At 46.6% G+C, this 72,089-nt stretch overlaps 1 protein-coding gene and 1 long non-coding RNA gene across 2 annotated transcripts in view; both read right to left on the minus strand.

The window, feature by feature from the left end:
* LOC149332585 (uncharacterized) overlaps positions 1-847 on the minus strand; it is a 1,267-nt gene extending 420 nt beyond the window's left edge. Inside the window, exon 1 of the long non-coding RNA XR_016284901.1 lies at positions 741-847. This is a non-coding gene — a long non-coding RNA (uncharacterized LOC149332585). The remainder of the gene's footprint in view (positions 1-740) is intronic.
* Positions 848-20,845: 19,998 nt separating this feature from the next.
* Positions 20,846-53,223, minus strand: LOC149332586 (neprilysin-2-like). Its single transcript, XM_089555819.1, has 9 exons — positions 53,116-53,223; positions 47,091-47,264; positions 42,437-42,593; positions 40,715-40,813; positions 35,151-35,462; positions 33,292-33,489; positions 30,742-30,971; positions 27,705-27,845; positions 20,846-21,196 (listed from the first exon to the last, which is right to left on the minus strand). The coding sequence occupies exons 1-9, from the start codon at positions 53,221-53,223 to the stop codon at positions 20,846-20,848; spliced, it is 1,770 nt and encodes a 589-aa protein (XP_089411945.1).
* Positions 53,224-72,089: the final 18,866 nt, after the last annotated feature.

Consider the following 72,089-nt stretch of genomic DNA (forward strand, 5'->3'; position numbering starts at 1 on the left):
AGTTGCACAAAGTGGAATTTAATTTACTAAACTTCCCTTACACCAAATGGTTTAATTTAGTTTAATGCGTCGTGTCGCACTCCCAGTAAATATACTCAATGCGAGATAAGGAAATTAATGTGATATTGAAAACAGATTAATGTATTATTTTGTTTTAATATCATAACATGTGTCTCTAAATTGCGAGGTAATTTTTTATTCCAGTAAATATGCACAGGTTGTAGCGTCTCTTCCACATGGACGTCAAAACAACATTTTTGATTAGTTTTATTTAATGGGGTCAAAAATGCGGCTTGCGACTTTTGACGAAATACGCTGAACGCAAGGAACTCAGGGCACCTTTGTTTTACCTTAGTTGCTTCGCATGCATGCTATAGTTGGATTCGAAACTGCAACTCGAAAACCACACAAAAATACTAGTCTGATAGTCCAGAGTAATGCCCTTTTTCATTGCGAGAGAACTTGGGCAAAAGCTTTAACCAGTAATTGCGGATTTTCTATTGAGTCTGCAAGAGTAGAAGGGAAAAAGAAACACTACGGAAGTATTACACATATCCTTACCAACTAGTCTGCAGTGGAAAATTAATTAAGCGGTTCTGATTTCCGTCGTGCATAAGCGGTAAAGGACATATTCCCGAATGCATCCTATCTCAATTCATATGAGTTCAAACCCGCTGTTAGCCAAAGTAGTGAATCTTTAGTGAGTTCATCTCACCAAAGACGAAAAATTAAATTCTCACCATTCGGCCACAATTCCACTGCGCACGACGTCAAGCAAGCCATTTCGCAATGAGAGTGGGTACACAGAAGTCGTCCTCGTGCTTTTTGGCTCGCTCTCTTCTCCTGCCGAAAAAATAAAGGCGCATGTAGTCAAAGCAACATTTACTACAAAAACCACTTTAACTTCCAGACGTATATCAAGATAAAAGAGTTTTAGTACTTACAAAAGATCTTGCAGGCGGTACGAACAGCGTCGGAGCTCTCCTAATATATGAGTGGGGCTTTTCGCGTGCGCAGACTATGAACGGTGCTAGCTCGAGTGTGCATGCATTTTCGTCGCGTTGGTTTGCACGTGGTTGAGCTCCGCCGTGCAGTCAAGAATGTCTTATTGTGATGAGTCGCGCGGTTCCAAGACGAGGAGTGGAGACGATGGTGTGGGGGGGTGGGGGGTTGGCTGGAGGGGAGAGAGGAATTTTCCTTTACACAGGTTTTGCGGTTCCGAGAAAAGTCCTCGAGCTGAAAGGTGGAGACAGGAAGGTGGAGGAACAGCGAAGCGCGTAGCTGCGCGCGAGGGAAAACAGGTTTGAGAAAGTGACAACCAGAAAGAAAAAATAGCGCTTCGCGGGGTGGGGTGTTAGCCCGCTACCTGGAAAAGGGCACGGCCGGGAGAACAGGTGGGGAGATATTGGACTTGAAGACTTGAAAGAGAAAGGGAAAGAGGCCAAAACACGTGAAAAGGGTTTGGAATTTTTGGAGAATGAGTCACATGGCCACAGGCAGTACAGAAAGGAATATCTACAAGAGAGAAGTGGATGGGAAACACGGAAGCGTCAAAGTATTGCTACAAAGCTGCAGCAAAAGCCTGAAAATTTTGAAGTGAAAAACTTGGAGCTTCAAGATGCATTTCGCCAAAACGACTTGAGACACTCGCGTATTTTGTGGGGCCGTATGATGTGGCTTCTGTTAGTTCAAGATAGCTTAAAATGTTACCACATAATAACAAAAATATAAAGCAAAAAAAAATATCCAAGCAGAATGCGCGCTCTTTCATAGTTTCATGTACCGTACATGCGCCAAACAAGCTAGGTTAACATGCGTCTAACGCCAGTTGTCAGTCCATTTATTCAGTGGTCGTCGAAGAATCCTCAAATTGTTTGTTGGTGTGGAAGTTTCGCGCAAAAAAGCAAAAACAAACAAAGGCATGTTGAATTGTGGTTCGCAACCACTTTCGACGGTTTTCATCAATAAAGGTCATGTTCGAAAGAAAAAAAAAACTTGCGAGTAAATATGCAAGGACGTGAGCAAGAGCTATATTGCCCCCAATGCAAATTACGCAACAGAAGAATAAAATGGTCAAAAACAACAATTTCCAACACAACGATTTGCAGAAAAGGAAGGAAATAGCAAATCAGAAAACACGGGAAAGGCGCAATCACAGGGCACGACGTAGGGAAGCGTAGGAATCGCTTAGCACGTGTCCGCGTGCGTTTATGAAGCACCCGCCTAATATTTCACGAGCGCAACGCATAATTCAAAATTACGAGGCGACTGCTTCGTTTCTGGACGTTGCCAAAACTGAGCACAATTTCGGTTTAGCGAATGCACTTGCGCTAATCTATTACGTTTGTATCGCGATCTCCCTGAAGCAGACACCAGCTGCGCACTGCGGCAGTGAATTCCTAGAGCGAATAAAAAAAGTGATTTTTTATTCCAAAAATTTAATAAAATGAAACTTATTTGATTTTTGTTGAAGGCACCTGTTCACAATTTTTGTTGAAGGCGTCTCGGGTGTAATCAGAACGTTAATTCTGATCAACAGGACTTCGATCGCAATTCTAAACGTATTATTGCTGCTCACTGCGCAACCAGAGTGCAGTTTTTCCAACGGAATCATGGGTAGCTTTGCTCACAAACTGCAAAAGTGTTCGCTTAGAATATAATAATAAATAAAACCAAATCTTTGAACTCGCAAAAGTGTTCGCTTAAAATATAATAATAAATAAAACCAAATCTTTGAACTCGCATGTTTTAGCGCGTTCGAAAATTATGAACTGCCGATATGGTACTCGACAATAAAATTAATTTTGAACCCATTTTAATGGATGACACAATGTTTACCAACGTTTGCCAGTGTACTTTGAACACTGGATAAGCGGTGGTAATCCTAGGCCAATATAGCCAGCTCCCGGAAATGGCATAGCCAATTCTGGCAAAGAGTGGAACAACACTGGCTAACATGGCCCATGATAGCCATGATTCGATGATGGCACAGCCAGCAATGGCAAACAGTGGGGCAATCCTGGCTAACCTGGCCCATGATAGCCAGGATCTAATGAGGGCTCAGCCAATACTGGTAAAGCGACGGACAACCAGGGCCATTGTTGGATGTGCTAAGGAGTGGCACAACCAATATCGGATGCTCACTGGCAACTCTGGGCCTAGTTAGGGCCACGCTTTGCCAGTGGATTTCCAATATTGGCCCGCCGTCGTGTGCTACCTGGGCAGGCTTCCCAATCGCGTTCGCGCTCAAAGCAAAGGGCCCTCAATATTCTTTTAAGCACAGAGTGCATTCGCTCTACTGGGTTGGATTGCGTGTGACTGATCCAGCTGCGTACGACCTTGATACCGCACCTTTCGAAAAAAGTAGAGGTTAGGCAGCTGGTAAAGACACTGCCGTTGTCACACTGAATTTCCGAAGGAAATCCGACACGAGCGAAAATTGAGAGAAGGGCGTTCACAACCTGAGGAGAATTGAGCTCCTTGAGTGGTATCGCTTTAGGGAACTTTGTCGTGACACACAGAGCAGTCAGAATGTACCGAGAACCGTTCTTGGACTCGGGCAGTGGCCCTACAATGTCAATTACCAACCGGCGGAAGGGTTCAGTTATGATTGGCACCAGCTTCATGGGCGCCTTCCACTTGTCGGTAGACTTGCCTACTTTCTCGCATGTGTCGCAGGAGCGCACAAAGCTTTCAATGTCCTTCCAGCAATGAGGCCAGTAATACTCTTGGGCGAGCCTAGCTTTGGTCTTTTTCAAGCCGTGGTGCCTTGCCCACGCATTTTCATGCGCAATGTTCAATAGCTGACGGCGATACTTTTTTGGGATCAAAAGCTTTTCGTACTTACTACCACGGGCGTCAGTGTAACTGCGGTACCACAAGCCGGATTTCTCATGAAATGAAACATTCTTTTTCTTTGTTCCCAGTTTAGCATTATCCAGCAAAGCTTTTATCGAGCTATCTTCCTGCTGTTTCCGAACGAGCGTAGCTCTGTCAACCTGAGTTAGCTCGTGCCAACTGTCAGAAACGGGGGTCAATGTTCAGTTTGCATCGCTCAGCAGTGGCACTGTTACCTTCTCGTTGCCACTAGCGGTGAAGATGTTTTCAGTTACGTCAACAGCGAGCTCTACTTCCCCGAGATTCCTCCACCTGAGGATCTACCGACATCGTACCCAAGCTACAATGCTCATCCGCCTTCCCGAGCGGTGTTTCCCTCTCCGGTGCAAGGTCTAGTTCCTGCGAAAGCTTCCGCGCTTCAGAACGTGTAAGGGCCATGCATGCCATACTGGCAAAGAACGATTTGCCTCTATCCTTCAGAAGCTGCTCTGAGGTGTTCGAAAAGAGGTAAGGAAAATGCTCAGGGAGGGCGGCAGACACGGCCGCCTCGGTGTTAAGCTGACCAAAAGGACCCTCAACGATCACTGTAGCGATCGGTAAGCAAGCACATTGCTCCTCGGCAACTTGCCTTATCCACGCGCATTCTCCTGTAAAGTCATTCGGAGAAACTAAAGACGGCTGGACAACGTCCATAGTTGCCGCCGAGTCTCGAAGAGCTCTGCACCTCTTACCGTTCACACTAATCTCCTGCATATAGGGTTCCAACAACCGCATATTCATGTCTGTCTCCCGAATCGTTGCAAATGCAACCGTTTGCCTACAGTTTGCCGCGATATGCCCTTCCCTTTTGCAGTGGTAGCATGTCAAAGGCCTCCGGGACTGAAATGCACGCGCGGCATCAGCGCGCTGCCTAGGAGCATCGTCAGATTTTCTTAACTCCTTTTGTTCTTCGCCCACCGCCTCCTTTAAAGCAGACACATCTTTTCGATAATCGCGACGCGCGAACTGTTTCTTTCCATCAGGCTTCCTTGGAGAAGCGTCCTTTATTTCTGCTTTCCGATGCGTAATGCCCTGCTGTGCAGGTTTCGGCGAGTGTAGTACTCATCAGCCAGCTCGGCTGCCTTATTGAGCTTAACCTCAGTAAGCCTATCCTGCAGTCACAACCTTACATCATCCTGGATGCAGCGATAGAATTGCTCTAGCGCAATGCATTCTACCACCTTATCTCGATCGTCATAACCTCCTTCGCCCTTGAGCCATTCAACTAGGTCGGCTTTCAGCTTAAATGCAAAGTCAATGTGCGACTCACTACCTTTTTTTGCGTACCGGAACCTTTGCCGGAACGCCTCAGGCGACAGCTTATATTTCCTCAACAGGGCCTCTTTGACCTCTTCGTAGCTCTCGAACGCCTCCTTCGACAAACACGTCATCACGTCAGACGCTTCCCCGGGAAGCAGAGCTAGCAAATTCTGTGCCCAGAGTGCCCGTTCAAGGACATTTCTCTCGCAGACATGCTCAAATTTTACAAGATATTTTTCCATGTCCTCACCGATTACGAACGGATTCCTTGTAGGTGGACAAGTTAACTTACTTGCGCATTCGTCCCAGCATTCCGCTGCTTCGATGAAAGTGTTGCCCTTCTCGGCGCAGCCTTTATGCGTGAAATGTTCGCACCTTTGCAAGTCTTTGTTGAACCAAAAAGCGGGATACGGCTTGTCCTTATAACCACAGTTTAATCCTTCATCCTTCGGCTTTATGCACGGATCTTCACTAAAGGCTGGAAAAAAACCGGCAGGCGCTGTTTGTTTAAGCTTGAAAGCAATTGAAATCTCAAGGAGTATGCAGGGTTGCCTTTACAGCATGTAGCGAAAGCATATATTAAAGGTATAACGCAATGTTTATTATTCATTCAGTCTGAAGCTCTCACTTGGAAATAAATAAAAAGTTGTGTTCTAGTGCCTTAGGTTAGAAGTAATATCATTCGGCTAAGAATCTTAAAGTTGCCATAGTCAATTTGGAGACGCAAAACATACTTTAACATTATGTAGAGGTGAACACTAAAAAGCAGCGCACTCACCACCGCATTTGTTTTTGCAATCTTGCATAGTGGCAAAGACGCCTTTCTTCGCTTCGCACTCAAAGTAGTACTTCTCACATCGCTTCTTACCGGGCGTGTACCTGAAGCCCCATCCACCAGGTTTGCAATTGGGGGTGACGTCATACCCGTAACCGCACTCTTCTGGTATAGCTGCGAATATGCACACGGAGTGTCAACCTTGTTGAAAAGAAATGAAGGCAGGGAAAATTCTCCCACTTTTCGCCCGAAGGTCGTATGCAATTCACAGAGGGCATTTTTCAAAGACGTCTGTCTTTAAGAATGTAATGTGGACTAGGGTGAAATGCCTGACACCTACAAGTGTTGTGTGAAGGTAGACATAAGTTAAAGATCAAGATTTTTTGGCGGTTTGGAGTGGGCCAACTCATCGTCATCGCCAGCGCATTTACGTCCACTGCGGGTCAGAGATAATATACTAGCAAGCTCAAATGTCGCTATCACTTCTGAACTTGGAGTGCTGTCATGTAATAAAATAACAAATTTTCGAGATGAATTCAATATACCGGGAACTCTCGTTTTCTTCTTCGCATTCAAGTCACGTGACCTCTAGAGGCAGCAACATGGCAACATACCAGCCCATGCAAGGTCATGCCAACGTATTTTTGGTTGATATATTTTCACATGACACAATACCTCCACATAAGAACGTGCGTTATGTGCCATATTTGCTCATAGTTAGTTAGAATTTGCTATTATAAAAATAATTTTCGTGTCCCAGTCCGAATTTTTTCTTCACAACGTCAGAGCCCTTTGTGATTACAATGGGATAACCACTTTGTCCTCGGAAGCAAGGGTAACGTCTCATAGATTACAGTTAAGAACGATGAAGAAAGTTAAATGTTTAAGCTTTGGAAGAAAATAAATGTTGTTCGTGAATAAACGGATCGCCATTTCATTAGTGGTTGGTCAATTCGATACTTCGAAGCTAGCAACCCATATCCGAAAAAAAGTGTATTCGGACAACCTTAATTATTACTTCAAATTGTAGCGCGCACATGCTTTAGCAAGATCTTTTGAAAGCAAAGGTATTTTAGTGTTTTTCAGCTTCAGCCACAAAAACTTACCTCCTGCATCCTGCGTAGAAATGATGCCTAAAAGAAAAAAAATGATGTAAAAAAGAAGCATCAATTAGCGTTAGCGTTGTACAGCCAAATAAGAATTTCTCCAAAACAATAAAGCCAGAACAAGTTAGAGTTGGCCCCTCTGAGTCAGTTTTAAGTGTAGCTGAGAGAGTCAGCGTAGGGAATTTTCAGGGAAAAGGCTTTGCTTGGGAGCAGTGACTCAGCTTGGGTTAGACAAAGGTGTGGGGCAGTTTCTCATAACGGTGTACTTCAGCTAACAACGTACCTGTGAACAGTAGCGGCAGAAGGACTGCAGCTAAATTCATCCTTTCTCTATGCTGTCTTCACAACTAACTATTATCTCTTGCCGACGCACCCCCGTCCTTGCTATATATGCGAGTTCATACCAGGAGTGCCATATTTCTATTTAAAGTTAAAGCTTTTCGGCTGATGTGGACGCCCTTAGTGAGCGAGTAGGGTTTTCTCGCTAATTTTGTCTCTTAGAAAAATGACGTCTAATTAAGCGGTATGTTTTGCAAAGAATTTCCCGGAACGTCAGACGCCAACGGCAGTTTCCAATGTCAATTTTTAACCCCGACATCTAATGGTTCTAACTGGCTTCTTAATTTCATAAAGTGTCACTCTAATGTCAAGAGTAATTTTCTTGACTTTAAAACAATTTATCTGAGTGACACCTGAGTGACCTCTGCGACCCAGCAGAGTGTCACTGAAATGTCAGCCATCCTATTAGGGGGCTAACATGAAGCGGAGTCAAATTCTGAAGGTACGAAGTGCAAAAACGCCCACGTACTGAGGTTTCTGCGGACGTTAAAAAAATCTACGTGATCAAAGTATCAGTTGGGGCCCTCCACTACGACGTGCCTGATGGATACTAGAAAACTGTTCTGGCACAAAACAAAAATTGAAGATCAAACAAGCTTCACATTCCAGCCTATTAAGATTTACATTAAGAAAGGCCATAGTCGCTTAATAACAAAGATTATAACCAAGGAAGAACGCGTCAAGGCAAGCAATTTTTTAAAGTTTGTGCCTGCTGGCTACCTCCTCGAAAATTGCACATTCATATTCTGTTACTGATGGCAGTGCATAGAAGTCACAAATTTTGAGGAGCTTTTATTTTTGGAATCATTATCGTTAACTCGTCCGCCATTACACTGCCAGGTAAGGGTTATCACGCATGATACATAGATTAGAGCGCAGCAATCAGCCCTGGGCAGAGCGTGGTCTTCTAGGGAACTGGCCGCTGATGCATAACCTTTACTTTTCAATGCATTGTTTCGTACCGGTGACAAGAAACAGCAGATGCTAATGCACTACAACACTTACAAAAAAAATTAATGCTATGTGTTTAAAAGGAGCTAGGTGTGTGCTAATGTCGGGGAGGCATATATCCTTTTTGATGAACCTTTAGGGACCTCTGAAAGAACATTACGGAGGGACTGTATAAAGAGCTTTCTTTCTCAAGAACTTTCTTTATTGAGGATGCTATACGTGATCAAAAATTTCTCGCCTGTAATGCTGGAGCTTTCCATTTGAACTCATACAACTGGGTTTTCAGGGCTGTCCTCAGCATAAAAGACGGCGGATCATCTTGTCGAGGAGTGTCGCCAAATTCTAATCCAGCGAAGACAAACGCTGAACCTGTTGGTTGGTTAAGCTGCTTCCATGTGCCGTCGCCAGGTCTCAGGTTGCCGAGCGGAGACGATGTTTCAGGCGTTGCTCACCATACCCTTTTAAGAATCTTAGCAAGAGCCCCATGGTTAACTTACGACGCAGTTAAAGACGGTAAGGTTAAAAGTACTCCATTCACTTGGAAACCACACAAAAAAGCAAATTCAAATTGGCGAAGTACGTGCACTCCTAATCTTGTTCCATTTAGTTCCCAGTTAGGGAATGGAAATTGAGCGGAGCTTTTTAAAAGTTTCACCCAAATAGATTGAACCGCGTTCCAGATACAAAAATCAAAAAACTACCTGAAACATTGTTCCAAGTTAATTAAGCAGTTGTGTATGGAACAATGCTCTATAGACGCGTATCTTGAACACCATTCCAGATATATTTTAACGGTTATTACCTGGAAGCGGGTTCCAGGTAAAGCCTGCTTGCGGAAGTTGAGCCTGCAAGCCGGCTCTTCAAAACACAGCCTGGCACCTCTGCTCTGCGGGCGAGCTGAACCTGTCTTGTAGCTTACCATTTTCACATAACGCTTGTGACGTTCCGGTCACTAATGATTCAGAACTGTTGGGCAGAGCTGAACTCAGTTCCAACTCTGTCCGTGAAGTGACAAAGCAACGCAGCGGTGGCTCAGTGGTTATGGTGCTGGCCTGGTGGTGTTGAGGAAAACTTAATTACAAAAAAATTACCGACGATTACGTTACTTCCTAATGAGAAATTTGAGCGCAGCAAATAAGCTGTTTCACCTTTTCGATAGTGAGTCAACCCCAGCTGCGGAGTTGGTTTCAGGGACAACGCCGCCGATGCCGACACAAACAATATGATACCCTCGCTTCCGCAGCGCTAAGAACCAGGTCTAGCCGTGGGAAGGTGGTCACGTATTCGTCGACGTGCCGGGGCCTACGTGAAATAACCGGCGCGTCGGCAACTGAAGAGCACCCTATCCGCCACACAAGAACAGTGGGGGGGGGGGGGGGGGGGGACCCTTTCCTCCTCTTTCTGCATGGCGGCGACGGTGTTCTATGCAGTCACGTTATCTTGACTCTCTAGCGGCGTCAGCGGCATCCAGCGGTATCAGTCGGTCGCTGCTAGCGCTGGGGGGATGAAAGGGGGGCGGAGCTGGTTACGAGGCCGACGACAACGCCGACGACGACGCGAAACCCAGGAACGGACGCCAAAGAGCTGCGCTCTAAAAAGCGTGTGAGCCCCCCAAGGGGCACTACAGACTAAGTGACGTCATAGGACGATACCGCTGCTTTCTGTCGCGAATTGAGGGGCTGCCCGTATAAAAGTTTTAGGCAGTCTATAGACTATAAAAGTCTATAAAGTCTATAGACTCTCTATAGAAAACTCCTAGTGAGCACTCTATAGGCAAAAAATGCTATATACAGTTTATAGGCAATCTGTAGATTCTTGGCCATACACTTTTTAGTAGACTTTTCTATCGACAGCCTATAGATTATGAATAGACAGAAATATCTATAGGAAGGCAACAGTTTATACGCAATCTATTGACTGTCATAGAACATTTTTATAAGGGTGAGGGCCACATAAGAGAGAATACAGGCACACATCCAAAAAATGCACGAAAAAAACAACACGCTGCACGGCGCGAGCAGCCATCATCAGCAACAGCCCAAGATGGCCGCGGAGTGGAGACTTCCGGACTGGCGCTAGGCGACATTAGATGCTCGCCAGCTTGGAAGATAGTGGCGCGTAAAGAATGCTTAATGGAATGGAGTATAGCGGTCGTCAGCTTTTAACGAGCCATTTGTCTGCCTTGTTTTACCTTTCGGCATATAACGTGGGTTAATAACCTCATCTTGGCAGAGGAAAGAAAAACAGTGATCTTTTCTCCCTTTTGCTTTTCTACACGCATGCTTAATAATATACTTACGCGGCGGCCAGCAGAAGAATGAGACGTGGTGAACCATGGCTATGAGATGATTTAATGGCCGCTGGCCTAGCGCGGGGGCTCCGCCCCGCGCCACTGCCATCTTCGTCTTCGTCACACTACCCGGGGCCTCCGAGCGATCGTCCCGATCGGTGACGAACAGACGGCGAAATGGCGATGGTCTTGAGTGAAGGATCGAACAATATGTAGAAGATGGTGCAGTGCTGGCCGCCACGATGAGAAAGATGAGAGAATGAGTCCCGGTCCACGAAGCATCCGGGCCGGAGGGTGCCAGGAGCTGACGGCCGAGGTCCTTGGACGCACCGGACGGCAGGGGCAGGGGGGCGGTGTCTTCACGTGTGGGTCTTCGGTCTCGGGTCGGTGGGGTCTCGGGTCGGTGGGGTCTCGGGTCGGTCGGGTCTTGGGTCGTCTTGTCTTGTGGTCCGGGCGGGGGACGGGGCTGGGGTGAGCGGCGAGGTCGGTTCACGTCGGACGGGCTGGGTCGGACGGGCTGGGGAATGGCCGGGCGGCGCGGACCAGGCACTCTCGGCCGACGTCCACGGCAGGCGCAGGACACCGAAGCTCCGCGACCAGGATGGCGATGAAGGGACCCCAGCACCTCACACCAAATGTTACGCGGCGGCCAGCAGAAGAATGAGACGTGGTGAACCATGGCTATGAGATGATTTAATGGCCGCTGGCCTAGCGCGGGGGCTCCGCCCCGCGCCACTGCCATCTTCGTCTTCGTCACAATATATTTAGAAATGGCTCCTGGAGAACGCGTGGTCAGTCTGTTAGGCATTCAGTTGGCTTTATTTGGCTTCAGAAATATGAACTGGATGGAAGACTTCATAAGTGCCTCATTGGGAGCCTCTCAGGGCAGTAAGGGGCCTGAATAGCGTTATTCTCGAACATGGCATTCCTTCGTTGCTTATGATTCACTTGTGAACATTTTCGTGCGTCGCAGTCAGTACACAGTAAACATCTTCGGGTGTGCATAAGGATTAAATGTATTGGGAAGCAAATAAACATTTAATGTTTTGCGTTTTAGTATAAATCACGCTTACTAACTTTGTAAGCAAAGCATTAAGGTACTGTCTAAACACATACGGTATAGCACGTGGTAATCAGCATTTAAAGTGACACTGCTAGTTTTTATCGACAAGAATTCACTTTCCCGAACTGAAAATTTTTTGACCGCAATAGCGCATACCAGGCTGACTGTACGAGCAACGGCGGAGAACAATGTAAATCGTATTTTTTTTTACGCAGCAGTGTCGCTTTCTATTACCATCAGCATCATCATCATCATAATAATCAGCCTTACTACGCCCACTATAAGGCAAAGGCCTCTGCCATGTCTCTCCAATTAATCCTGTCATTTGCCAGCTGCGAGCTCCGTATCCCCGCAAACTTAACCTCATCCGCCCACTTAACTTTCTGCTGCCCCCTGCTACGCTTGCGTTTTCTTGGAATCCATTCCGTAACCCTTAAGGTCCGGCGGTTATCTTGCCTTCGCATTACAGGCTCTGCTCTAGCCCATTTCTCCCTCTTGATTTCGACTAAGATGTCATTACCCTTGTTTGTTTCCTCACTCACTCTGCGCGCTTCCGATCTGTTAACGTTACATGTATGATTTTTCTTTCCATAGCTCTCTGCGTTGTCTTTAACTAAACCTGAACCCTCTTTGTTACCCTCCATGTTTCTGGCCCTTAGGTGAGTACCGGTACGAAACAGCTGTTGTATACTTTTCTTTTGAGGGATATTGGTAAACTGCCATTCATGATCTTAGAGAACCTGCCATATGCGCTCCACCTCTTTCTTATTCTTCTACTTATTCCCCTCTCATGATACGGACCAGCTGTCACAACTTGCCCTAAATAGACGTATTCTCTTACTACTTCCAGCACTTCGCCGCCCATTGCGAACTGCTGCTCCTTTCCGAGACTAGTGAACATTGCTTTGTTTTTCTGTATGTAAATTTAACGACCTACCATCCTGCTCTGCCTGTCAAACTCATTGATTATGCTTTGCAGCTCATCTCATCAGTGGCTTAGCAAGTCAATGTCGTCAGCGAATTGCAAATTACATAGGTATTCTCCATTAACTCTTATCCGCAACTGTTCCCAATTCATGCATCGGAACACCTCCTGCAAGCATATTGGTCGGCATCTGCAAACCTTGAAGTTTCAGACATGACTACCCACCGCCCATCCGCGGGCAGTAGCTATTCTTTCAGTAGAAAGAAGTGGTGATATTGGCCGCAGGTACAACCAACAAGGTTTGATTTCAGGAAACGAAATGAAGGCAAGAGGAAGAAGGGCCTTAAGGTTATTGTACGCGGATGATATACAAAAATCACTGAAAGAGCAGTTAACATAAAGGCTATACAAAGGTGAAGTAGTCAGCATTGAGTAAAGGTCACATATCTTGAGTTAGTGTTGACGCCAAGCGCACTGTTTTGAAATGGAACGACTTACGACCTCCATGAACCGCGGAAGAAAATGAGATTAGCCTTTTGGCGCCCCTTGGTTGACTGAGTCATTAGCTGACGTGTTCCACCAAGTAATCAAAAATTCGCGGCTGCTAAAGTCGAATAGCTGCACAAAAGAAAAAAGCAGGTGCACTAACAACAAGGGTCTATGCTGCGAAGACAGTGAACAAACAAAAATGAAACTCGCGGCTGTTACAATGGTGGGTTGTCGGTTCCATTAGCACAGCCGGAGCTTTACAAATGACACTAAAAAACTAAAAAACTGACTGGAGGTTTAGCGTTGCTAAGCACAGCATATTGTGCGAAAGCACAGTTCCTTTGCAGGTGGACACCTCCGCCCCCTACCTGGAAGCGCGATTGTGGTGTTCAGTGACAAAAACAGCTAGTTAAGCACGTGTTGAACTTTTTTGTCGTCAATGCCAATTTGCACAATGTGCCCCGGCGGCCTATGTTCCAGTGCCACGTTTCTGCTACCATGTCGTCAGCGCCAGCCCGTATTAGTCTAGCGCCTTGTTTCTGCTACAACGTTTTCCACGTCAGCGCGTACATGATACACCGTACACGACTGTCACTACCACCCCATAGCTAAAAGCGCCGATATTAGTTTGATACTAGTAGTAGTTGAAGATGTCAACTGCAGATCGTTAGTGTGTGTTGAAGTTTAACACAATTAGGCCACGGCGATGGCCTAGTGCCCTCGCGCAATGGCAAGCGAAGCTGATTTGTTCACGCCGGTGTGGGTTCGAGGTTAGCTTCGCGGGTGTGGTCTCCAACACAAGTAAAACGCTAGAAGCGCGAGTAGATGAGAACGCAGCAGCCATACGGCTACTAAATGAGAAAATAGATAAAATTTCCGAGGCAATTCATGAACTTGCGCAGCAGTTTCAGCAGTTGAAAAAGCCGCAACCGCTACTCAGACCAGCCACCCCGATGGCAATCCGCAAAGCAGGTGACCTTAGCGACTCTGCTGAAAACATCTCTGAAGAGATGAGCGTAGACCAAGTTAGGCCTGCCAAACGAAAGCAGGATGAAACGATAACAGTTGAGAGCCAAATTAAAAGGATAGTAGCAAAGGAAAATGAAAAAATGGAGAAGTCATTCGAAGAGCTCAAACAGCACGGGGCCATCCTCGGCGCTAGACTAGAGAACCTCGAGTCGGTAGTGTGCAGACAACTCGAACAGCTGACGAGGCGCATCCAAGTCATAGGCCAGGCCTGTAATGTTAACATCCAAATTGATGGCCAATAGCACGTCGAAAATATGGCAATGGAACTGCCGCCATCTTGCCAGGAAACGATCGCTATTGCAACAGTACATCCTCAGCCAGGACTACCCGCCTTTAGCAATTGCAATGCAGGAGACGGGAGGGAACTGGAATATATCGGGATATAAGGGGTACGCTGCTAAGGATGGCAACGACACCAAGGTAGTAACGTATGTTAAAAGCAACATCGCGGTAATCCAACACGACATTGGAAACCAGGAAACGGAGACAGTATGCGTAGAAATTTTAACTGGAAAAAAGAATAGGGGTAGCATATTCCTTCTAAATATTTACAGCCCACCAAAAAAGATGAAAGTAAAATTTGGCCCCATATTTAGAAGGGCAGCTAAACTCGCGGGGAAAAACCCCCTGATCATAATGGGCGATTTCAACGCCCGGCACCAGGAATGGGGTTACGTAAGCAACAACGCCAAGGGTCAAGCCCTACTGGATGATATAGTAGCAGCCAATTTCTTCATAGCCAATGACATCTCCTGTCCCACGAGGACTGGTAACAGCGTTACAGCGGACACATCTCCCGACCTTACGCTATGTAGGAACGCTGGTATTGTGAAATGGCGGAACCGACAGGAAGATTTGGGTAGCGATCACTTTCTGCTGGAGCTCGAGCTCAACAGAAAAGTCAGCGTGAAACCTACAACCTACAGGCAAGAGAAGCTTACGGATTGGTATAAATTCAGAGCTATCAGAGAAGAACATGAGCATAGTGACATAACCTGTATCCAGAACTGGACGGCAACGCTGCTTGAGCATGTAGAAAGGGCAACTGAGGAGGTTCAGGTAGATGACTCCCAAGATAGAATGGACAGCAGGCTCTTCAGCATGTACAAAAGGAAGGAACAGCTAAATAACCAGCTGAAGCGCCAAAGGTGGAACAGAAACCTAAGGAGGGAAATAGCTAGACACAATGTAGAATTAGAAAGGTATGCTCGACAGTTGGAATCTCAGAGATGGGATAATAGATGCGAGGAAATGGAGAAAAGCATGGGAAAATCTAGTACATGGCAGTTGCTCAAATTTCTTATAGACCCAAATAAATCTAAGACGGCTATGAGAACTGAGCAAATAAAAGCTAGGTATAAGTTTAATGGCACAGATGAGCAACTTATTGACACGCTCAAGTCACTGTATATTGCTCCCCATGGGGCCGCTAAATATGACGACTATAAGGGACAACCAAATGAGGAGTTGGATGCCCCCATATTAAGAGCCGAGGTCAGAATGGAACTGCTGAAGCTAAAACGAAGGTCAGCCCCGGGGCTCGACAGAGTAGAAAACAGAATGTTGAGAAATCTGGATGAAGAACCAATAAATAGCCTCACTAGGTATCTCAACCAAGTGTGGAAAGCAGGCGCTGTCCCCGAGGAGTGGAAGAAGGCCAAGATCACGCTTATACACAAGCAGGGCAAACCTCCGAGCTTGGAGAACCTCAGGCCGATCTCACTAACATCATGTGTAGGGAAACTGCTTGAGAAGGTCATCCTGACCAGACTGACCAAATACATGGAGGATAACGGCCTCTGGCCAGATGAAATGGTCGGATTTAGGCCTGGGCTCACCACCCAAGATACAATGCTAAGACTCTATGGAGATATAGTAGATCAGCTGGACCTCGGCAACCTGAAGGCGATCTTAGGTATAGATCTTAAGAAAGCCTTTGACAATGTCAGCCATGACGCCATCCTTGATGGGCTAAATGAGATAGCTGTAGGAAAAAACACCTATAACTACATCCGATCGTTCCTAAGGGACAGGACTGCTATCATTACCTTTCAGGGCATCACATCCGATGAGTTCCCCATGGGATGCAGAGGAACCCCACAAGGGGCTGTCCTCTCCCCATTTCTCTTTAATCTGGTAATGAGGGACCTTCCTCGCAAGCTTAGAGAGATAGAAGGCTTAAACATCAGCCTCTACGCAGATGATGTAAATGTCTGGCTAAACAAAGGAGGCGAATCAGAAATGAAAGAAAAGCTACAGAAGGCAGCGGATATCATTAACGAGCATGCGAAATGCGTGGGTCTCAGCTGCTCTCCGCAAAAGTCTGAGCTATTTGTAGCAATGAGCAACCGCAGTCAAAGGATACCGGCAATCGAGGTTACACTTGAAAATAGAACGATACCAATTGTCGAGGAAATAAGAATCCTAGGCATGTATATTAACAGAAAAGGGAAAAACAAAAGTACGCTAGACAAGCTCAAAGCGCAAGCTGAACTTGTCGTCAGAGCCTTCAGAAAGGTATCTAGAAGGGGGGAAGGACTCTCAGAGTCCAGCAAACTAAGACTCACGCAGGCCTTCATCGTTAGCAGGATATGCTACGCAACCCCATTCCTGAAAATAAACAAAACCGAAGAAAAGGCATTAGACACAATCATCAGAAAATGTGTCAAACGAGCGCTAGGGCTGCCCATTTCCACGTCCAATGATATACTGGAGAAAATGGGCCTGCATAACAATTGGAGAGAACTGACTGAAGCGGTTAGAACATCGCAAATCGAAAGGCTAACATCCACACCCGCAGGAAGGAAATACCTACAGCTAGCGAAATGGGCAACCGTAGATAGCACAGTGAACACCAGAACAGATCTGGGAAGAGAAATAAGAGAGCATCTTATTATCGCTCCCATACCTAGAAACATGCATCCCATCCACGACAAAGGCAGAAGGAAAAGCAGGGTCGCACAGCTGACTGCTAAGCTAGGCAAGATGCCACAGGGAACCGTGGCCTACACTGATGCCGCGGTAGGCACGCTAGGAGACACCGTCTCCGTAGCCGTCGGGGACTCAGGCAGAACGTTACGCGTTGTAAGACACCTTGACTTAAAACCCCTTGTGGCGGAGGAGGTTGCAATAGCGATCGCTCTAACTCAGCCAGGTACCAAATACGTAGTAAGCGACTGCTAAGCCGCAATTAGAAATTACAGCAAGGGACGCATCCACGAAATGGCGGCTAAATATATAAAAGACTTTATCCCAGCCCACAATATTCTAATTATCTGGACCCCAGCCCACTCGGGTCTGGTTGGAAACGAGGCCGCCCACAGGCTCGCCCGCTCCTCTTTACCTCGGGGAGCCGTGGACACCTCATACGAATTCAGCACTAAAGAGGAAACCAATACCTTTAATAGCATCACAGACATTCAGAAAAAGAACAAAAGGATCTATCCTCCTCCGGATAGATCGCTTAGCTCGGCTGAGGCCTATGACTGGAGAAGACTCCAAGCTAGAAACTTCGCATCCCCGCTCTGGAGGAGCTGGACAGGAGGTGACACGAGGGAGGATGCGGAGGTGTGCGAGTTCTGCGGGCATACCGCTACACTCGAACACATACTATGGAGATGCCCCAGTGCCCCAGGATATGGCAGAATCAATAATGCAGAGGAATGGGAGACCATACTCAGAAGTGCCGACCTTAGCATACAACGATACGCTACCCGCCTGGCAGCAGAAGCTGCGCGACTATACCGTTGCTAGTCTTCCAGCTGCGACGCTGCCCCTCCCCGGACGCCTGCGTGCGGACCCGGAGGGGCACGGGTCTTCTTCTGGCGGAAATAAAGTTTCTTCACTCACTCACTCCGGCTGGGGATATTTTATAGTTTTATTATTTATTATTACATCTTTCAGTTGGTACAAACCCACAAACGCCGCAAGATCTTGCTTCAGGTTTAGCCATCGGAATAGTGCTTCCGCACTAATATATTAATTTTATTTATTTTTATTGAAATTTTTGATAATAACATTTGTAAGAGAAAGAACTCTAGCTTTCCACTGGTGTGCAACCACTTTCGATATGCCGTACAACGACACCCGATTGCTTGAAATCGTCCTTTGAGCGCAGTTGATTCGAGAGACTGCTGTTTTAATGCGAATCACTATTCCGACGGGTAAACCCCGAGCAACATCTTGTGATGTTTCTCAGCTTGCGATGTTTGTGTATTTGTGCGAAGTGAAATAATAAGAAATAATATGAACATCTTCGACAGGGATTCGAACCCGCGCCGGCGCGAATAGATCAGCTTCGTTGGCCACTGCGCTAGACTGTAGCCGCAGCCGAACACGCATCGTGCTCTGCTGCAACACACTCTCGCGCTGCACATTGTACATCGTCTCCTTCATCAACCGATACTACAATGAAACTAATATACGCACTTTGAACTTTGTGGCGGCAGTGACAGAGATATGCGCTGCATGCATTGGCGTGGACAACATTGCTGCACTGGTGCATAGGCAACCTGCTTACAATGCGTAAATTGGCAGTGACAACGAAAATTTGAAGATCGCACAACTGGCTCTCCGGTTGAGTGCCAGGACAGCAGCTTGAGCATGTTGGTTACTCATTTTGTGGTGAAACAGCCCAATGTCTTGTTCCGTTTTTTTTTTTTTTTTTTTGCGCTGTTACATCACAAATCCGAACTGGGTAAGTGGACACCCCAGTCGCTTTCAGGTTGGTGCTGGTGTTGTCCACATGTAAAATACTGTGCTTTCGCACTACATTCCCAGAAAGCTTTTAAATGCGGCACCGTCAGCCTTCAAGCTAGGAGAGGAGAAAGCAACCTCCGTTATAATCTTCGTAGCAGCTAGAACCTCCCATGTTTTGAACAGGAAATTTGTGTTCTCTACCAATTCATCAGTATTCATTTTTATTGATGGAAATATACTCAGGGCTTGGACAGTATACCCTGCCCCTATAAGTGAGCGCGCTATAGAGGACAGCTTACGCTCTTTTATAAAGGCTTATAAGCGTTTAGTGTGTGGGAAAAAAGGTGGCGATGTAGGAACTCGGGGATGGTGAAGGCAGTGTTATGTGAGCATTTTGTGTGTTGTTTTTTCTACAAAAATTTCTTCTAGGCAGCTTGTGTCCCTCATAGCCCGAGTTGCTTCGGGACGTTAAACCCCAATAAAGCCATGTTCAAGACACCGTAATTGTTCGTGCCAAGGCATAAAGCTAAGAGGCGTCGCTCCATTGATATAACAGAGCTGATCAACAATAAAACGTAGATGTCTCCGTAGGGTAACTCTAATTTTAAGGTTAAAAACGACATGTAGTCGACCACTATCCACGGCAACGTACTATCGCGATGCAATTACCGGACACGTGTTCTCCAAAAAATGTTTAATGCAACTTTGCCTTTTTGCCCAGTCGCGCGGTATTGTTAACGGTGGAGGGAGCATGCAGGTCCCCTCATACGTTGATACATTTCAGGCGACTGTCTTGCGTTAATGCGCCGCAGTTTTCTTTTTAACGCACTCGTGTCCCTTAAGCTTTTGATCGCAATAGTACGTCAGCTTCATAGCACAGCGAGTCGGTTACGCTTCACCGAATGCTTATCAAACAGCAAGATTTGAGGGTAAAATTTAGTACATTCTGGGTGGAACAGCGCAGACGAGTGAAAGGCTGACAGGAGTAAACACAAGAGCGCTGCTCTGCGCTGTTCACTTCCTCTGTATGTCTTGTCCGGCGACTTTGTTCCATCCAAAATGCACTTATACCTATTCGCCCAAGTATCGATCCTTCTACGATATAGTTCTTATAAGTTACTTGTCAAGAACAACAGACAGAAAAAATGGTCGCAGTTTATCTTAGCTAAGCGTGGTTTAGCGAAATCGTTCCGACGACGTAGACTGCTCCGGCCGACTCGCTCCGTCCATAGCCAGAACTGCGATGCGAATGCCGCGAGAGCGGCGCCGGCTCCTTTTTCCACCCAACGGCCAGCCACGTGATTAGTCACGTGACCACAGCTGCCAAGGCGGCTGTCGGCACGAAGCGGTGCGGTTGCAGCTGCGGCGAGTGACGTAGCATGTCACGTGGCTGCCACACCCCCACCGCTCCTCTACTTGAAGGTCAAATTGCGGCGCCGGTGACCTTGCCTTACAGGCAAAGTCAAAGTATTTTACTCATGCAAGTACAGATGCCTAGGAGGCAGACATGAAAGCAAGTTGATGCCTGACAATGTCGGCCCCCTTTCCACTTCCCCTCTCCCCACACACATCACTGAACGGCAGTCGCTAATGTATTTTTTTGGATAATTTTTCTAGGATTAATCAATGTCGTAAGGGCAACAAATCATGGCAAAATAGAGGACAGGACTAATTAATATCGCGATGAAATGCACAGCTGCAAAGAAAATTGGCATTTGAGTGTTAAAAATGCAGGAAAAGTAGACAGGAAAACTGCAGAAAAGTTACATATGCGCGTTAGAAATACAGAAAACAAATAGACACAATAAACGGATTCATAACAGAAAATTTTGTTGCTTACAATTAACCCCGAGTAAATCTTTCACTTTGAAAACAAAAAGACCCCATCAGAACGGCGACTAAACTGAAGAAACATGGGCTACCATGCATACCTTCAGTATTCACGATATCGATGGTATAATCTAGATAAGAATATAAACGTAATGACACAACTGCCGAGTAAAAGCAACACTGCGAGGCTGGGTTTATTCGGGCTATGCGAAGCCTAATAAAAGGGGCACTTGGTCTCCGGATTCATCCGGTCGCCCTTCTTGCACCCAAACGCCTCGGAGAACTCTGGCATGTTACGGAGGGGCACCAAACACCGAGACCGGGCGGCCCAGTGTATTGTCCCAGGCCCACGCTTGTTTGATTTGCTCGCGGTGCACCACTTGAGGCAGTACGCGATGAAGAAAATCTGGTCGGGAGTGAAGTCCATGCCTGGTAAACGCGCCCCACGCTCGTGCTCCGGAAGGCGCTTGTAGGCCTCGTAAGAGAGCAGGACGCCCGCGTAGTCGACCACGCCTTCAGAGTCTATCGTGGGGTTCATGGACCTTCCCCGCTCCTCCGATTCCGCCTGCAAGAGGACAGAAGAGTCTGGAAACACTGATAACGAGTTTAGTCTATTGGTGCACGATGTCCTAGAATAGAAAGCTTATGGGGACGTTGTGTTGTTTTTTAAGCAGTGCGTGGAGCGAAGATGGCAGCCCATTGTGAATAAGGAAAGAGAGCAGTGATTGGTTGACAGCATCATCATTCTAAACACTGAAACTGTTATAGGTTCAATATTGACTCATTCAGGAATTCGTTGCTTCCCCAAGCGGTTAGAGAGTATATCACTACGCTTTCTTCTTTTCTTCACCTTAGTGATATTTCTTATATTTGCGTAGTTGATTTGTTCGTAAATGGCTTCAACTCGAATTTGTACGATCGTGTCAGTTTTCGTTCTCTTACTTTCATTCGCTGATTATTTTGATTCATTGGGGTCTGGAGTTTTTTTTTCCTTCCTGCTTTGAGTATTTTGAACTTGTTCCTTTTGGGCTATACTATGTCCCAAATCTGCCACAGCTTGAGATGAGGATAGCACTATGTTCTAACAAATTAAAAAATCTCTGCCTCTCCCGACCGAGAGTAGAGTAAGCATGAAATGTTTACGGGCATAAAACATTGCTTATAGATGGTACTAGTCAAAATCTTGAAATGGGTCAAGTGTCCGTTGCCGGCAGGGCAGGGGCGAGCAGTCTTCTGTGGCGTATCACTCGCGAAGCGATCGCTTTCCGCAAGACGCTTCCTACCTCTCGTTTTATCAGGCTCCATTGCTCGGCTTAAGCAGCTGTGACGGTGGCGGCATTGAAATGCAGGACGACGCAGAAGCGGACACGACGAGACGCAGGCCTGACAAGAATGTATATGCAGCGCGTTCGAATACTCCGCGAGCGTGTATACATCTACCTGCCAGAGGGGGAAAGGGCATGAGCTGAAGGCCCAGCCGCCGGTCTTTTACATGCGTGAGTGTAGGACCGTAGCGCCATCCTTGGGGAGGGCGCGAAAGCAGTTTTCCGCCGAAAGCCCTTCTCGCCCTGCAGCTCCCCTCTGTCTCTAAGCGGCCTTCCCTCAAAGCCCCTAACAGATCACGTGTGAAAACGAAGTGTATCGTGACATGTATGTGCTTTTTGCACGCGTTATTAGAAATTGGAAATTATAATTCCGTGCATTATCAAATGCACATCTCGAGTGATATCTTGATGAACATTGAGAAGACACTGGCAGCAGTTATTTTTTGTGACTCGTTTGGAGAGCAACCGGCGCTTGTATGCCGGTCCCGTAGGAGGGCTTAGAGAGTCTCGTTGAATCTCGTTAAATCTCGTACGGTGCCCGGATGTTGGCTCTCGGTCTCGGCGTGACGTCACCACATTGCCGACAACGGGAGCTAAAAGCAATTCATGCTTAATAAATGCTAGCTTCGATTCAAGAAACACAAGGTTCACGCTACGTAGGCAAGTTAAGCAATTTTTTATGCGATAGCATTAGAAATTGCAGGTGGTGAAAATGCATCGTTCGTCATAAAATTCACCCATTGGCTGGAGCGAAGTTACATCACCAGACTGGAGCATTCCTATTGGCTTGAAGGAAGTGACTTCACCAGAGGGGAGCATTCGCATTGGCTGGCGTTAAGTGACGTCACCAAACGGGAAGTGACGTTGCCAAAGATTGACTTCACCAGACTGGAAGGAACGTCTGCAGACTGGAAGTGATGCCACTTCCGGTGAAGGTGTCAACAGCTGCTAATGTTATTGCATTGCCAACTAATAATGGAATTATGCGTCCCTGTGATTTTTTAATAGCAATTACATAAAAGAACAAATGTTAAGCGGGATAAATTTCGGCGAGTGGCTTGTCTAAGACTCTCCTGGACGGTAGATAGCGCCGCGTGTGTAAAAGTAGTAAAGGTAACAGGGCACCACTATGCTCGCAAGCAACATTCCCGTGGCTGTACAGCGGACGAAATGACCGCGCGGCGACTACTTTTCGAGTCCTTGGTGGAAGAACTTGACATTGCGAACTTGAAACTGGCGCCTATCTTTTACAGTGACCTTTTCATGTGCCTTTTAAGCTGTGGTTTTCATGTCATCATTTCCACGTGCGGTTGTCTTCGAAGTTTCGGAACTTTTCTGTTATGCTTTTCATGTACAACGCGAGTCATTTTTGCTGAACCCTTTCATTTCTTCAATTCCACTTGCGGGTTTTAAGGCTTGCCGAATATCTTGCGTTATTTTGGTTTGTTTTCTATGTTTTCATCCTGTCTTACTATTGGTTATAGGGTCACATGTGGGGTCTTCTATAAAAGCCATTATGTATTTCAATGAATTTTCAGCTGCCAGTATCGCTCCGTGTTGTCGCCGGCGTCCGTCCTGTGTCTGCTGCAGTTTCAGTCGTTATGTCTCACCGCCTGGCCCACAACCTGCCTATCCTTAGTTAACTTTCGATTTTCTTCTGAAGAGATATCCCTGAAGTTGATCTTGCAAAATGCGCAATAATTTTTTCGTAGCACGCGGTGCACGAGCGGATGATTGTCCAGAGACTCTTCAGAATAGTTCCCCAATAAGATGGAATGCTAAGCTAGTTGGTGCATGGATGGATGGAAAACTTTATTAAGCAAGTGAGTTTGGACCGTACAAGGTCTCAGGGCCACCGCACAGCCCTCACATTACGCGCATGTGTCCAGGCCACGTAGGGCCATGGCACTGGCACCCGTAGGGCCATGGCACTGGCCTCCCATTCCTCCCATGTACCGATGGCGGGCTGTCCCTGCGGGGGAGGATCGGCAGGGCAGCCGAAGAGGATGTGGTCCAGGGTGGCGTGCGGTTCTCCGCAGAGAGTGCACTCTGGGGAAACATGGCGGAAGTAGGATAGAAGCTGACGGGTAGGAAGAGTTCGGGTCTGGAGTCGCCTCCAGAGGATTTGTTGGGAGTGGGATAGGCGGGGGTGGGGAGGGGGATCGAGTCGACGGGCAGGGCGTGCTTGTTGAGTTAGTTCTGAGAACATGTGTGCCCGCTCCCTTGAGAAATCCCGGCTGGGGTCGCCATTTGCCCGGCAAATAAGTCCTCGGGCTATGTTATCGGCGGCCTCATTTCCGGGATTGCCAGAGTGAGCCGGCACCCACACGAGCTCAATACGCCTATCGGGATTTAGGGTGCACATTCTCAATATATGCCACGCGGGGGGATGGACGCGTCCGCGTGCGAAGTTAAGAATGGCTGTTTTGGAATCGCTTAGTATATAAGCCGCATTGGTTTGGGCAATGGCTATTGCTGTAGCTGCTTCCTCTGCTTCTTCCGGGGTACAAGGTAGGTCTATGAAATGGGTAAGTGGGAGGGGGGGGGGGCTGCTGGATGGTAAGCCACAGCTGCTGAACGGTCTGGACCACATGCGGCGTCCACCCAGCGCACATCCTCTGAAGTGCCATATTATTTATGGAGAGCTTTGGCTCGCGCGACTCGGCGGCATTGATGGTATTCAGGGTGGACATTCTTAGGAAGGGGTTTCAGGATAAGCGCGGTGTGTATGGCGCGAGGGAGAGAGATGAAGTCTGTGGTGTGTGCCGGTATGCGAATTCCCAGAGAATCCAGCATATATCGCCCAGTTTCCGAGCCAGCCAGACGAAGGTACTGTGTGTAGCGATGTGCATCTATAAGTTCTTGTATAGTGTTGTTCATTCCTAATTTGAAGAGTCGGTCCGTGTTTTGGTAGGTTTAGCGCTGCTTTGGTAGCCATGCGGATAAGAGCACTGATCTTGTCTTTATCCGAACAGGAGAGGTTCAGGTAATGAGTGGCGTAAAGAATGCGGCTTAGCACAAAGGCATGCAACACCTTGAGATTGTCTGCTTTGTCTAGACCGGCTCGGTCTAGAAGATGGATGACGGAGTAAGTGGACTGTTTTAGTGCTTTCAGGGTAAGGTTGTTTTTCCCCGTGTCCTGTAAATTCAGGCCAAGAATGCGGAGGGTAGGTGTTTGTGGTATGGGAGTGTCATGCAGGTAGATCGTGATGGGGGAGGTAGGGACGCGCCGCGGGCGGATTATGAGGAGTGCTCACTTTGTGGGGGAGCATTCAAGCCCAATGTTTGCCGCGTGAGTAGCGATAGTTGTAGCGGCTTCCTGAAGGTTCGATTCTATGTCGCCATCCGAGCCGTATGTGGTCGAAACCGTTATATCATCCGCGTAAAGTGTGTGTCCTAAGTGCGGGATGCGGCTGAGAGCCTTGGCCAGGGGGATGAGGGTGAGGTTGAAAAGGAAGGGAGGTAACACCGCCCCTTGCGGGGTACCAATGTTACCAAGCGTGAAGGGGGGGGTCTGTATATCATCGATATGCAATGAGGCTGTGCGACCGTTCACGATCAATTAAAATGAGCAGCCTCTTCCTCGTCGTGTTCATGCTGTTATGACTCAGCTTGTGACCCCCCGTTTGACCAGCCGACAAGGAAGAATGCCGCACTGAGAAAGCGCCTGCGGGATTTTGTCACACTACGCGGGGTGGGGGTGAGCATTCCGGGCGAAGGACGCCCGGGGGCAGCGACCGGCGACGGACAGAACCAAGGGCGCCCGTTCGGGAGAATAAAAGGATGGAGCCATCAAGTAATCACCCCGTTTCCTCGAAAGCTAACCCCCCCTTCACCCTTCCCGCCCCCCCCCCTTCCCAGTAGAGAGTCCGCCCCAGTTGAGGGCCGCGGCGTCGTAGTACCAGATGTGTTTTTAGTGACACGGAGCCGCTTGCACCACTGTTGCTAAACTAGAGTAATTAGCAACGGACTTGCAATTTCTCCTCTCCCGTTCCCCCGGGTTCACTCTGCAACGAGTGACTGCGCCTGCTACAGTGCTGTGCAGCTTTCATTGGTGCCCTTCTTGGGGAAATGTGTCTCATGTTGAATTGGCCTCCGCCTGATAGAGGGGCGGAACCTTAGGGGATTTAAGGACAGGGCTTAGTGCGAAAGGACGCTCTGGACCCTGTCAGAAAGGCTCATCCAGTCGCTCGACGCTTGATTCTTTGCTCTTCTGTGTTCAGTATGCAAATGAGGTTCGTAAAAGTGCCATTAAACCCGCTTGTTTTCGTTTTCCCAAAATTAGAAGCTTCAGTCTTTCCTGAGCCGTAAGGCTCATACATGTTAGCAACGGAGCCCGGGTTCGACATAGCCTGTGCGCCACGACAGTATTACTTCTTTGTCATCATTCCTTTCTGCTGCAGTTTCTAATTGATGTTCAGTTTTCCAGGACTAGATCCCAAGACGGAACAATAAAGCTTGGTGGCAGTCAATTAAACTCTACTAGAATTAAGTCAGTCGAGTTGCATGAGAGCTAAGTGAGACCTTCGTTGGTTAATGGTGTCTTTACAGGGCACCCTCTGGTTAAAAAGAAGCCCAGTATACTCTTTTCTTTCTTGTTTTCTTTTTTTATTTGTTCTTCACTACTTCACATACATATTGCGAAAAGGGTCAAGAAGAAAAGCCGCTTCACTACGGCCTGAAAAATATCTTTGTCCCCTTTGGCATCGATGGCGACGAAGCAACACATTTAGAAAAGCAAAAGCATGACAAATTCCAAATGACACGATGGGCAAAATTCAATATAGAATTCAACAAGAAGTTCCTCACTAATGCACTTATAATACACAAGAAGCAATTAAAGCGTCTTGATAAAGTTCTGGTTATGAAGGTCGAGCGAGCTGGCTAGTTTGAAAAATACAATAAATTAAAAAAAAAACAACTCCTTGAGCTCCCTAAACTTTAGCTCTGAAACTACAATTTCTGTTTTCGTGTAGCCGAGGCAGGTTCTTCTTGAGCATTTGAAAGCCGTCATTGGTATGGTATTTTGGCCCTTTCCAATGTTCAGTTCTTCTGGCATTATAGGCCACGTCGCCTAGTGATTCTAAGTGGGAAATTTCAAGTAATAGCATGTTGTCTGTCTTAATGCTGAGCAAGTAATCGCGCAGGAGTTTATATTTGTATACATAATCATTACAGGAATGAGGTTTCTAAAGATTTCTAAAGTGGATTGAAAAGTTGGCACATCACTAACGACTCGTAAAAGTTTCTTTTGCGTTCTTAAGAGGCTAGTAAGGTTTTTTTCTGTCTTTGTGCCCCAAACTAAATGTGAATAACTTATGTAAGATGAAAATAAGGCATAGTAAATAGCTAGCTTTGCGGGAATTGGAAAGACGTAAAGATTTTGTTTAAGACCGGTTATGGAACATAATTTTTTCAAAATATAATTTACATTGTCATCCCACTGATTTTTCTCAGAGAAGTGCAAACATAGTACTTCGGTGCTCTCAACCACCTCAATCTTTCTGGATCCGAAAAAAGATCATGTCCGGTACTTAGCTGCTTACCCTTGGGGCGTAAAAATAACGGCATTTTGTTTTTTTTAGTATTAATATTAAGATAGTTATTGTCAGTCCAAGCTCCCAAGTTCTTTAAGGCTGTATTTGCCTTAATGAACGTGAAGTCTACACTACATAATTCGTTCTCCTGAGTAGACTTTATGAAACTGACCTCCACGCTTAGCGTTCAACCGCCGTCATAGATACGCACCTGGTAGTAAGCATTGCGGAGGCAAAGCACTTTTCCCTCGAACTCCTTCATCGTCGGCGTGTCAAATGTCTTAATGCCGCCCCATACGTTGTATCTGATGTCCTCGGCGTCGAACGCATGCGAGAGTTCGTGACCCGCTATCTGCAAACGTCGTCGATGCATCAAGTGTCAAAATAATGTCTCAGAAAATAAAAGTAATTCTGCATTAGTCCATGGGGACATGCAATGCAAAATTTGAAAGGCCAGAAACGTACAGCGCGAACCATTTCAAGCAGCAGCCGCCGCGGTGGCTCAGTGGTTATGGCGTTCGGCTGCTGACCCGAAAGGCGCGGGTTCGATCCCGGCCGTGGCGGTCGAATTTCGATGGAGGCGAAATTCTAGAGGCCCGTGTGCTGTGCGATGTCACGTTAAAGAACCCCAGGTGGTCGAAATTTCTGGAGCCCATCACTATTGCGTCCCTCATAGCCTGAGTTGCTTTGGGACGTTCAACCCCGCAAACCAAACTAAACCATCTGAAGCAGCAGAGCTAATCGACCCAATTTTAGAAATGTATTAGCAAATGCCGGTCCTACACAGGACCAGAATATTCGACCGATTACCTGAGCTGCTTGGGAAGGCCCTTAAATCGAGTTCAATGCGGCAGTGTTTTAAGAGCGATCGCCGTCAGATCTGCCCAGCAGGAGGTCAATAGACCGGGGATATTTTAGGTAATCGTTAATCATCTTGAAAGCCCCGCAACGATCATTTCATTTTGAATTTTCTGCTTTTGATCACCTGATTAGGGCAGCAAAGCGGTTGGCTTGAATTTTGGATTTGAGCAGGATCCCTTATAAAAATCATCTATAGACTGTCTATAGACTTCTTGTCGACTACATCGCCATTCTATAGGTACTTCTTTTTGTCTATTCATAGTCGATAGGGTCTCTACAGAAGAGAGTCTACTAAAAGTTTCGTTTATAGTTTGGTTTATGGGTGTTTACCATCCTAAAGCGAATTAGGCTACGACGGATGCCGTAGTGAAGGGCTCCAGAAATTTCGACCACCTGGGTTCTTAACGTCCACGGACATAACACACTACAAGCGCCTGTGTTATGTCAGTGCACGTTAAAGAACCCCAGGTGGTCGAAATTTTATAGTTTATAGGATTTGTCTACGCTTCCCCTATCCTTTCTACCTGTCCCCTCACCTTTTTCATTTCATTTCTACGCCCCGCCTGCTATCCTCTTATTTCCGCTGCCCCAGCTCAGGTGCTTCCCATAGCGATGGCATATTGCGGGGCTAGTAAAAATCTTTTCCTTTCTTCTAGTATGTTTATTAAAGCCACTACTACTACTACTACTACTACTTGTCTACAGAATGCCTATAGAAGTTACATACAGAAGTCTGTAGACAGTGTATATATTGGGCAAAGAAGTTTTTATAAAGGGAACTGGCACCGCCAAGTCGAATATGCGGGCCACTGTGAGAACGGTCACGTGACGGGAACAGAACACTCGGAAAACATTTGGGTAGCAGCAATTTTTTCGCGCACTTTAACTCTTACAGGGGTAAATGAAAAAGAGCGCCTGCTCCGCTGAGAATATTTGGTCATCCGCCTAGTCCAATGAAAGCCTTAGCACTGCTGGAGGAATTTAAAAGGGCCCACAAGTCTTAGCCGATTAGCTGTTATGTTCCCTTAGTCGCTTTGGGACGTTAAACCCCATAAACAAATCCAAAAAAGGAGTACTCATGTGTGCCGTGGCACAAGGCCTAACATCCAGGCCTAGAGCGCCGCATAGCTCTCATAGCCGAAGGAGGACACTCGGAGACGACCAGTCGAGAATGCCAAAGTCTCCAAAATTCCAAGCCAGTAAGTGTTGCGTCTAAAAAAATTCCGCAGAGGCACTAAAGACTGCTTCCGTGTGGGAATGCAGAAGCATTGGTGTCCCTTGGCGCATTGATACCCACCCGCGCAGACACGTGACCGTATGACACCACCCGCAAATCTGTACGACAAGCGGCTGTAACAAATTTTCGATAGGAAATTTGGTTTTTGAGGAAAGAAAGTGGCACAGTGTCTGAAATCTCAGTGGACACCTCAACATCGCCGTAAGGGAAGATTGTGGCTTATGATTTAGGGGGGTATGACATCCCAAAGCGACTTAGGCTATGAGGGAAAGCGTAGTGAAGGGCTCTGGAAATTTCGACCACCTGGGGCTCTTTAACGCGCACTGAGAGCGCGCAGTACACGGGCCTTGAGAATTTCGCCTTCATTGAAATTCGACCGCCACGGGCGGGATAGGTAGAGAGTCTGGGAAGGCATACAACTGAACGTGCATACGTCATCGGCTCGAATCCCTGTCGCGAGCTAGCCCCCAACTTTACTAGCACATGTAAGCTTTATGCAACGAGAAATAGTATGACACCACCGGGAACGCTGTACGACAAACTCTTGCGTCACATTTTGGTACGAAAGTTGTCAGGAGAACAGGCACCGCATTAAAGTCGGCCAGTGGTGAGTATACCCACGTAGACGAACGACATGCATAAGATGTCTGAAATGGCGGTGCTAGGATTGCTGTCCGCGTATACGACCGCTGTACAACGTGACCCGATTTTTTTCATCGCTGGGATTTTCTGTAGCACATGCTGGTACACACACGAACGCATGCCGACCGCCGGATTTTCTCGTAATTGGAGTAGTAATGCTTTCGAAATAAAACTCTGACGCCTAGCAAACGGCCCGACCATCGCAGCACTTGCCGTGTCCGTACACCCTCCTTTCATTTTCCTGTCACCTGGCGCTAGCGTGACTCTGACACCTCCTTGTGCCTTGTACTCTGCTTCTACTATTACCCAGCACTGTCTTTCTTTGAAGTGCTCCGTTAAAATAAAAGAATAAAACGCTTTGCTAGCGATTCAAAAGTGGTATTCTATCCTAACAGGGCAACTTCAGCCTGTCTAGTGTTCCTTCAATCTCGTGAAGGTGCTGGCTCTGAGTGTTTGGCGCTAATTTCAAGTCACGTATTTCAAGTCACACTGGACTGGCGAACCGTACCATTCCGATACCGGCGTAGTTAAAGGCGGCCGGGGCACCGTGGATGAATAACGGAGGCAGCAGCATGGTGGCGGACAAGTAGACTTCCTGTGTGTCTGGATGGTAGTGAGCTCCGACCGCGGCTGTGTTCAAGTGTATTTTGTAGTTCCTCCTGTAGACGTTGAGCGTCGACTGGCGTTTCGCGTCCAGAAAAGGAGCGGTGAAGTTCTCGCCAACGTCCGGAAACTCCTCTGCACAGGCGTAGGCCCGAAACGTGTACACCACTCCTTAACACACTATCGATGTATTTGTTTATTTATTTATTGATCCTATCCGTCCTAGCTCGGACCCAGATAGGGGCGGTCTTGAAACAAACATTGACATACCGGAATACACAAAGCCGTACATCTGGCATCCGGTATTCTGTTCTGAGCAAAGCGCAATCAGTCCGCCAACACACACACATATATACAGGGTGCATCACCAAAGGCTTTACAAACTTTTCGAAAACAGGCTTTCTAAGTTAAATTAAATTATTTAGATTGTTCTTTTTGGGGAAGAGAAATGGCGCAGTATCTCTATCACATATTTCGGTGGACACCTGAACCACGCCATAAAGGAAGGGACAAAGGAGGGACTGAGAGAAGAAAGAAAGGAAGAGATACCGTAGTGGAGGGCTCCGGAGTAATTTCGACCACCTGAGGATCTTTAACGTGGACTCACATCGCACAGCACATGGGAGTCTTTTTCAGTTAGAAGAACGCTTTTTTCGGCATGTCATTGTATGCGCTGTAGTACATCAGAATACACCTAACACGTGTTAAAGAGCAGACTGGGTAACCAATATTTTATAGTTAACTTCTTAACTATTACTTTTAGGCTCCTGAATTACTGACAGGTGCGTAGCCCACCACAAATAATATCCGTATCAGTTTCTAAAATTTTGAAAACGCTGGTGCCCTCGGCTGTGTGTCGCAACAAATGTTGGCTATTTCGCCGAGTACGTGAACTGGAGAGGTTTCTTTGCCTGCAAGCTTCTCTAAAGCGAATGTATCTTGGCGTGCAGTAACTAAAATTTCTTGCGCCATAGCGCAGACGGTAATCCCGTCATTGAAATTCTCAAACCTCATATGGATATTACTTAAGGTGGGCTACACGATTCTCAATAATTAAAAGGCCTAGCTATAATAGTTCAAAAGTTAACTATTCAATATAAGTTAAACTAGCACACCTTAGCTATATTCTGATGTATTACACCACTGGCAATGCTATGCCGAAAAAAAAGCGCTTTTTTGACTCAGTCTGTTTAATAGAACATTTAAGTTATTCTTAGGTGAAACACCCTGTATATCGGCAGCATGACTTGCTCTATAACGGCAACATCATTTGCTTGTATTTTTGTACATTTAATCAAGACAGTACCGAAATCGTTCACGATTTGGGGATATAACAACACATTCGAGAAGTCTATTCTAGTGTCGTGCTGCGGGCGGAATGAATGAATGTCTCAAGCAGTACTTAGACAATTAGAACTCCATCACACGTCTACTATGCTTACGACGGGTTATTCGCGATGAATCATCCTGTATATAATGCTGTTTGTCGACGTGTACCAAGTCAGTAAATACGTCCTTCATTTCCCTGGAGGGAGTTGCTCTGCGGGGATGATTAGGGCAATAATGAGTAGAAAGCGTGGTTAAAGGGAAATTGAGAACTCCGCCTCACTGGATTCAAAACTTTAACGCCAATGATAAAAAAGGCCTCTGCGACTACCGTTCCAGAGTGAATGGTGGTGTGGGCATAACTCTGAGATTCTAAACCCCTCCCAAAAAAGGTCATTGATGTCATAGCAGAACTACCACTGGCGGCGACAGCTGTGCTTTATTTTTTGGCTATTATCAAGCTTCAAAATATCTGGCTCAAGTTAAAATCACCTCTTTGTCATCTGAAAACCGGCTACCAATATCTGGTCACTTTCGTTCAACACATGATTCTTTAGTAAGGTGAAAAACTTCCGCAAACTCTGATCAAGATTAAGTCCAAATATAAAAAAGTAGATATTTACATATGGTAAAAAAACATATATAGTCCTTGTTTTCCAAAAAAATGGCGTTAAAGAAACACGAAAGTGGTCGATCTGCACGAGTTCGCGTTCGAAAACTCGTAATGTGGACACGTGGACTGAATCACGTTGAAAAACTTGGTGTTACACCACAAGGTCGGCCACTGAGTTGATTGACAATGGGTAAGGAATTTAAAACGCCCATGTGCATGAATATGCTGGTGAGATAAAAATGCATTCTGCGGCCTCAGCATATTACAACGTCTGCACTGCCTGCCAGCCAAATATTTATTTATGTGCAAAAGTTGCTGCTTTCGGATGTTGCGTGAGTAGCTGAACAGGCTAGTCGTACCTGATTCAGTGATAATCGTAAGTTTTGTGAGATAGTCGACGGACCAATACACAAACGAATCTGTCGACCAATCGATAGGCAGAATCTTTAGAATTAATATTAAATATATGCAGGCCAAGTGGACCTGCGGGCCTGGTGGTTATAAGTTAATACTCACGGAAGAGCGTGTCGATCAGGTACTCGCTGTTGAGACCGTCCGGGTAACCAAATATGAAGAACAATGCCTTGAACTTGGTGCGCATCATGCACCAGACAGGGCCCCGGATCCAATCCGTGGTATTGATCTTCTCTTCCAGTACCCGCTGCACATCCGTCACCACACGTCTGGCGGCGGCCATCGCAGGCGGCGGGATGTCTGAGCGTGGTGATAAACACTGACTGTTACGTACAAGTTGGGGTTTGGGCCCTGGCCCTATTGGCCGAGGTCCTCACAAATCTAGGTGGAGTTCCTATTCCTGATCTCCAAGGGTGGCGAGTGCGTTGGAGAAGGCAGGGCTGACGAATCATCGCGCAAAAAAAATAAATAAAAAAAAATGGGAGGCAGGGATCAAGTTTTATTTCGCATCTGTTAACTCGAATCTTCGGCATATTAAGGACTCAGCAGGTTCTAGAAACTTGTCCTGTACAATTCCCGGCCGCGGCGGCTAGAATTTCTTTGGAGGAGAAATTCTAGAGGCCCGTGTACTGTGCGATGTCAGTGCACGTAAAAGAACCCCAGGTGGTCGAAATTTCCGGAGCCCTCCACTACGGCGTCTCTCATAGCCTTAGTCGCTTTGGGACGTTAAACCCCATAAACCAAACCAAACCTTGTCCTGTACAATTACAGCTGTTATAATGTTTTGGTATCCCGGCCGCGGCGGCTGAATTTCGATGAAGGTGAAATTCTAGAGGCCCGTGTACTGTGCGATGCCAGTGCACGTTACAGAACCTTAGGTGGTCGAAATTTCCGGAGCCCTTCACTACGGCGTCCCTCATAGCCTGAGTTTCTTTGGGACGTTACACTCCAATAAAGCAACTAACCTATAGTGTTTTGGTTTAGGGGGGTTTAGAGCCCCAAAGCGACTCAGGCTATGAGGGACGCTGTAGTGAATAGCTCCGAAATTTCGACCACCTGAGGTTCTGTACCGCGCACTGACACCGCACAGTACACGGGCCTGTCTAAAATGTCCTTTCTGTTTCAACATTTTCTTCATAGACAGCACTCACATTGTCTTCTGATCCTAGATACTTTCACGTTGGTATAAACTGAACTAACATCTTACGCATCGAATAGAGAAGGATAATCATAGCAAAGTCGTATCACAAGGACAAATGCGATTTTGAAGTAACAGCGATACGCCATATTATGTTAGCAGAACACAGATACTCTCCAAAATTGTGTAACCCTTATGAAGCCTTCCGCTCGCTTACGCGCGCCTGTTCCTTTCATTACTTAACGTTGCTTGTAGGCTTTCGATCCTAAAGAAACGCCCCGACTCAGTTGTTACCATTACTTATCGTGAAAGTTTTCGCGCCACATTTTTAGTGTTTCCATATCTTCTTTTATTTACCGCTTGAATTGATGTTGTTGCGTCATGCTAAAAGCTACTTTGGCGTGTTCTGGACCTCTCTGTTTTACATCCCGTCAAGGTAAGGCGGTCGTTTGGGCTCTTTACGGTTTACTAAACGATAATGATGATCGTGGAGAAACGAAAGCACTAAAAAAAATTGCAGGATTGCAGTTAAGTCTGCTTAAGAGCGGAAATACGAAAGCCTTTCCCGGTCCTCTCACTACTTGCAATTTTTTGTCATTATTTTTATTTCCATTTTTCGTGCTTTTGGTTTGTATATTTATTTTTTGTTTGTTTGCTTTCATTCTTGTTTTAATTTGAGTTGTTATTTTTTGTTTTTAGTCAACTACTAACTAGTGAGCCAGTGTATGGATTGCTATGTGGCTAGTGTTGGATTCGCTATAAACCTTTCTTGTCGGACGAACGCCACTCATTAGCCAAGAAATGCTTTCGCATTAGTACTCACAGGTCTTGAAGTACTTGTGGGAGACGGCGAGGGGCATCACGCTCATGACCCTGTGGTAGCACATCACAGCGGCTCGATCCTTCCTGTAGCCGTAGCTGCGATGAGCTTGCGAGGACATCATCTTGCCGCTGGCTTGTGGCACAATCCGGTGAAGAACGCTCCAGGCCACCAGGAGCCGAGCGTCGTCAATCGAGAAGCGATTTCTGTCCATGAACAGCTCCACGATCGCCGTCAGGTTTTCCGCCATCAGCACGCGACTGCTCCCGTTGAAATTATTGGACGTGGCTTGAGACACCAGCCGTGACCATTCCTCTAGAGTAGACAAGCAGTTAGAAAGCGCTGAGTGTGATCATCATCATCACCATTATCATCAGCCGGGTTACGCCCGCTGCAGGGCAAGGGCTTCTCCAACGTCTCTCCTACGCGAATCCCATATCGATATATACCGATGATCGAACAGAGAACCATAATAAGAGCCAAGACGTATTAAAATGAGAAATGCGATTTTGATTCAACAGCGATACTCTATCACATGTTGACAGAACACAGATACTCTCCATTGTTTCCTTCAATCGATACATAGCTGCCGACCAGTAAAAGCAAGGACCTAGTATATGTGCATATAAGGCCGCGCTCATTTATAACGGCACGGCCGCATATGTAACGAACGCTCGCTTATTTCCAATGAGTACAGCAATACCTCAGCCAACAACTCTGGCCTGTAGTGTTTGGGATGCCCCCCTCACCCCTCCCCCCTCCCCCCCCCCCCCCCTTGGCTGGGTGGATTAAGGCAGCGGACTTCCCTGGCTGGTGAAGGCCGAAGATGTGGCGGGGGCTGGCAAAGACGGCAGCAGCGGCAGAATCAGCGGCGACGTAGTGGCGACGATGGCGGCGTCAGGTGGCCGAGTCGACCCTCGGGTCGCCGGACAGAGTGGTGATGTGCTAATTGAAAGACGGCTGTGTCCTCGATAGAGGTCTCGTGTTTTGGACATCCGGCGGGGAAGCGTCAACCATGTGCACGAGGAAGTTCGTTCACCTGCTGGTAGACTGGGGGACATTCATTTCCAGCAGTTTTTGATTACTGAGCCTCTACCCCTTCCCATCGACCGAGCTGCGAAAGAGCCCCACAGCCCAGCACCGCCCCTGCCGTGGGTGGTATCAACAGTGTCCACAACCGTCCATCTGATTGGACGTCATTCTTCGATGTTTATTCCCCAGTCAGGGATCTGGGGAATACGAAGACTATTTAACGGGAAGTTGTACCCCAAGTTATCAGAATCGAGCTAGCGTGGTCGGGCCGGAGAAGGGACGAGGAAGGAGAACTTTATACAGGAATATTTACATTAATTACAAAAAGAGCAACTGAGAGTGACTGTCTGTATAAGGGAAACTTTTTCCCCAACGAGAGTGCACTGGCGTCAACAAAACAACTTCCCGTGAAATAGTCTTCGTATTCCCCAGATCCCTGAGTGGGGAATGAACTTCGAAGAATGACGTCCATTCAGTTGGGCAGTTGTGGACACTGTTGATACCACCCACGGCAATGGCGGTGCTGGGCTGTGGGGCTCTCTCGCAGCTCGGTCGATGGGAAGGGGTAGAGGCTCAGTAATCAAACACTGCTGGAAATGAATATCCCCCAGTCTACCAGAAGGTGAACGAACTTCCTCGGGCACATGTTTGACGCTTCCCCGCCGGATGTCCAAAACACGAGACCTTTGTCGAGGACACAGCCGTCTTTCAATTAGCACATCACCACTCTGTCCGGCGACCCGAGGGTCGACTCGGCCAATTGACGCCGCCATCGTCGCCACCACGTCGCCGCTGTTTCTGCCGCTGCTGCCGTCTTTGCCAGCCCCCGCCACATCTTCGGCCTTCACCGGTCAGGGAAGTTCGCTGCCTTAATGCACTTAGGCAGGAGGGGAGCGCGAGCTGTCTTAATCCACCCAGGCAGGGGGGGGGGGGGCATCCCAAACGCTACACGCCGCATCACTTGGTTATAGCGAACGAACACGCGCCAAGAGATTGAAGAACTCGCGAGTGCAGCAAGAGCCGATATCAAACAGCGCCTGTCACAACCCGCTAACCCACCCCGGAAGGAAAACATCGACATAAAAGCAATAAAATGTATTGAAGCAGTAAGTAACCGCCATCCAAGCGCACGGGCGAATAACAAGTACAATCATTGCCTGCGTGTTCGCCGGCTGTGCAAAGCATCCTAAATGGAAGCAGAAATGCGGTGGGGATCGCGGTCGTGGATCAGGTAACAGCAACGATTTGAGAAGCTTGACTGTTGTGCTGCCAATGGTGGTCATGTGGTATGCGTCGTGTGCCCAGTCCAGTATGCCCTACATTTCGTGCTGCTGCCACATGCAGGCTTCTCCAGACTGCAAACAGTGCTGCTGATACATTTTGTGGCTCGAGCGCGGCGTTACTTATCGTCGCTTCATGGGCTCAATGTCGATAGGGAAGGCGTCTCAAACAGGCTTGCTCAGAAGCATGTGGCTTTTTGACAACGCGCTGCTGATGCATAGCTGTCCAGTTCTTTCCTCGGATGTCAACGTTCATGCGAATGTCATCGAAGAACTGCGTGCTCTGACGAAACCGTTGTAAGCCAATTAAGTTCGAGCACTGCCCTGCTGCTAGCCATACCCAACAATTCTGGACAAGATCTTTTTGTAGCGAAAGCCACAATGGCCGAGGTTCAGAAGTTTCACGTGGCTACTAGACAGCCGTGCTGCGCATGCGCGAGGAGCAGTGACGTCACACTGCGCACAGCTGGCGCACCGGAGCCCCCGCCGCCGCGCGCGCCTCGCCGGTCTGCGCATTCCAGATGAATGACGTCATAGGTGAGTGACGTAATAGATTTTCGGTAGCAGTGATCTCGGCGAAAACATGACCACCCTGGACAGCCTGGAAACCGCTGCGGTATGGTCTGCTTTCGAGAAGTAGACGCGCATAACGGAGTTTTTTTTTATATATATAAACATCTCTTTTTGGTGACCTAATATTTTTGCCTCCAATATGCTGTGTCTACTTACTACGAGCATAGATACAACGAACTGGTTGCTTAACCGCCATGTTCGTTATAAGTGGGCTCGACTTTATAAGTATCCGCTAATGAGTATATATTGCTCATTAAAGTTAAAGTACCGATCGCAACCGTTATTTTTGATGGTGCCTCTCCCACAGTACAGATATTGGAGGCGTGCCAACCTAAACGGTTAGGTTACGAAGGCGGATTTTTTAACGGCATGCTGCCTTTGCCGTCAGAAACATGAAGGAAGTACTGAGCAATGATTCAAATATACAGCAGAAATTAATTGGTCCCTGGTGTGTTAAGAACCAAAAAATGCATTCCTCGCTGTTGCCATCATGCGAGCGGGAATTGTTGTTTGTTTGTTTATGGCGTTTAACGTCCCAAAGCGACTAAGGCTATGAGGGACGCCGCAGTGAAGGACTCCGGAAATATCGACCACCTGGGGTTCTTTAACGTGCACTGACATGAAGGTGAAGGTAACTGATACTCTGTGTCAATTGTGGTACCCGCAGGATAGATGCATACGGTAATCGCAGCAACACGACAGACAAGAACTTCCCGTTCCGCCTTAGTTATTTGCCGCATGCGTACGAAGCTTAGTCCAGGGCGACTGTTATATCCTAGGCTATTCCTGAAGCTACGCTCATCCCACGGCTGTTTTTTGTCTTACCACAATGTTTGGCGTACGCGCCGCCTGCAATCAGGGCACTTCACCTCGCCGTCTGCCGCACGCTGCCTGCAGTTTTTTTTTTTCACGAGTTCAAGTGCTGCCGTCGAAGCATTACGATACAGTGGTGTGAAGATGCGAAATTAAAGGCAAATGAGCAGAAGACGCAAGTGTTACGCATGAGGCAGCGTAAATGATGTGACAGCCTAAGCGCTATAAAGCCATAACGAAATTGAGCTTGTTGGATTTCTCGAGACACATTAAATAACGGCCCAAAGCGTTGCGCGGTGCCAGTGATGTGCGATTTCGGTGCCCAAACCTATTGAGAAGAAGTGTTTATCAAATGTTTAGGGGAATCCCCCAAGGAGGAGTAGGTTTGTAATACGGGAGTAATTAGTCACATCCACCCAGGCGCAGCCCTACTGCTGCAGGACAAATGTTTAGCATAATCCCCCAAGGTGGAGTAGGTTTGTAATACGGGAATAATTAGTCACTGACATCCATTCAGGCGCAGCCATATTGCTGCAGGACAAATGTTTAGGGGAATCCCCCAAGGAGGAGCAGATTTGTAATACGGGAGTAATTAGTCATTGACATTCATTCAGGCACAGCCATACTGCTGCAGGACAAATGTTTAGGGTAATCTCCCAAGGTGGAATAAGTTTCTAATATGCGAGTAATTAGTCACTGACATCCACCCAGGCACAGCCATACTGCTGCAGGACAAATGTTTAGGGGAATCCCGCAAGGAGGAGCAGATTTGTAATACGGGAGTAATTAGTCACTGACATCCACCCAGGCACAGCCATACTGCTGCAGGACAAATGTTTAGGGGAATCCCCCAAGGAGGAGCAGATTTGTAATACGTGAGTAATTAGTCACTGACATCCACCCAGGCACAGCCATACTGCTGCAATCCCCCAAGGAGGAGCAGATTTGTAGTAAGGGAGTAATTAGTCACTGACATCCACCCAGGCACAGCCATACTGCTGCAGGACAAATGTTTAGGGTAATCTCCCAAGGTGGAATAGGTTTGTAATATGGGAGTAATTAGTCACTGACATCCACCCAGGCGCAGCCAGTCTGCTGCAGGACAAATGTTTAGGGGAATCCCCCAAGGAGGAGCAGATTTGTAGTAAGGGAGTAATTAGTCACTGACCTCCACCCAGGCACAGCCATACTGCTGCAGGACAAATGTTTAGGGTAATCTCTCAAGGTGGAATAGGTTTGTAATATGGGAGTAATTAGTCACTGACATCCACCCAGGCGCAGCCAGTCTGCTGCAGGACAAATGTTTAGGGGAATCCCCCAAGGAGGAGCAGATTTGTAGTAAGGGAGTAATTAGTCACTGACATCCACCCAGGCACAGCCATACTGCTGCAGGACAAATGTTTAAGGTAATCTCCCAAGGTGGAATAGGTTTGTAATATGGGAGTAATTTGTCACTGACATCCACCCAGGCGCAGCCAGTCTGCTGCAGAACAAATGTTTAAGGGAATCCCCCAAGGTGGAGCAGATTTGTAATACGGGAGTAATTAGTCACTGACATCCACCCAGGCGCAGTCATACTGCTGCAGGACGGCTAGCATATGGAAGGGTGAAAACTAATGTATTTTGCTCTCGCCCTACCGTAAGCTAGCCGTCCCGGTTAACTAAGCTGATAGAGAGACTGCTGCGGTGAAGCGCTGGTCCCGGGCTCGAACTCCGGACCGGGAGGAATTTTTCTTTAACTACGAAGTTTCTGTGGAAACTGTAAAGTCATTCCTTTGTATCAGTATGCTGCGCTTGGGTGGATGTCCGGGAGTAATCACTCTCTTAATTATTAAAGAGAACATAAGGAGAAGAGGAAGTGCAACGTACTTTCGTGAACGTAGCCTTTCGTGTAGCTTCCTATTTTGGCCACTCGTATAACGAAGGCGCTCCAAGCCCTCTTTCGCACCTGTGCTATGTAGTCCTTCGCTGGAGAGGAACAGAAGACCAGAAAACATGTTATTGCTCTCTGAGACTAGAGTGAGTACGCCAAAGAATAGAGGTGAAATTCAATTTCCGCGCACCGCTGCCTTCCGGCCTGGCCAGTGGACAGCACATCGACGACGGTGGAATCGTATTCTACCTCGCAAATCGCACGAACGGCTGTGGCCAGCTTTTAAACATCAGCATTTGGACGTAGCGCGACCCTTGCTTCACTGGGTCCGGATGAGCAGTGGCTCGAAATGTAGTAGAGTACGTGAAACATAATGCAATAAAAATACACACGGACCCCTCATTCAGTTATGTACTGACAGTGCGATGGCATTAGCAGCTGTTGACGCTTTCACCGGAAGTGGCGTCGAGTCCTCTCTGGTGAGCTCACTTCCCTCCAGCCAATGAGATTGCTCCGGTCTGGTGCCGTCCCTTCCTTCCAGCCAGTCAGAGAATTTAGATTTGGAGGACACATTTCCTTCTCGATAAAACTTCTAGGGCTATCGCATTAATACTTTAAGATAGGGGAGGCCCCTTTGCGATTGTGGTGTAGATAGGCGTCGTCAACCAGTACTTTGAAGCATCAGCGCCTGCCACAGGCCACGATCGCATATGTAAGGTCAAAACACTTGGAATCAAACGACAGGGTTTCTGTATATGTACAGAGGGCTCGAGGAACATATATATCCTCGCCTCACCGTGCGTAGCTATTCTCATTCTTAGACGGCAGACAGTAAAGAGAGGCTTACTTTCAGTTATCAGGAATTTGGTGCTGCTCATAGCTGCGCTAAGCTTTGCGGCCTATGGCGCTTCAGGAGAAGAGCAGTGTTTTGAATAACCGCTCACATTCTTTAACAAAATTTTGAAGCATCCACTTCTCCAACTTCTTTTTCCAGCGCCTTCAAATAGAACAGGGATTGGGATTTTCATTGCCGAATGTCGTGTTCAACGACCCAGGAAAATTGTCCAAAATTGGCATCGCCACAGTGAGGTTATCTCACCTCACAATGCAGGAACATAAGCCAATGCGTGCACAAGCACGCATACGTAGTCATGGCTCAGCTACCCGGCGCTACAACACGTAGACAAAGAGCGTCTGTTTTTTTTGTTTTTTTTAGGTAGAATACAATTAGTTTCTTGCTCTGCGCCACGTGGTGAGGAAACTGAAAGGCTGTCTCGAATATTTGGTGACTTGTGCTCTTTTTGGGAAGGAAACGCTTGCGGAAGCCCACAGAGTGTCTCCTTTACCCTTTGCATTTATGACGAATTAATACACTTTTTCACAAGGCCGTTCTGCCCATGCGCGTCCCTTCACCTCCAGCTCCACTAGCTTCAAAAGAAACCGCCACCTCCTACTGCGCATGCGCAAATCATGTTAGTGATAGGCGCATGCGACAGATGGCGGCAGCTGTCAAGGACACACTTGCTTAGCAGGCACCGCTTGCTCCTCCTAGCACCAGATCGCGCCTGCGTCTCCCACGTGCGTTTTGTTTTGAACCCGTAAGAGGCGAATTTTCGCCACTCCGCACAGAGCGCCACATCTTGTGAAAAAGGGGGATTCAGTGAAGCAAGAGAGTGCAATGAATCTTTTCCGCCGCAGACCAGCGCGGGTGTACCCACCGATCACTTCCAAGCCAATGATACGCTCGGCGAGCGCCTTAGAGTCAATGGCTGGGTCGTAGGCCTCCAGGTAACCCTTGTAGAAATCAATCAGCTGTTTGCGAGCACGCCTGTGCTCGTTCTTCATCCAGTTCTCGTCGTCCTTGCTTATCCGAATCTACAGAAGCGTAAGATTTGCAAGTCAGTTTCATATTGTTGAATTCGGGCTTCACTTCGCGCAGGAGCGGAATCGAGTCAAACAGATTTGCTCTCCACCATCTAACTGAGCGAATAGTGTTCTTGTATGAGAAAAAAAACAATGCATCACTAGAAGACGTAGATCATTAGAGTGGCAGTGACATATTCAACTTATTCGAAGAAAAAGGGGGCCTGTGCGATAACTTCAGAGTGATTTTCTTTCCCGAAGAAAACGTTTCTGGCGTAGTGCTTGTTGCTGGCATTCAATCCTCTTTTAAAAAGTCTTCTAATTCTATTATTCTCTTATGAACACTCCAATCATGTCACGTTAGGCTTTGCCTCTATCTTCAGCCACGTGTGACATCACAAATTTGCAGTGTCACTTGATGGATGGCAGTATTTAGGGTAATATCAGCACAGTCAAAGGTGTAGGCTTCGCGCCAATGCTCTACTTGTCTGCAAGACAGTACGGTTCACGAAGTGAACGTTCGAAGAAACTTTTGCCTCCGTTTCAGTCAGAAGAACGACGGCAATCGCAAATTAGTTGAGTCAGTAGTGAACGTTTATCAGCGGCCTTCAAAATGAAAATGGCTGACCACGACAGTGACTCCTAATATTTATAGATTTAATTATTACAGTCGACCTTTGACGACAGTGAATATTACTGGAGGCGGGCATGAAACAGGCACGTAAGCAAAAGACGTTTTTGCACCAATCAAAATTGGACATCGAAAAGGCTTTCAGAAAACTATCCCTCTTGAATATAACTAAATCGTACGGTAGACCTATGCCATCAATGGTCGGTGTTTACTGTGGTGTCCTAACTATTACACCAGCTTCTTACCAGTCAAAAACTTCAAACACATCTTGTAATCAATTCAGTGAACCATAGCGTAGAGGCTAGGCCTCACTGCTGAACAGTTTTCTTCCTTTCTTTCTTTCTTTCTTTCTTTCTTTCTTTCTTTCTTTCTTTCTTTCTTTCTTTCTTTCTTTCTTTCTTTCTTTCTTTCTTTCTTTCTTTCCTTCTCTCTTTGTTTCTCTTTTTCTCTCTGTCTTCCTATCTTTCTTTTTTATTATTTGAGGCAGTTTAATACAAATTGGCGCCGGAGGCAATAGCAAAAGGCCCGGATGGGGCCTGGCTAGGTTATGCCACCCTGACAGCAAAGGCAGCACATGTGTACAGGCGCGGACAAAAGTAAATGGAGCACGCAACTGGCTTCGAATATTTTTCACGCGTCGCCTAATTGAAATTTTCAGCAGTGGTACTCGCATGCTGGTAGAGGAGATTAGTGGGCTTTCTTATAAACAAACAACGCTTCTTCATTACCAATGGAGAAAGCGTGATTGCACTTCGAACGCAATAGCGTGCTCCGTTTATTTATGGCCGCGCCTGTACATATGATTATACATCATACGCTGACCGAAGTATAACACATGAATACAAATACAGGAAGATACACACCGTCTTAGGTTACAATCTAATCACTCTGTAGAAAGAAAAGGAACATAAATTATTTGAACTGTAATAATACAAAAACAATCTCTTGCCTACTGAATTAAGTTTATCAGTAAAAAAAAACAAGAATGTTTCACCAAAACAAAAATTGATAATGTGAAATGCAACCCAGTGTACATAAGGTAACATAATACAGGTTAATAGCATCAAGAGTTGGCTCAGCAGTTTCTCCCATGCACCTCCTGCTCAGTTAAAAATATTGCTTTAACTTATTGCTTTAACTTATTAAGTTTAATACGTCAGAGTACTTGTTGAAAAGTTGTGGTATTTGCGACGATAACCTCTGTAAGAAATAGTTTGTGCGTGATCTGGCCATAACTATTACGCTCTGCCTTAGTTCATACAGGGACTGTTTAGCTTGATAGTTTTCTTGAAATTTCGTTATATCTGCACGGTATTGGCGTAGCGCTTCCACAGACAGTTTTTGTTTAAACAGCTGTTTTATCTGAAGTATGCTATATCTGGTTAAAATATGGGGCAGTGCTTCTCGTGTAGGGCACGCGTTGAATCGCCCGCATAGCTCGTTTTTGTAATGATAATAGCTATTTCACATTTGTCTCGGTAGTCGCTGACCACACCAGAGAACATTAAATGAGACATGAGGTGACCATAACAGGTTTTCATGGAACACGATTCCTAGGAAACGGATCGTTTATGTGCGTTGAATAGATTCTCTCTGAAATTCTAGTGGTAAGGGTGGAAAATTTGTTGGTCTTTTTTACCTAAACAATAAATGTTTTGTTTTTTTCGTATTCAGTTCATCCTATTTGAGTTTAACCATGCATTTCAACTTCTAAACCAACTATTAGGTTCCGCGCAAATTTAATATATATTATTCCCTGAGAAAAATACGGTTGTATCATCTGCGTACGAGCATTTTTTTGTGCCCTTGAATATTAACAATATCCTTAATGTACAGCAGAAATAATAGATGTTCAATACTAGACCCCTGGGGCACTTCATATTGAATGATTTGCATCTCCCATTCGACTTTATTTATTATTGTGAATTGTGATCTGGAAGTTAAATCGCTTTTTATTAGAGAAAGTGCTACACCTCGGATACCGTAATAGGGGAGTTTACGCAGAAGAAGTACATGCTTTACGCAGTAAACCCCTTTCGGAAGTCTAAAAAGATACCTAGTGTGAACAGTTCCTTTTGTATGTTATCGACAATTTCTTCTTTAAGTCTAAGAGCTGATTCCACCGACCTATTTTTGCAGAACCCGTACTGCTGCTTCGTTATTATAATGTGTTCTGCTATTTTTGAGAAGACAGGGAGGATTTATATGAGCCTGTAGTTATTTAAGTCATCAAAAGATCCTCCTTTATGAATGGCTGTGACTCTTGCTACCATCATTTGGTTTGTAAACTCGCCTGTTGTCATGATAAGGTTACAGATGTGGGCTAGTGGGTCTGCTACAATGCCACTCACTGCTTTTAATGGTTTTTGCTTTGTCGTCGGGGCCAGAAGCTGAATTATCTTTCATAAACATAATTACTCTATGCACTTCATATTGTTCTGTTGGGGCCAAGAAAACCCAATATTTACCAATTCTCTAAATGTCTCCCACATAAGTCTGGAATTGCTGGCAGTACTAAGGAATTTGTGTATATAGTATTCAGATTTAGCTTTTTTCATGTCCTTATTCAGTTTATTGCGAGGTTTTTTCGAGGTTCTTTTCGAGGTTTTTTTTAACATATTTGGCTCTAATTGCCTTGACGGATGAGTGATAAGTGACGGATGAGTGAGTGACGGATGAGTGATTGCCTTGACGGATGAGTGATAAGTACCCCCGCCAAGCAACCATAAGTCCGCCTCGTGCGGCATAAGCTGAATTTGTGGCCCTTTTTTTTTACTTCTCCCAAACGTACACCCCTAAAGGAAGCCGAGCGCCAGGCCGGGGGACGCTTGTACCCTTTTGACCGGTGGGTGCCCGGCGGTGGGTTTCGAACCACCCACCTCCCGCAGCCGAGACGGGCGCTCAAACCACTAAGCCACGACTGTCGGCTAGCCCTATTTCACAAGTTATATTATCACTCCAGCCTACACAATAATTTATTTCATAGACCTTACTACTTATCTAGCCGCATTGATCATCCCCACAAAGTTGCCATCCCATTACGTAAAACAGTTTCTTTCTTACACTCATTTCTCCCGCGTACTTCTAAGGAATGGAACGATCTTCCTGGTGAAATTGTATCTATTACTGACGTAAATAACTTTCGCAAAGCTTTGGCTGGTGTTGTGTAAACTCTGACGATTTTGTTCTGCACTAATGCATTTATTGTCTAGCTAACATTGTATACACAGGACTAATATTTGATGTACCCATTTCCTTTTTCTCCATTGTTTTGTTCTATATTTTCTGCCCACTCCCCTCTGCAATGCCTGCAAGGCCCTGAGGGTAAAATAAATAAATAAATAAATAAATAATTGACGAATCATCTTATTGACATAATCTTTTTTGCACAGCATCCTCGCATCATTCTCTTTCGCTCAGAACCACTTGTTTGATGCTACCTATTTTGAGAACTTCACAACTGCTGCGGACACGCATGTTTTGCAACACGTTTTCGTAACACGACCCCGCCCACATTGTCTCAGAACTGCTTTCACATTGATAACGGCTATCTCGGCCTTCGCTCAATTCATCAAGCTATGGTGGTTCATGTGGATCATGCAGTCTTATCTGCGTGAGGACCGGTTATTATCTATGTGATGATGGTGTGTGTTTAGCTGCTCTGCTTTACTGTCCCACTCTTCGTGCCTGGACCAGTGTATGCCCAAGCAGCGCAGGTAATCGACCCAATATCAGAAACTGATGATTTCAGACCGCTCATTTGCCAATACATTCCCAATATTGAGCCCATTGGGCAGTGCTGCTGGGGATGGATTGCAATCTTTGACGACCGACAGCCCCCTTTCTTTTTTCGCACTACGGTAAAGAAGATTACATACGGTGAGATCTCTGCCGTGGGCGTAAGTCCAGTGAATGCCAAAAGTGATGAATGCAGGGTAGCCGTATACCAAGCTGAGGTAAACAAATCGGTGCGCCATGTCGAAGTTCGGGTCATGGTCAAGGTTGGAGATGTCCAGTCTGAGACTGGAGAGCAGCGCCTTGACCGGTTCCATCTGAACGTGAGGCAATACAAAACAACTTTTTTAAGAGAAAAAGAAAGCTAAATAGCGCCATTACGTGCGTAATTCTAAATATTTGACGCAAGAAAACGACTGAAATAGAGCTCTTATCAGACATTGTCAGTAAAATCTTTACATTCGGTTAGCAAAACGATAAGATAATGATAAACGAAGTGGAATTCTTAATTTGATAGCTCAGGCACTGTGTAATGCTCCCTAAAGAATAAAACCTTCAACATGCCAAGCACTGGTAAGGCCTTATTTGGAATACGCTAGTGACTTATGGGGCGACGCCAATACTACCTAACAGACTATTTAGAACGTATACAAAAACCGGGCACCCATGTCGAAGAGTATCCTTGCAATACTCACGTGAAACTATGATCACTGATATGAAGCTTAGTGAGATAAGAATCAATAGTTAAAGGGCAAAATAAAAACAGGCTGAAGCTGCTGTGCTCTATATATTATATTCTGATGAAAATTAAGAGGCATGGACGTGTTCAACTTTCCCACAAACCCCCAACTACCTGTCGGCAAGAAGGAACCGTGACAATTAAATTAAAATAATTGAGTGGGAAGTAATTACTTATATGAAATTTTTCTTTTTCGCAAAACCAATCTCTGAATGGAATGCGTCTCCGGCGCACGCAACAGGTTCCAGCAGAAGCGCCGTGGTTTCTATACTGAGAGAAATTCAATTCTGTTCTTGTGTGAGCAGGAAGTGTTTCTTTTTTCACCAAGGCAGTTTGTATGGCTTAATCCGATGTTGCCTACTGCATTGTGAAGCCTGCTTCCCTGCTGTAATGCCTCGACGCTGCAGGGCAGAGCTGAAATTAAAAAAAAACTAAAACAGCAATGGAGCAATGCGAAAGCAAAACGTCCACACACTATATCGACATTCGTTGCTGTTCTGATATCCATGTACGAGTACTGTATTGTCGTCCATGGCTATTGTGACATCTATGTGTATCTTTAGCGTGTTTTCGCGTTTAATTAATTAACTAACTACACCTCATCAGCCAAATATTTCCAGTTGCCGTACTTTATCACACGCTATCTGTCACAATCACACTTTCGCACATTTACCACAAGAGAGCGGCCTAATCGTGCGGACAAAATTTGCGGATACGTTTCGCGGCTACTTTTAGCTGACGCGATATAGCTATCAAATGCTTTCGCATTAATATATAGATTACGAAGCGAGCGCAAAAAGCGCCGTTCGACCATTCTGACATCCGCAATTAAGAAGGCGTCGCCTGTTCTTATCCAGAACACGTAGTATATTCTGCAGAAAGCAGCCCTTTGCCCAGTGTCGCCTGAGGCTTTGTGTGTCTCCTGCTTCCTAGTTCTTAACTTTCGTAGTTCAAAATTATGACCAAGTGGGCAAATACAATAAAATTTTATTTTAAGAAATTTTCAGTGCCACCGCTGTATGCAGCAACCCAAAAGTACTGCGCTCATCAGTTAAAAAATTGGTCTTTGAGGGAAGGAAAATGGCTCAGTATCTGTACAATAAAATTTTATTTTAAGAAATTTTCAGTGCCACCGCTGTATGCAGCAACTCAAAAGTACTGCGCTCATCAGTTAAAAAATTGGTCTTTGAGGGAAGGAAAATGGCTCAGTATCTGTCGAACATATCTCGGCGGACACCTGAACCACGCCTTAAGGGAAGAGAGGAAGGTAGGAGTGAAAGAACAAAGAGAGAAAGATGTGCCGTAGTGGAGGTCTCCGGAATAATTTCGACCACCTGGGGATCTTTAACGTGCACTGATATCGCACTGAACACGGGCGCCTCTTGCGTTTCGCCTCCATCGAAACGCGGCCGCCGCGGTCGGGTTCGAACCCGGGTACTCCGGCTCGGTAGACGGGCGCCTTACCACTGAGCCACCACGGCGGGTGAACCAATTTCGATTTGACACAGCTGACTTTCACGCTGCGAGACTAGGGCAACGGGCGCTGAAGGGGGCGTTTCAGGTGTGACCGTATGACGAGGGTAGCTATGGGAGCGGCCAGGCGTCTGTCACAGCCTGATTTCGCAACGTATTTTCCTCAAATAAAAAACAAGGAGAAAAATTCAGGGGGGCACTTTGTCGACCTAAAGTGCGTTGAGGCGAAAGCCTTAAGCGCGGTGTTGCTGCTTCTGTCACTGATGCGTTGTTAAGATGTTAAGCTTCGCCTCTAAGACTGAAACGCGACAGCGTCTTGCAACGCTGCCAGGGGGTCCACAGAACGCCACCGCCCGTTCGGTTCTACCCCTTGCTCGTCGCTAAATTGGTTTTTGAGGAAAGGAAATGTATCTGTCTCGCATATCTGGGTGGACACCTAAATCTCGCCGTAACAGGAAGGGAGGAAGACGGGAGTGAACGAAGGCACCGCATTCACTAGACGCGCCTTTGTTCATTACAAACCATCGAGCTGCATGGCGAAGTGGTCGCGTGCTCGTCTCGCACTCCGGAGACCGGGTTTCGATTCTCCAACTCGACCAATTTCCTACTCGGTTTTATTTATTTATCTGGCCTGACTACAAGGGTTAATTAGGCTAATTTGGTAATTAAGCAATGAACTAAACTCATTCCCACTTACTTGGAGGGTCACTATACGATCCCTTTAATTGGATGCATGGTTACTAGCCAAAGTACAATTGGCCCCCTTTGAAATTCGCGCACTGTGACGGCACGACCGTTTCGACCGATTGAAAAGCGTGACATTTCTGTCGACAACTCCTGCTTACAACGATGAGGCATTAAAGGCTTACGCCTTAAAACACAAGGATAAGAAGTGCGAACAGAACATAAACAAGACGGTTCCATCGTCAAAAGACTGCGGTCGAACGATTAGCTACCTGGGACGTCAGATAAAGAAGCAGCAAGAAGAAATAGGTAGTGGTTTATGGGGATTTAATGTCCCAAAGCGACTCAGGCTATGAAGAACGCCGTAGTGAAGGGCTCGGGAAATTTTGACCACCTGGGGTTCTTTGACGCGCACTGACATCGCACAGAACACGAGCCTCTAGAATTTTGCCTCCATCGAAATTCGACCGCTGCTGCCGGGATCGAACACGCGTCTTTCGGCCCAGCAGCCGAGCACCATAACCACTGAGCCTCCGCGGTGGCTAGTAAGAAGTGTAGCAATTGGTAGATAATTAACTACCGGTACAGAAATATAGGAATATAATGCAATTGTAAGAACTCAAAATAAATCCGCCGAAGGACGGGCAACAAAGCTCGGCCCCTTGAGGTCTAGTGCAGCTGTCCATAAGAGGCAAAGTTCTGTGAAGAGTCTCCGTTTGTGGCCCTAATTCTGAACAACTTATTACAATGTAATCCTAGTTATTGCTATCATCGTCATCAGCCTTGTTACGCCCATTGCATGGCGAAAGACTCTCCTATATCTCTCCAGTTAGCACTGTCATGTGCCAGCTGGGGCCAGCTTATCCACGCTGACCTGTCCCCGCAAACTTCTTAATCTCATCCGCCCACTTAACTTTCTGGCGCCCCTGCTACGCTCACCTTCTCTTGGAATTCACTCCGTTACCCTTAAGGACCAGCGGTTACCTTGTCTTCACATTAAATGCCCTTCCGAAGCCCATTTCTTCCTCTTGATTTCGACCAGGATGTCATTAATCCATGTTTGCTCCCACCACCCAATCTGCCCGCTTGCAGTCTCTTGACGTTATCCTCTTTAATACCCGCTAGTTCCTCGAACAGCACTGCTAGGTTAGCATCACTGGATAAGGTTCTATCGTTAGAGATTGCCATGCTCAGATTTCAATGGCGGCCTGTCCGGAGCCAGAGATTCTTAGCGCCCTCTGCTGGTATTTTATTTCCATGTAACAGCTGATTATTGGTATTATACAACAAAGCCATTCGTTGCGAACGCCTTTTAAGAAAATAAATGCGCCTACCACCACCGGACCTGATCAAGCTTAAGTCGTAGAGAACCCTAACCTTCCATAGGGCGTTCTTCGCCAAAATGACGAAAAAATAGGGGTCCTTATACGTACCCTAAGATCTCGACAGGTATGCAGTTAGGGGATGAATCAAAATTTTTTTTCCCGCAGACGAAATAAATGCCTAGACCATAGGAATTGAAACGATATATGACCTTTTCGAACCACCATTTCGTTACATTCGTGTTTAGGGTGTAGGTTCTCGATCATGCTTTATATCTAATGTCCTGATTGCGTTAGCAAGCCAATGTCATAGCGAACCGTAAATTATGAAGATATTCTCAATAAACTCTATGTCCCCAATTCTGGCCAATTAGGTTCTCTTAACACCTTCTGCACACACACGGTGAGTAGTGCCGAAGAAATCATGTCTTCTTTTCTGACACCACCCGTAATCGGTATTGCACAACTTTCCCTTTGAAGGACTACGGTCGCTGTGCACCTTCTATAGATATTTCCTACAATCCTTACATGCATCACTTCAGCACCCTAATTACGGAAAGATTTCTCGCAGTATTTGAATGTTATATACGGAAGATGGGTATAGCCTACGCCTTTCTTTATCACCTGGTAGATTGTGTGATAATGGTCCATTGTCGAATAACCTCTCCGAAAGCCAGCATGGCACCTTGGTTGACGTAAGGCCATTCCAATAAGCAAAACTAAGTTAACAAAACCCTAGTTTCCTGTGCACTATTGCGCAGCACGGTGGATTCGTTCGAGCCTCTGGTTCTACTAGACCTCTACTTGCCAGCCCTCTTGCTTTAGTGTGCCATGTGTTTGCAATACTTTGTACTCCTGCTTTCCGGCGGACTCTGATCGATGCTGCTTGTCCAACCATGACGAGGCATAGCCACGTGTGAAGTCCTGAGGGCTGTGGCGAAGGCGAGGCTCCCATTAACAGGATGCTGACGACGTCATTTGATAAGGCGCTGCCGTTGGACATTGCCGAGATGATTACCACTCGCATCTGCTGCTATAATATCTTTTCTTTGTTGACAAACCCGGTTCCACTATGACAACTGTCGTCGGAGTGACTAAAAGCCACAGTTTACAATAAAGAATTATTAAGAAACCACTACACTATGGACCGGTTTAGTGGCCCTTGTGCGAAATGACCAGAATGGCTTTACAGAAACTCAGCTCCCCCCCCCCCCCGGTCACTCTGAAATAAAATTTACTTATCCCTGGCCCACCTGATCACATGACTAAGGGTTCGCCCTTATAAAGCGTTCCAATCAACAACCCATATGTAGACTGTGGACCGCACTCACTGGCGCACTTCAGTGTATGGTTTTACGGATCCCGCAGGGCCATCTGTAAGCACCGTGCATAGAGGGCACGACCATTCAGTGCGACAAAGCCCAGGTACTCTGACAGTCCGTCACCTCCGCTATCAACCCATATATGCCGCCGCTTTGCAACCAATAGAAGGACGCGCTCGAATGTTCCAGCTAAGTGCAGTCCACCCTGTACCTTACTGCTCCAGTGCACAGGTGTAGCTCTCAATTGGGAGCAGGGAAATATAGAAGTCAGCTTAACGATGACTGCACTAATTCTGGCGGATGTTCCTCATAAAGCCATCACTGCAAAAGCTTCACACCGATTGCTTATCAGTGCAGTTCATGTTATATCTGGGTGAATGGGAAGTCCATGCTCGCGGTATTCTGTGCACGGTGGTGACGCTGTGCTGGAGTGAAGGGTCACTGGAAACGTTGTAGCTGACTCTCTGCAGATTGGGCTCAACGCAAGCCTGTGGTGCACGTAGGCTTCTTGTGCCGGAGGGAAATAGACAACAGCTTTAATTCCGCTTTGGACATGAAATGACTGCAAGAACCAAGCATCATTCAAAGTCTGGAAAACGTTTAGACTTACACGGAGAGCAGCCCTCACCTCAGTTCTGTTGGGACTGGATGCGAGGTTGATGCACGCCCGGAGCAATGCAGCTGCTTTTTCTGTGGCTGTCTGAAGTTTCGGACGGACGGGCATGGTGAGTAGCATGTCTCTGATCTTTATTTCTGCCAGGCCTGATATCTTCGCGGGGAAAGAAAGACGCAAGCGTCAGTGACTGCAAGCGATTTCTAAGCTTGCTCAGGGAATTTTAATAAAAGTTGGATGCAACCATCATCATCATCAACCTGACTACGGCCACTGCATTCAGGTCAAAGTCCTCTCACATGTCTCTCCAATTAACCCTATGCTTTGCCACCTGCGGCCACCGTATCCACGCAAACTTACTAATCTCATCCGCCCACTTAACTTTTTGTCGCCGCCTGCTACGCTTGCCTTCTCTTGGAATACACTCCGTTACCCTTAAAAGGGCTGCGAAACACAGCTTGAGATAAATTCAGCTGTATTTCAGATAGATTCTTGATTTCATAGAGATGCTGACTGGACAATAATTACAAGAATCGATGCATAGGAACGGGAGGTATTTAATAAAGAAATTTCAGAATGCATGCAAACAAAATGCTGCCCTCAACTCGATTTTGGCGAGGCTTCCCATTACTGTTTCGCTCTCCCAATGACGACAGTGGGTACGACCAGTCAAAACAGCCTATCTCGGCAAGTCGCGGAAGTTTTCGCATGATGACTGCCTGTTCGCGTAACTCACTGTTGCCAAGGCTGGCAGCGTCGTTTCCATGGTTACAACAACCATCGGGACCCAGCTGCCCCAGCGATGCTTCGTCACGTCGACGACGCAGAAGGAAACATTCATCAATGGCCTTCCGTGACTTATCCAAACTCGAGCGCGAGATACTTTTCAGCATAGTTCGTGCCGCTACCGGTCCCACGTACCGTGCCCTGTCACTGCGCGATGGATGGATGGACGGATGGATGCATGGATGCATGGATGGATGGATGGACGGATGGATGGATGGATGGACGGATGGATGGGTGGGTGGGTGGGTGGGTGGGTGGGTGGGTGGGTGGATGCATGGATGCATGGATGCATGGATGGATGGATGGATGGATGGATGGATGGATGCATGCATGGATGGATGGATGGATGGATGGATGGATGGATGGATGGATGGATGGATGGATGGATGGATGGATGGATGGATGGATGGATGGATGGATGGATGGATGGATGGATGGATGGATGGGTAGGTGGGTGAGTGGGTGGGTGGGTGGGTGGGTGGATGGATGGATGGATGGATGGATCGATGGATGGATGGATGGATGGATGGATGGATGGATGGATGGATGGATGGATGGATGGATGGATGGATGGATGGATGGGAGCGCCCGCTTTGAAACGGGGTGGGGGCAATTGCCGCCATGCTCAGCTTTTTTTTTCTATTTTTGTTCAACTGTGTTGTAAATTCTCATTAAGATTGGCCATTTTCTTTCGCTAAGGTTTCCTACACTTCTAACCTTGTGTCACCTCTCTGCTTTTCGGCCGCCAATCTTCCAATCGCTTTTCGCTAACTTCCACTGCAGATTTATTTACGTGACCATTATCTTTAAACCCTAGGGCCTCAGGAATAGTGACTGTGCCTGCATCAACATCCGGATGGATACCATCACATTTGAGCATGAGGTGTTCAATTGTTTCTACAGATCTACCGCACACAGCACATTTGTCATCATCTTCGTTAAATTTTTTTTATATATAGCTGCGCGTTCTAAGACACCTGACCTAGGTTCAAAGAGTAGAGCACTGCCTCTTGAGTTATCATAGAAAAAATCTTTTCTGATCTGCCTATTCCAGTATCAATATAGTTCTACCTTATACTTCTCCGTTGAAATAATCCAATTTTTAACTTCCGCGTTTTTAACCTGATCTTAATTGCTCTTTCTTTCTCTGTCCTCGTGTCCGCTGATGACGGGAACGTGGCGCCATCTGGCGGCGCGCGGTAAATGCGACACGAATGTCTTTTTTTCTTTGTGTCTTTCCTTGGTACCGAAACATACGCTTGTAGAATGCAATGACCCGATCAGATCGATTCCGCCAAGCCGTTTTGAGATACATAGAGAATAGTTAAGTGCTATGTGCTAGGTCATAGATGCGTACAAAAAGGTGCAAAGGCCTTCGATGCAGAACAATGGCCAGAGCCTTTAGTGGTGCGCTTTTTTTTGGTTCCTTTGAAGCGCTTTTACGTATGATAATGTGTTGGTTTTAATGATCCATTATAAAAACCCAAAAACGTGACAAAGCTTGTCTTCATTTATGAGCACAATTCGCAGTATATTTGCTGTTGTGCTTCCACCCATGATGTCATATCCACTGCTGAAAAACCGCCACTGTGTCACTGTGTGGTGACACCATCAGCGCCGTGAATTTGTTTTTGTCAGATAATTAAAATATTAAAACCGGAATATAAGAGTTAAGAGCAATGCTAATAGCATCACTAACTCATTCTATGCAACCAACAGGCAAAGCAATGCGCTGAGAATGCGTTTCGCGGTCCTTTTAAGGACCAGCGGTTATCTCGTCTTCGCATTACATGCCCTGCCCAAGCCCATCTCTTCCTTTTGATTCGACTAAGAATCATTAACCCGCGTTTGTTCCCTCCCCCACTCCGCTCGCATCCGATCTCTTAACGTTACATATGTTGTATTTCTTTCCATAGCTCGCTGCGTTAGCCTTAACTTATGCTGAACCCTCTTCATTAGCCTCCTCGTTTCTGCCCCATAGGTGGGTACCTGAAGGATGCAGCTGTTGCATACTTTTCTTGTTGTTTTATACCGAATTTCGTTAAACATATTTTACATATTTTGAGTTAGAATCGTGCGTTTAGCACAAGTAAGCAAGGCTGATCGGTTAGAGCCTGGCGGTGATTACTAAATAAACTATAATTGAATGTTTATGGAATGTAATTTAGGTTTGTTTTTCAGCATCCAGATGGTGATTGGGACGTCATGAGTAGGCTGAGGTCACGACAACGCCGATGTAATAGTCTTATAGTTGTTTTATTTCACTCCAACTGTAAGAAAACCGTTGAGCTAAGAGCTATTATTACAGTTTATTAAAGCGATATAAATGTTGCATTCAGTAATCTTGTTCTTAGACTTATTATTATTAACACTCACATAACTAGAACGAAAATAACCATCTCAAACAGATACCAGTTGGCAACAGTCTGGTAACGTCGCTCAAAACCCGTCACGCAAAGCGTGCTCTCACAAGAGCTGGCTGAATAAGAAATGTTGCTCAGGATATGGTTGCATGACGTTGTACAGATACTGAACGCATTCTCTAACTCCTAGATATTCATCTACGTCTGCGCGTGAGTTCCTGTAGTAAGGTTGAGATGGCGACGCAAAACGATTGGTACTGTGACGACACAAACACAGCGGCAGTTCTGCGAGCCGGAGGCAACTCACCCGCCCTATGGTGGTCCAATATGTTGTGTCGTTGAATGTACTGCACACGTAACTGTAAAAGTTCTGGCAGGGTGAAAAGCTACGGTTGAGGGCCACTTCGAATAATTTCCCAGCCAATCGTGGACCGTCTCCTGGCTGAGGAGAAGTTTTTACTGTGGTAGTTGTAATCTCTGGAACTGCGTACGAAGCACGAGAAGAGGCAGAAGTAAGTTTCACTTGGCAGCTTTTCGAATGGTGCACATCATCAGCCTGACTACGCCCACTGCAGGAAAAAGGCCTCCCCATGTCTCCAATTAACCCTGTCCCTTGCCAGTTGCGGTCCCCGTATCCCCGCAAACTTCTCAATCTCATCCGCGCACCTAACTTTCTGCCACCGCTTGCTACGCTTGCCTTCTCTTGGAATCCACTCCGTTACCTTTAAAGGTGCACTGAAGAGGAATCTGAACTTGTCTTTTTGCCGCGGGAACTCGATCTACACGTTCCGAGCATTCTTAGAAACTGCGACTTATTGCCCTGTATGGCCGATTTCCCAAATTAAATCGAATTAACGGCTGGCTCCCGCCCTTTTTTTTTTAATTCTGCCTCGTACGGTGGGCGGAGTCGACCAACGCGTGGAGTGCCTTTCACCCAGTCCCGTGGCGGCTTGCCGCTCTGTCATCGGCGGAGTAATACGTAGTAGTCCGTAGTCCCAAATAGTCCGCGCGTATTTTTATTTCTGCGGGCTTATTTTGCGGCTATATTATCTGCGAATGAAACTATTTATTCACGGAAACCTAAAAAACAAAATAAAGCGAAAGCAAAGCCTCCACGGAGCTGGCTGAAAGGAACTTCACGCGTTGGTCGACTCCGCCCATCGTACGAGGCAGAATTAAAAAAAAAGGGCGGGAGCCGGACGTTAATTCGATTTAATTAGGGAAATCGGCCATACAGGGCAATAAGTTGCAGTTTCTAAGAATGCTAGGAACGTGTAGATCGCGTTCCCGCGGCAAAAAGACAAGTTCAGAATCATCTTCAGTGCACCTTTAAGGACCGGTGGTTATCTCGCATTCGCATTACATGCCGTGCCCAAGACCATTTCTTCCTCTTTATTCCAACTAGGGTGTCATTAACCCGCGTTTGTTCCCTCATCCACACCGCCCGCTTCCGATCTCTTAACGTTACATACTAGACGAGATATGGTTACCCCTCGAAACAGTTTCAAGGTGCATTATACGCGCATTATAGCGGACGCATCCGTTGTGCAAATTTTTTTTTTGATGCAATAACCTCTATGGTTTTTCATACAGGTGTCATTCAGTTATTATACAAATGTCATACGCATGTGATTTTTTTTTCAAAATCATACATTTTTCATATTGATGTCATACAATATCACACAAATTGTATGGCATTTGTATAACGAAGCCTGTGTGAGGTCATTACATTCATAAAGCTTTTTTTTTCAGCTGTGCATCCGGCGTGTAAGGCACCGTTGCGGAAGTTAACACCGTTTTGTGCGCGTTATTCTTGTGTAATCTTCCTTTTGCACTATGTGTTACATGTCCCAAAATATTCCAACATGTCGATGTATCTACTATGAAAAATTGCGCTCTTTTCTGGCGAAGCCCTAGAAGAGTCTAAAAACAGAGTTCCGCATTCCTAATGCCCGAGAATTCTGGAGAAAAGGAAAGAGTTTATGGACGGAAATTTTTAGCAAATTGTTAGATTTACCTATAAAAATCAATATGTCCGCAGATCTTCCATCGGCGGGCTTGGATTTTTTTGCTGTTACCGTTTTTGATATCGCCAAAAAGCGTTCCGCATTGGTTTCTTAAGGCAGTCTTGACTGCTAGCTGCGAGCGATGGAAATTCTATAAAAGAAAGATTTTGCTACACGTCGGAAGATTGGTCCATTACCTTCGATATTTCAATTGCAGTACCTTACAGTTTTCCAACACTCAAAATTTTTATTTTTCTACAAGGTCGTTGCACATGTTCACGCTGTAAAATGAGCTTCACAAATAATTCCTTCGCGCTAACTGCCTAGCCTTTCTTCATAAAACATTAGAAAGATTGGTTTGGTTTGGTTTATGGGGTTTAACGTCCCAAAGCGACTCAGGCTATGAGAGACGCCGTCGTAGAGGGCTCCGGAAATTTCGACCACCTGGGGTTCTTTAACGTGCACTGACATCGCACAGTACACGGGCCTCTAGAATTTCTCCTCCAAAGAAATTCAACCGCCGCAGCCGGGTTCGAACCCGCGTTTTTCGGGTCAGCAGCCGAGCACCATAACCACTGAGCCACCGCGGCGGCAAAACATTAGAAAGAGAAAAGACGCAGAGTGCCTACTCTTCGCTTGTGGTGTAATACCTGGGTTGGTTATCATTGGCTAGATGTTTTCTTTACGCGCCCCTGTAAGAATTAGAACTGCCGTTTTTTTAGGTCTAACTGTTACAGCGCTGTCTTCGCACGCGTGTTACTTGGAACTGACCAAATATTTTTAGGGGAATCCCCCAAGGTGGAGTAGATTTGTAATAAGGGAGTAATTACTCATTGACGTCCACCCGAGCGCAGCCATACGGCCACAAAGGAAAGCTATACAGCTTTCACAGAAACTTCGTAGTTAAAGAAAAATTCGTCCTGGTCCGGGGTTCGAACCCGGGACCACCGCCACACCGGAGCAGTCGCTCTACCAATTGAGCTAACCGGGACGGCAAGCTTATGGTAGGGCGAGAGCGAATTGATCTATAACTCGAAGTGGGAACAGTGTTGACCAAATATTTTTAGGGGAATCCCCCAAGGTGGAGTAGATTTGTAATAAGGGAGTAATTACTCATTGACGTCCACCCGAGCGCAGCCATACGGCCACAAAGGAAAGCTATACAGCTTTCACAGAAACTTCGTAGTTAAAGAAAGTTAAAGCTCAATTGGTAGAGCGACTGCTCCGGTGTGGCGGTGGTCCCGGGTTCGAACCCCGGACCAGGACGAATTTTTCTTTAACTACGAAGTTTCTGTGAAAGCTGTATAGCTTTCCTTTGTGGCCGTATGGCTGCGCTCGGGTGGACGTCAATGAGTAATTACTCCCTTGTTACTTGGAACTGCGTCATCAGAATTCTGTGGTGGCACATTTAGGAAGCACCCCGGATTTCGAATGCAGACTGCGATGCAGCGATTGCTTGAGCGACTGCTTTGAACGGGCACGAAAATGCCCACATGATAAAGCTCTTCAACTGTAGGATCTTTTTGACTCCTACTCTACAGTGTTTGGTCTCAAGCTGAGTAGAAAAACAACAGAAAAATGTTTCACCTCACAGCAGGTTTTTTGTAATGTTGTTACCCATGAATTTGGAATAACAAGAAATTTTTGTTGTTTTAACAAGATAATAGTGTGTAGTTACTACAGGAAATTACTGGAGAGCTAAGAGTTACTGGAAACTACGAAGTACTGGAGGACTACGACTTATCTCTTGCTGTACCTCTTAAGTAATACCTCGAAAAAAAAGGGGTTCTTTAAGATATTAAACAAAACTGAATAAACTGAAAAGTACAAGAGGAAAGGAAACTTCAACACTTTAGAAAAATGCTAGAAAACAGAAGAAAAATCTCTCCTTAGGAGAAAACGACGAAACATTTTGTTGTATTTTTTGACAAGGTTCAGTACTTTTTTTTTTTAATGGGAAACGCTGAAAACAGAATTCGCCACGCAGACGAACATGCGGTGAAGAATTGGGGATGCATCGAGGATGCAGGAAAACTTGCGGCAAAGGCCCTCCACAACACGCTGAGGTTATAGCACTTTCAAGGTTTCGAAAACAATTGCACGATGCATCAAACCTCCTGCAGCGAATATTGAAGAATTTCCGGAAAAACCGGTCCTCACCACGGCGCTCTGGAGGGTATGGCCAACCAATCATTACGACTTCGGTTAAGCTCGGAGGTGGTTCTCCGCCAAGCCCTTTGCTGCCTTTGATTTTGACATCAACAGATTCACCGCTGCTGTCATCTGCGTCACAAAAGGTTGTAATAGAGAGTTGGTGTTACGTGGGTGCAAACAAAGAAGGCGGCTCCACTCCTAAAAACAGATAGCTTTCTTCGCAGTGTTTACATAAGTGTTACAGAGGCGAGCATAAACAAGGCGACTGCACTGGCAGTAAAAAATAAAGCGTTTTTCATGGTTCATGCAAGCGTTACGTGGGCGTACGTGAGAAAATAGATGTTATTCGTTAAATATGGAATTGTTGGTGCATCGGGATAGGCTTCTTCTAACCTGACCTAAATTGCATTATTCAGTTGGCTCGACCATTTCCTAATTCGTAAGGCTCACGAGATGTCATTTTCTCGAGAGAAATAGTTGCGGTTTTGAACACTCGGTCTCTTTACTGCGACCCTCAACAACTGTCGGGTTTGCATACGTTAAAAGGTGCTGGCACGATATTTGCTAGCGTTGTTCTGTAAATAATTAACTTCTGCGCAATCATTCCTGCGGAACGCCTTCCCGACATTTGCTGGAGCTACTAGACACTTTTAGCATACCGTGTGCCATGTTGCCGTTACCTGTACCGAAGTACCGGGAGCCCGCCCACCGCAAATGCGCATGCGCAAACCGCCTTGACGGCGCCAGATGGCGCCAGGTACCGGGTAGCTGCGCGTGTGCCTGCATCGGGACCAATCAGCGCGTGCTCAGCGGCGGTGGGCGGGCTTCCGGTACTCCGGTAACGGTAAGACGGTACACGGTATGCTAAAGGTGTCTATCTTTACCGGATTTGTCCTAATGGTACAAACGCGCGCGCCGCTGCAGGGTAACTGGCGCCATCTGGTGTCATCAAAGCGATTGGCGCATGCGCATTGACTGCGCGTGGGCCCCAGTACTCCAGTACCGGTATCGCGATGCACGTAATGGTAAAGGTGTCTATTACCTTCCCTTTGCAAACTTCAAATTAGTAGCGTTTGCATGCTTCAAGGAATAGCCCTAGAGCACGCGACTGAATCGACATGTTAGATTACTTGGGCGGAGCTTCGTAGGACTACGAAGCAAGCATTTACTTCATCTCTGACATTCTGGCATTTACTTCATCTCTCGTGTATTCCCTCTCACCTGTGCGCGTGGTTCCAACGTAGAGAAAAATGGCCATTGTGATAAGTGCGGCCAGCAGCACACCCAGGACGACGGTTGTTATCCTCGCCCTGTTGTCGAAGTCGCTGCAAGGTAAGAGCCGAATGGCTACTTCAAGTCCGCGACCGGCTTCTTTAAGTACCATTCAACGGCCTTGCGGTGCAGTGCCCAAGATGTTGACGGCTGCATAGCTGGTAGAGAAAGCTACGCGCCTCCTGGCGAGGATTGGGCACTGCAGGCTCCAAAGTTTAATAGGCAACATCGACTGTAAAGTCGCATCACCAGAAAGTGGCATTTTCAATTAAAGAAGACTGTCATGTAGTGTGAGTCGCTAACCTTAGAGAAATTCAGCGTCTCCAGGATTAGCAGTAGTGGTTTAGAGCTGCAGCGGAGGCTTTGCTAACCACTCTATCTTTCCCAAGGCATCGTGGTGCTCACGCAGCAGTGCATGCTCTGAAGGCTGCGTACGGCAAGCATTAGTCGACACTCCACATCAAATGAACAGCCTCTCAAAAGCCTTGCGTCCACAACAGCGTCATTGACCTTTGCAAGCCCATGCCAAGAACCCACGTCGGCCAAATGTATTTGGATGTGTCAGACTACGACACAACAGGCATCGAATCTAAACAGGACAGCATTCGAGCAAGAGTGCAGGCTGTTACAAAAAGGTACTTTCCTGCAAACCTTTTCATAATGAATTCGGTATTAGCGTCAAATACGCTCTTCTTATAATAGAAAAGGCGAGCGTAATCTAGCGTCTTTAACGTTGCATTGGGGCGTCGTTTCCCCCACTTAGGCCTGCTGCTTAAATTCCGGCTTTGGCATGAGAAGCAGACGCTGTTCGCCCATCGGTAGACATAGTTGACAGCAGTTGCTAGTCAGCGTGTGGAGCTTGACGAGAAATGTCCGCATTGGGCGTTTTATCCTGACGTGGCTGAGGTGGCGCATTAATCACTCCCTCGGGGATGGGAGCTTGCTTGCATGCTGAGGTGACTAGGATTGATCAAGAACTTACTCTGATTTACTACTGGCTGAAAATGAAAGCAAGAAATAAAAGGTTAGGATGTATAGCGAGGCGCGGCTGAAATCACTTAAAGTGTGACTGACATAAACAAGTGTGAGGGCTGCGAGAGTAATAGGAGAGCAGTCATTTACCACTGGTAAAGTTCTACCGAGTTCTGTTGAGCCACACAGCTTCAGAAAAGGGGAGCTTTGTTCGCCTTTACAGCGACGCTAGGGAGAGTCGTAAAACGTGGAGTCGTTTACCCCACCACATAGTCCGCTTTTTCTGTTAATACAAAGTTTGAAAATGCAAGAGAGCAAGCAAGAATGATGGTAGGCGGTGTCCACGGTGGAATTTCAATGCTCACAAAATATTGGTTTAGTCTTAAAATCAGATGACGTTGCCGTTATGGTACTTACACAGGCCCTTCTCTAACTGGCTTTCCCCAGTGCCTGAAAAAGAACAGAAAAGTCACTGTGAACGCAGCGTCGAGGAGTCGAGAGGAGTTTCCTTGCGATAAGAAGCTCTCAAGAGTCTCTTAAGCAACGCCTGGAAGAACCCGCGTTGTGTTTAGGCCTAATTCCTACTGTCACGTATCGGTAAGATCGCAGTGCCCTATAGGCGGTGCGGGCTGGTAGCATTATTTTTCTTTTTTTTTTTCTCTGCCTACACTAATATGTCACATAGCGCTAGGGAAGTCAGGCAAAGAAGAGCTCTGATGCCTCAGAAAACTGCTCATGTGTGCGAATTTGTTCCCTTGAATTATAACGGACCCCCGCGACAGGGATTGCAAGCCGTGCACTGCCTAGACGTCAGAGTCACAATGGCTGTCGCTACCCGGCTGCGCTCAATTCTAGGACGGCAGCAAATTTTCGTGTCAAAGTACTTAAAAACACCAACACTCTCTAACGTAACCGAAACTACCTGTCATAATTACGACCATTGAAGAGCGCGTAGCGCGTAGCTCCAGAAAGCAGTAATGTTTCAGGCTGGCGCCGATCAAAAGTAATGAAAAAAAAACGTAAAAAGTTTTTCGCTGCAATATTGCCGCTGCGCTCATTCTCCGCATTGTGAACTGCTCCCTTCGCTTACCTGATAGTGGTGATTCATAAGGAGAGAGATACTCGCTCGTCGGATACATGGCTTAATCGTCCTACAAGGCGTCTCCTGAAACCAAAGCAAAATCGCACGAAGTGGGTTGACGGCCGTGGCATCGAGCCTTGGACAGATATCTGAAAATGACATTGTGACGGCGGCCACAGTTATTGGACCGGGGCTGCCGAGTTCAGTCTTCTGGATCTAGGGCCTAGCAGGGCTTACGGTGCGGAAGGCGAACTAGGGTGGAAAGGCGGGAGAAACGAAGGGCTGACATTGGGGTACTGGCTGCGTGCTCGGGGGCTGTACGCGACCAGCAATGTTTTGGCGTTGGTGGTCACCGGTGAGGCAAGACCGAGCCATTTCAGGAGCTCCTATCTTGCGCGCTGTTCAGTACGCAAGAGTATGTCGATGTACGCTCGCGCTCGGCAGTGCCTGGAGCGCGGTGCAGGGGAGATGATAGCTTCTACATCTGTCATGCAATAATACGCAAGGGTTGGGCTGAATAAAACAATCGGATAGTGATATGAAATTAAAAAAACAGCGTCCGCACTTTTTACTTCTCGAATGGTGACAAAGTGACAACGACTGCTTTACTGTGCACAAGCATCACCCCCTGAGGGAAACCAGCGCCAAGAAGTGGGAACAAGTATATTGGTTTGGGCTGGTTTGTTCATAGCTAAGGTTGAGTCTGAAGACGGTGCAAAAGGGACCGGGATAAGGAAGCTCCCATTGTTTACTTGTGCCTTCGTATTCGGTGTCGCTTTTGTTCCGTCTTCAGAATGAACCTCAGGTAAAAAAAAAATGAGGACGCTTAAGTCACCTTAAGAGTGGAATGCGATGGCATTAGTTCTCATTTGTCGCAACTTCTGTTGACCCTCTGTGTTTCCTTGGCCTCTGATTGGTTCCTTCGGAGTTACGTGACCTTGTAACGTCATAGCTCATTTAGGGTTACGTGACCTTGTGACACAACACCTCTTTCGGCCAGTCAGCGAATATTTTTATACTTAGGGCCTCGGGTTGCTCCTGACGGAACCTCTAACGCCACCTAGGTTGCTCACAACCCAATGTGGAGCTTACGGGGACCTCACATGGTCACATGACCTCTCTCGACCCATCATCAGACTAACTGCCTTCTGCCACGGTGAGCAGGTCTCGCAGTCTGGTGGCCAGGTTGTGACGACATCTCAAAGTTGCGCGACCTCTCTCGACCAATTAGCGAATTTCGTGACACCAGCCATCGGCGGGGTTTTAGACTGGGGACAACTCTGATGCAATCGAATTAAAAATCTTCCAATAGGACCATGCACTCTGCAACAGAAAAAAGCGGTCCCATGCGTTTACACAAACACAAAACAGAGGTCTTTGATAGCCCGCCGTTCATGGCCCACTTTTATATAACATTCTTATGACGCAGCATCTGAAGCGCGACTTTTCGGTGAAGCAATGATGCGACGGGGAAACCATTACGATAAGGAGTGCCCTGTCAGCGTATCTCTGCAAAGAGGAAATTGCAGGCACATTCTTGGGGACTCATTCACTGTAAAGAAAAATTTGCTCGGTTGACTGCAACAGTATGGCAATCGGGGTTTGTTTACGCACAGGGGGCCATAAGTTTCGAAAAGTAAACAGAAAATACGCAAGGGGAACAGGACTGTGCAGTAAAAGCACAAGGAAAACAAGAAACGTAAATAAATGCGGAAGCGCAGGATAAAAGCCTCAACCGCCATCGTATACCGGTCGTTTCGCTGCTCCAAATGCATACTTCTGCTTTTGGGGCTGCAGCAACGCGCTCACCATGTCAATACTGGGCCTCTTCGATTAACCGCGCTCGGGCAGCCCGCTGGCGGCCCTCAAGTTCGTCTCTGACAGGAAAACGCATCATGGTCACGTGGGCTGGCGGCCACCGGAACCAGCCGGCCAGCAATCACGGCAGCAAGCAAGTCGCGGATCACGGAGGGCAGATGCTCTCTCTAGATTCGCGTTCTGCGTCTCATTGCTACGCACGCGTACGGTAGAAATAGGCTGCTTGGTATCGAAAACGACTTGCAGTTTTTGAGGGCTGCGTGCCCAGACTGCAGAACATGCAGCTGATCAAGCTCGCACTCATATACATCGGCAACGACAACGCGAGCGTGTGCCTTCGGTGCACTGCGTAATCTTCAAGAAATCCTCAAAAGCTTGCGATGAGAAATCGCAATCTAACGTGTTTCAGTCGACACCACATAGGAGGGAAAAACTGCCCGTGCGTTGTTTAGCAAACAACAAGCCGTACTCTCGGATTATTGCGTGTTTGCTTACTACGCAGTAAAAGTATAATTGGTATGACCGCCGACGATCGAGCCTGGTGGACTCTGCTGTGGTCGTTGCGATTTCTACGCTCGTAACCTGCTTCCTATAAGCTGTAAGCAGAAAAGAATCGGGATACGTTCGTTCAACTGTAGTCTGTCGGCCGCCGGCTTTTGCTGCGGGCAAAGAACGCATAATCTCGGCAAAAGCGCATATCAGCTTGTAGAACGTCCACCTAGAACTATAAATTTAGCTGCGTATCGTTTCTGTAATAATAAAGCTTTATAGCAGAGAGCTGGCACTGGAATGAAAGGCGCGACAGTAAAGCCCTGCGTGTCGGCGCCTCACGTTCCGCGTGTTTGCATGACGGTCAGCGCTAGAGGTCATTTTTATCTCTTTTTTTTTAAATGAGCCAAACGTGAGGAGGTGCATGCCTGCGGTACTTCTCAGATATTTTGAGCATATATGGCAGAAGGCCCGAGCATGAAGCTGTACAACAGTTGGCGACGACAGAATCAGCACTTGGTCGGCGCGAGAACTGTGTGGCCACATATATATGCCCGCCGCCTCGGTGGCTCAGTGGTTATGGCGCTCGACTGCTGACCCGAAAGACGCGGGTTCGATCCCGGCCGCGGCGGTTGAATTTCTTTGGGGGAGAAATTCTATAGGCCAGTGTACTGTGCGATGTCAGTGCACGTTAAAGAACCCCAGGTGGTCGAAATTTCCTGAGTCCTCCACTACGGCGTCTCTCATAGCCTGAGTTGCTTTGGGACGTTAAACCCCATAAACCAACCAACCAACATATATATGCCCGCAGAGATGTCTCGAGCAATGTGTTCGTGAGGGCTTTTAATAAAGGACATGTTTCATTCAAGCGTTTTTCAAAGCATATCCACTTTTGCACTGCGCCAAACGCAATGAAGACCATACGCTCCCGTATCGCGCTCAACCAACACTTCGTAAAACACGTTCAGCACATGCATATATGCGCTCGTCTGAACGCGTACTCGGAACTGTAATCCGGCTGCTCTCGTGAAATGCCTCGAGCACCATCGCTATATCCGCCGTGCGCACGAAATTAACAGCCAAAATATGTTGTGAATCAGAAGTATGCGATCGTAATATGAAGCGAGCAATTATGCTTGCGAGGTGGTGAAACGATCGAAATATGATCGCGCATACGCGATCATATTTCTACCGCAAAAGATGCCATTGCAGGCAACACAGTCGATATGCACCGTGGCCTAGTCGAAACAAGCGCCTGCATCGCGCAAAACATCGCATGAAGAACCGCGGTCCTTCTAGTCCATATAAAAATGGCCGCGCGAGCTTCCCGCTAGCATACACCTCTCTGTAGTCTGCTGGCTGCCCGAGCGCTGCCAGCACAAAATCGTCCTCGCGAGTCTGGCCGCCGGCTGGCAGCCCGAAACCGCCCAGCCAGAGAAAAACGAACGCGTTCCGGGCAGCCACCGGAAGTGGGCGGAGCAACCCGACAAAATCGAGCGCGCTCGGGCAGCCCGAAAGCAACCCGCGGGCTGCCTGAGCCGGATAATCGAAGAGGCCCACTCCGAAGCGAACATCGAACTATAGACGGGGTAAGCGTGTCAGAAGTGGCTGAGCGGAATGCAGGCTCTCTGTACCCAGCTCTTCCCCAAAGACTGTGTTGGTTATGGAAGCCTAAAAGCACGGAATGCAGAAAGAGCCCTTCGCCTCACCTGAAGAGGAACGAAGGTGAAGAGTATGCAGAGGGCCTGGAAGTAGGGAGGTTGAGGCTTTCCGCGTACTCCAAGGGATGCGACCGTACTCAAAGGGATGCGCTTGGGCTCAAGGAGAAAGCTGGACTGGCTGGTGCACCTGCAACCACGAGTCGCTTCTTCTTCACTGGTCGCGTGCGAGAACCGATCGCACTCGCAAGAGAGCGAATGCAGTAAATGAGAAAGACAGTTGAGTTCGGTGCGAATCACCTTATAGGCCAATGATTCGTTCTTATTGAAGCCTTCGTATTTACTGCCCCATTCCTACATTGTACTAGTCATTTACGTCCGGTGAAGATATTAGATGTTTACTGTAATAAACCAGTGCACTGCTTTGAAATGTTTAATTGCAAATATTTTAATTCACCGTGAGGCCACGCCCATGTCTTGGTCAATCTCCCAAAGTGGGTATGCCATTTTCCTTCAGAGGGCAACGACAACAACGCACTTGCATGAAGCTTTAGGTTGCATACCAGAACACTTAGCCATCCTACAGGCTAGCACACTGAGTGCATAAGACTGTGCATACTCAAGCTGGTTACAAATGATCATGCAAAGCTCACTTCAGTGCTGCTCATTCGGTGGTGACGCCGTCCCTGCCACTGCTGCTGTAATTATTATCATCACAACTTATTTCTCACAACAGCCGCATTTAAACTCAAGTTTACTGTTTTCTCTGTTCTGGGGTTGGTGCTAAGAATAACCTTCTACCACGTCGAAGAAGGAAGCTTCTTCAAGGTACAAATAATTATTGTAGGTACGCTTGTTCCTTTGGGCATAGACATCTCGTTGGAGCGAATACCCGGCGACCACCGTCGTCAAACCTAGCAGGTCCATCCGTCCAACTTTACCCACGGCACCCTGGAGCGAAAACCAGGTGACCGCCATCGTCACACCTGTCACCTGCCAAACATCCTCCTGAGAAACTCTGCCTTCCTTCTCCACCCTCTCCACTGTAGGGGAGGGGAAGGAGACGCTGGAATAACAATGACTCAGCCCACATGAAAATGTCTGACAGACGCAGCAAACATCAATAAAAAGGAGCGATAAGAATCAGATTAGCATCAGAATTAGAACAGAAGCAGAACTGAAATATAATCAAGGGGAAATAGGAGAGTGGATTGCTATAGCATTTCTTCTGCATGAGTCGAAATGGTCGTCCCTAATTTTTGTTTTGTTGTTTCTTGAGCTATAAAGAATGGGCACCAAGAACCATACGTCCCTACGAGGCCACCTGTCTTACCTGCCGCTCCTGGGGATTATCCCTCGCCGCGTACTTCCTGAAATGCAAAATTTAACGTGAAGAAGGTGTTGAAAGTTATCGCAATGAAAGAAAGTTGTGCAGGGCCGTGATTTTTGGCCTCAAGTGGAAAATAGACGAAGTAAAATCTCCTACCCCTTATTCAAATGGAGCGTCTACAAAAGGTGACGGGAGCTCTTTTTCAGCGCAACTTCGGAAAGCAGATTAAACTGAGTGTGTTCAAAGAATGGTTCTTCGGAAGTATTCCCAGAACTCGTGTTTGATATTGCATTGCTAAAGCCTATTTCAGCATAAGTGATGCGCGAAGGGATAAAGCAAGCTTCGGAAATGAGCAGAAGACTCGTTAGGACGACTGAGGCAGCCCTTATCTCCACGCCTCATCACAATTCTTGCCTTATTCCTTGTACTCATGCCGTACACTTCTTGGGGAACCTGAATTTTCAGGACCCTTAATGGCATTTTCGATCCTCAGGCACTCAAAAGAGCGAGTGAGCCTCGCATTTCAGGCATGCAATCTAGTAGTGTGGCGCCGATGCGTCCCTACCCCGTCACCCTTCTGCAGTCTAACCAACTCGTAATTTTTCGCAGGTACAGCGACGCACAGGACATTTTCGGTGTAAAGAACATTGGCGCCATTGTCTGATGTAAACGACAAAAATTTGCAATGCGCTTCTGTGCCGTTAGAAAATATACTCTTAAATCTGAGTCACCAGGTCAGACCCCTAAAATTGCATGCGATAATTATCGGTGTGGTTATGGTTTATTGGTTTATGGGGGTTTGACGTCCCAAAGCGACTCAGGCTGTGAGGGACGTCGTAGCGAAGGGCTCCGGAAATTTCGACCAGCTGGGATTCTTTAACATGCACTTTAATATGCAAGCGGATATGATGAGATGGTATTACTGGCCGTAGGTCGTTAAATAAGAGGCTGAAAAAGGAAAAGCGGGCAAAATGAGCACACAGATTGCTACGTTTGTCCTGCAAGTCGTTTTATGCGGACATCTTGTGAAGTGACGGAAAAAAAATTCACTTGGTGTTTCAGTGCGAGGAAAATTTTATTGTACATTTGTGCGATGTGCTTTAGTGCTGAGAATTTACACGGTGAAAGTCGTGGACAAAGAGAAAGGCTCGTGCAGCCTCTCAAGAGAAGATCTTGCTTAGAGAAAATTAGTGTTCCATCCACGTTGCTTTCCCCTTGTAGGGAGCTGAAAGTGACAGGGGTGCATTTGCTTGTCATTTGATTGAGTGCTGATAGGCACTTAGAAAATTGAATGATGAAAATCCTCGCAAGCTCAGCACTTTTTTCTAATGTGGGCGTTGATCTTGAACGACCAGTAGTTTATTTTATTTATTCATTTTATTTCATTTTGAACATACTGCAGGCTGAGCGCCCAAGCAGGAGTGGTGTACATTTACATAAAATTCAAAAAAGCATGAAAGCACAAGTTACAATTTAACCGTAAAAGATGTTCCCTAGAGTTGGGGCATAAGAATATAAATGTCGAAGCTCCAATGTGGCTTGGAACACCATCAATTAGCCAATCGTCTGGTTACATGAGCTGATTGTGGATGTGTATTAGTGTAGCTTGAGCTTAAATTTCACTAATACCCAAATTAAATGGGTATGATGAGCATACTTCGAAGAGGTTTAGTGAGTCTTCGAGCAATAATTCAATAGCACGAATTTAAGTGTTACTTCTTGCTACAGATTCAAAATGCCATAAAATGAGGCATTTGTAAATAAGCTTTGCTTCAATGCAGAAAAGAATGGACGAATAAAAAAAAAGAAATGCAGTGCGCCTGAAGTAAATCCTGAAGTAAATAAAAAGGCAATGGGCACTTCCACGCCAAACCTCGTGAGATGAGTTGGAGGTGTTTTTATCTTTGCACTCTTGCTCACATTCCTAAAGAGTGTTGAATCTGTTTCGGTCTTCGTTGCTTTTTATAAAATGCTTTTTAGACCGACATTGATGGCTGTCTATGTCGTAGTAATACCTCGTGAAAAACCCAATGCCTCCAATATTCAACGCTGCCTTCTTTCGGCACTCGGTATCCGAAGACGCCGCGGAGAAAAAATTTAAGTCGCTTTAATAAAATACGACGAACAAGCGCAGTACTTAGATATTATTTTTGGTGGTTAAAAACATGCTGTTGTTCGCGGCATTAAACATAGTTTGGGACCCTATGTTTTCCTTCTTCAGCGAGTGTTGACTTCATTTAAACTATATCAAGCAGATTGAGCCAGTGCGAAGGGGGAAAAGATGTTCATACTTGCACATTTTATCCAACATTCCTTCGCTGTTGGCAATTTGTTGGGGTTTCCTCCACAGCCTTTGAAGAGAAATCTTTCGCATCTTCCCGTGTTGGAGTTGTAGCCATAAGCTTCATAGCTGCCTCCTTGATCGTTCCTCGGGCAGGCGTGTCCATCACTGATTGGCATATTGCAGGAATTATTTATGTGCTCTGTAACGCATATGAAGAACAGCAAGAGGTCACAATCATTAAGATCCTTATGAAATATTTCATTCTTTCGTCTTTTTTGATAAACTAGAAACCACATGCGATTTTTGCGCTCTTATATGACACCATACCGGATAATATTTTAAATTGCTAAACGACCTTTTGGACCTCCAGATAATATTTATTGGCCTTCGGATTTCTGAACGTTGTTTACACTCGCTACGGAAGTAGATACAGTCGGTTACGTATGAGTATTTCCATTATGTTTTCTCCTCATAAATCCACGAAGTGCATTTACTGACGCACAAGTGGATACTTTCACCCTGAAAGGTGTGCAGTTAAATTCAGCAGCGAAAGATTCCGCACTGCATGTTCACTTATATACAGTTCGCTCAGTATGAGAAAATATAATTTTTAGCGAACATAGTGGCCAAGCGATGCCATCACTTTGGTGCTACCATCTCTCGTGTAATTATGAATAGAAGAGGGCTGATGAATGGGCGATTATTTATTTATTTATACAATATACCCCTAAAGGCCCTCGAGAGGGTATTACATAGGGGGGGGGCACCGGTAATTG

The sequence above is a fragment of the Amblyomma mixtum genome, chromosome 8 (assembly GCF_055824585.1).
Source record: "Amblyomma mixtum isolate Tamu chromosome 8, ASM5582458v1, whole genome shotgun sequence".
In the NCBI taxonomy this organism is placed as follows: domain Eukaryota; kingdom Metazoa; phylum Arthropoda; class Arachnida; order Ixodida; family Ixodidae; genus Amblyomma; species Amblyomma mixtum.

What these genes read in the sequence shown, in the direction of transcription:
- LOC149332586 (XM_089555819.1), bottom strand. Translation starts at nt 53,223, where the DNA reads ATGCTACTCACCATGCCCGTCCGTCCGAAACTTCAGACAGCCACAGAA. An exon ending in GAAAGGCTACGTTCACGAAA is followed by an intron (nt 35,463 to 40,714) that starts GTACGTTGCACT and finishes TGTCTACTCTAG; the next exon opens with AGGAATGGTCACGGCTGGTG. An exon ending in CCTGATCGACACGCTCTTCC is followed by an intron (nt 30,972 to 33,291) that starts GTGAGTATTAAC and finishes ACGCCTGTGCAG; the next exon opens with AGGAGTTTCCGGACGTTGGC.